This window comes from Apodemus sylvaticus, chromosome 4, assembly GCF_947179515.1.
Source record: "Apodemus sylvaticus chromosome 4, mApoSyl1.1, whole genome shotgun sequence".
In the NCBI taxonomy this organism is placed as follows: domain Eukaryota; kingdom Metazoa; phylum Chordata; class Mammalia; order Rodentia; family Muridae; genus Apodemus; species Apodemus sylvaticus.
The window spans coordinates 64,274,987-64,347,075 of NC_067475.1; positions in this window are offsets into that span (position 1 = coordinate 64,274,987).

Genomic DNA, 72,089 nt, shown 5'->3' on the forward strand with positions numbered 1-72,089 from the left:
ATTGCTACAGAACTATCAGGAACAAGGCAGGCAACTAGGCACTCTTTCCTTTATTTACATTTATGAGCATTCAGTTTTCCAGCTCTCTAGTGCTCAGGAATTGTTTCCAACCTGAATGAAACTCCTGGTGCTGTCAAAGCCCACGTACTGACTACCTGCTTCTGTGCTCACCTTACAAGTGAACACTGCATGGAGATTCTGTCCAACGTCATTGGAGCCCACGGTATTTCAGTCTGTATATTCAGTCTGCAGAAGTACTTTGACTTCAACCCATTCCAAGAAATGAGTGACCGACTTCGCGGTGAGAGCTGCTCCCACAGTCCTGTTATTAGCAATCTCTCTTCAGCTCACCTTTCCCGGCTCTGGCAGGAGCAGCTCTCTAGTGAACAACACTGGCAGGAGCAGCTCTCTAGTGAACAACACTTGGTGTCTGAACAGTGTGGATTGGAGGATGTGATCTGCATGAAATGGCCGGCTAAACACTGCCAACTTTGCTTACCTCTCTAGAACAAAACACCTAATTGTTCTTAAGTGCCTAAGTCCACACCAAGGGGAAGAGCACCTTGTGCCCCTTGCCACCTCCCCAGACTTACCCCCAATTCTTCCTCCATTATCTCCATGGCAACCTTTAAAACAAGCCATTACAGCCTTGACATGGCACCAGGCTGACACCTTGGGCTGGGATTTAATTTTGAGTTATGACCACGTTAGGAAAACATATGATGTGGCTGTTTGCTTACAGAGAGAGGGGGGATCATAAAACCCTCTTTTTTATGAGCTGTCGCTTGATTCGTTCCTGGAGACCCAAGTAGCAAGCTTCTAAATCAATGCGTGCAGCTGTTTTGGCTTCTTGGAGCTCAGCAGGTGTATTGCTGGGCTCGGCTGCCATCTCCCCACACTCACATAACAAATAATAATGTCTTGCACACACCGGCCATCCATCAGAGTTACTGCTGGTCCCTGGGAGGCTCCCTTCTCTCTTCCCTACAACATATTATCCTCCTCCTTTCTTCCCTTCATCTTAATTTTTTTTCATTGTGCGTGAATTTTTCAACACACTTTCTGGATGCTTTTAATTGAGTGACCTTTGACTCTGCCGGAGGAGAAAAGGGTGGGGGAGAAAATCCACCACACCATTTATTTGTATTTTGTTTAAAAGAAAACACAACAGTAGAAGTATTGTGATTGTGATTGGTGACATCAATTAGTTTTCCTAAACACTAAAGACCCACATCTGGTGTGACTTAGGTTAATGTAAGAGAAAGGGCTGTAGCAGCCCAGAGACCTTGCGTTCCCATTTCAACAGGTGACAGAGATGGCTGAAATGGTTAATAATCTACTGTAAGTGCAGAGATGGGGTGAGGACTACTGGGTGGGAGATGGCCTCAGAGGTAAAATTTTTGCAGGTGCATGACAGCCAACGAAACATTCCTCCTTAATGCTGACCACTGATTCCTGAGAGCCGCAAGGCTGAGAGTTCCCCAAAGCATCAAACAGACAATTTCCCAGGGCAATGCAGAGAGATGAACTTGTACTCCTGAGGACTGGAAGTGGGACACGTGAAGACAGATGTGACATGTAGGCCCTCAGTCAGAGCAGCACAGAGGAAGGAGGGAAAGCTGCAGAATCCCACTGTGGCGACCTCCACAGAGTCCAGGCTGCAGGTTGAGTCAGACCACGGGCTTTCAGTAGATTTGCTGCTTGTAATCAGGAAATAGTTGTGCAAAGTCTACCACAGTAAGTAAAAACAAACAAACAAACAATGACAACAACAACAAACAAAAAACAATTACATAAGGGCCATTCACAACTGTAAAGATAGAGGGAATGTGTCCTTCTTGATTTTGTATTAGAGGAGTTTGGAGTTTAAATTATGGCTCCATTCAAGAAATTATTTTGGCATTGCTTCATCTTCATAAGCATTTGACAAAACACCTTGAGTAAGCAGGCAGTTGTATCCCTCCTGTTTAAGTTCATAGTGCTTCTAATCAAATTATGTGGAATTTTGTAGTAAAATAATTTTTTTCTACCTAGACTTACTTTATGTGTTTTCTTACAGGACAACCCTTTCAAAAAACATATTTACATGTAGCAGCACTAATTGACTCATTAAGCTAACGAGTGCTGACTAGTAGTTTCTCTATGGTAAGTTTACCCTTATTCAACGTGATTTTGACTTCCTATTTAAATGTTAAATGTCTTATCATACATGCATTTCAGTGTAAGACATCTCAAGTCTATTTTGAAATTATGCAACAAGTAATTTATGAACAGATAAGTAAATATTATGAGGTAGTTGGGGGTGTGTACAAAACACAGTTCATAAAATACCTGTGAAGATTCTATACCCAGAAATTCAAAACGTCAATTGTTCTCAAAGAGAATTGTTTGTTTCTCTGTGTATCAGGGCCCATAACTATGAAATTGCCATGCCCTCAGACAATGAGTCCTTTTCTTTCTATATTGGCTACTGTCTTATCTTAATGTCTTAGTGGGTAGAGAGCTTGTATCACCATTCTAGTCTATCCCAGCTATTAAATTCCACCCCAGAGAGAGAACAGTATGGGGAAACCAATGCTGTGGGAGTTTCATACATATGTAGTAGTTAGGAACCCTTTATTACTAAAGGAGGTTGAGCCATATGAATTATTATTCTAAAAATTTCAATTGTTAACTTAGCCCTTATGTGAGACCTCTTGGTACCTAGCAAGCATTCCAGCACAATATAAATCTATTTGTCATAAAGAAATAGCATTCCGAGGGGGAAATATCTCTCTTTGTGATTCCAAACCTGGTGGCGGGTACTAGAAACCTTCAATGACAGGACAGTCCATGCGTATTTTTACTTTTATTATTTTCTTAAACCAGTTTCCAACAGCTGGTTGCCAGTTGCCCCTGACATGGACATAAAAGCAAGCCTCCAGCAATGTGGCAGCCTGGATCAGGAAAGAAACCCAGGCCTCATAAATCACTGCCGCACGGTCCTACAGCTTTAGCACAATGAAGTGCATGTGTACAGGATCAGAGGACAAGCTGGCGCTGGGGAACTATGCTCTTTCCCTACAGAGAGAAGCCAGGCCTTGTTTAGATAAAGATTGTGTCATCCTCCCAGGCTCTGTGTACTGGTCAAACCATGCATTCAAGACCACACACTCTTGGTAAGGCTTCCAGCACACTGTTCCCATTCTTTTTTAGATAGAGCCAAGTTCTGGTTGTTTAGGTTTCAAGAAGAATGAACTCCCAAGTTTGCAAAGCAAAATCATGCAAAGAATTGTTCCTGATCTGCTGGACCGACTTCAGTTCACTAGGGTTAGAGAGACAGACGGTACAAACCCCAGGACAAACAGTGAGATAGATGATACTGGACTCTATCTAGCTCTAGGACAAATAGCTATCTAGGCAGATGGTACCAACTCTAGGACAGACATTAGGTACCTACCTAATGTAATACCAACTCTAGGACAAACATTGAAGTAGATGGTATGGACTCTAGGACAAACAAAGGGAAAATGTCTATAGAAGAGACAAGGAAGCTGGGAGTGAAAGGACAAGTACAGAAGGAGAAAATGAGAACAAGGTATGCATCCTTCAAATGGCTGAATATTCAAATGGCAAGGAAGAACGTACAGGTACTGACTTGTAAGCTGTTCATAAGGTATCATAAGCTATCTAAAATGAACTTGGAAAGTCAAAAAATCCAGAATAAATGACTCAAAGAGGTAACCACAAACTTTTAATAAAACTGACTCCATTATACTTAGGCAATGAGTCAGTATTGGTTATGCAACCCCATGCTAAAAGAAGGTAATTAGACCTGCTTGATATAAGCCCTTTGCAAAGCCCGGAAGATGACACGCAGTTACTAAAGTGTTTCATTGTCGTGATAAAACACTGACTAAAAACATCTTGGTGGAGGAATGGATTTATTTGGCTTACACAGTTCAGTTACAATCCATCATTGTGTGGTCAGTATAGGAACTCAAGCAGGAGCAAAGGCTGGAATTGTAGAGGAACTCTGCCCGATGACTTGCTTCTAATGACTTGCTCAGCTCCCTTTCTCATAGACCAGGGCTTTCTGCCCAGGATGGATCCACTCACAGTAGGTTGGGCACTCTTGTATCAATAATTACTTAAGAAAATGCCTATAGGCCAAACTAAAGGAGGCAATTAGTTAACTGAGGTTCCCTTTATCCAAATGTGTTTAGGTTAGCAAAAATCAACTGACAGATATAAGATATTAAAAACACAAGACAACCTTATTCACAAATGTAATTATAAAAATATTTTAAAATAATAAACACTATATATAAAATTTGATAATATGGCATGAGTTTATTCCAGAAATGCAAGGTTGCCTTAATATTAGGAAGCAAGCAGTGTAACTCACAAAATTAATTAAAGAAAAAAGTACTATCATATTTGTAGGGGGAAATTTTTAAATTTAGTGTTCAAGGAGAATAATAATTCATTAAGAAGCAAAAGTGAAAATTTATAATGTGTATGACCAAGAACTCCAAAAAAATTCAATATTTTTCATGACAAAATTTCAAAGATTTTCTACTGAAAACAAGAGTGACAAGAGACTGTCCACTTTGTGTTGTGCCTATGCACCAGTCCTAGCCAGTATTTGTGGCAAAAGGAAAACATATATAAAAGTAGAATTTCTTTGTAATGGGCAAAAGGAGCCTGCAAGTCTTGCCTTAAATGAACAACATAACACTGGACAATGCTGGACATAATATTTATTAATGGCTCTTGAAGCTAACAAAAGGCAATAAACAAATTATAGGATGGTAATTCTTGTTAACACCACGGGACTTGTAGGAGAACACTAGGAGTTTATGACTTCCTGGTGTCTATATTCATACCTTCTCTAGTTCAGTGCCAAGGTGGGTCACCACAGTTGAACTGTCTTCAAACTGACAACTTTTATTTTTTCCCAGCTCATAGTTTTTGTTTTTTTCATTTCTGGACAGATCTTCTTTCTTTTGAAAACATCATTGGTAAAAGTGTCAAAACCAATCAAAACCAATAGGAAATAAACAAAGACAACTCAGGTTTCTGTTAGCCCTGAGTAGCCTTGTAGGACAAATGGCGGGGTAGACACCCAGGTAGACACTTAGTAAGGAGTAATATGTTAAGGCAATCTGTTAGATTAACAGATTGTTCATAAAGGGAGGGGAAGGTTTCTGGAAGAAAACAGAAACTGTGGCAGACTTGAAAGGTGCTCAGATTTTGTTCTCTACAACCTACACACAGACCTACTAACAGAAAGTAGAAGGTGCCTTATTGCTTGTAAATCTTTGAAGTAAATCCCTTATCACTGGTTGACTGGCCATTAAACTCTTTAGGAACAGGAATTATTCTTGGGAAGTAAGGCTAAGCTATAAAAATGGCAAGAACATGGGCCCCTTACAGGTGGCTACATCATTGAAGAAAATATCTTTCCTTTCCTTTTTTTTTTTTTTATCTCAGACCTTTTATTTTTTTTATTGTTATTTTTTTATTCGATATAACTTATTTACATTTCAAATGATTTCCCCTTTTCTAGCAGCCCCCCCACTCCCCGAAAGTCCCGTAAGCCCCCTTCTCTTCCCCTGTCCTCCCTCCCACCCCTTCCCACTTCCCCGTTCTGGTTTTGCCAAATACTGTTTCACTGAGTCTTTCCAGAAACAGGGACCACTCCTGCTTTCTTCTTGTATCTCATTTGATGTGTGGATTATGTTTTGGGTATTCCAGCTTTCTAGGTTAATAACCACTTATTAGTGAGTGCATACCATGATTCACCTTTTGAGTCTGGGTTACCTCACTTAGTATGACGTTCTCTAGCTCCATCCATTTGCCTAAGAATTTCATGAATTCATTGTTTCTAATGGCTGAATAGTACTCCATTGTGTAGATATACCACATTTTTTGCATCCACTCTTCTGTTGAGGGATACCTGGGTTCTTTCCAGCATCTGGCAATTATAAATAGGGCTGCTATGAACATAGTAGAGCATGTATCCTTATTACATGGTGGGGAATCCTCTGGGTATATGCCCAGGAGTGGTATAGCAGGATCTTCTGGAAGTGAGGTGCCCAGTTTTCGGAGGAACCGCCAGACTGCTTTCCAGAGTGGTTGTACAAATTTGCAACCCCACCAGCAGTGGAGGAGTGTTCCTCTTTCTCCACACCCTCTCCAACACCTGCTGTCTCCTGAATTTTTAATCTTAGCCATTCTGACTGGTGTAAGATGAAATCTTAGGGTTGTTTTGATTTGCATTTCCCTAATGACTAATGAAGTTGAGCATTTTTTAAGATGCTTCTCTGCCATCCGAAGTTCTTCAGGTGAGAATTCTTTGTTTAACTCTGTACCCCATTTTTTAATAGGGTTGTTCGGTTTTCTGGAGTCTAACTTCTTGAGTTCTTTATATATATTGGATATTAGCCCTCTATCTGATGTAGGATTGGTGAAGATCTTTTCCCAATTTGTTGGTTGCCGATCTGTCCTCTTGATGGTGTCCTTTGCCTTACAGAAACACAACAGAATACAAGAGATAGAAGAAAGAATCTCAGATGCTGAAGATTCCATAGAAACCATGGACTCAACAGTTAAAGAAAATGCAAAATGCAAAAAGCTTTCCTTTCCTTATCAACTGTTATCTGTGTACAAATCCTCAAGAAAGGGGGGGCTCTCATGAGACCTCCTTTCTACAATAGAGTGCTAACTGGCAGGTAATCACAGCTGGTGTGAGTTCATGAGTCTAGTAGATGTGTTCAGAAGTCAGGATTTCATGTCACTACCACCCTACATTCTTTTATCCCTTTCTCTTATAATGTTCCCTGAGAGTCACATGGACAAACTCTTCATGGTTGGGTATTCAACAGTCATTATTTCCTCTACTTTGACCAGTTATGCATCTCTAGAGTCACTGCTGATCACTCTAAAAGAAGATTATGAAATCAAAGCTGATAGTAGCAATGACCTATAGGCATAAAAATATAGTTGTTCATAAGTTAACTTGACAGGTATATCATGTCTATTTACAATATAAATAGCATAAGTGTCTGCACTGGGACCAATGACCTTCCCAGCCATGGGCTTGAATTGGGTTCACAGCACCAGATGAGATTCTCTTGGGGAGAAAACATTAAATCCAATCAGAAAGTAGTTGGATATCCCCTTAACAAACTTGCCACAGATGCATTGTGTGCATGTCTTGCTTGGACAGTGAGTATTGTTGAATACGTGGTCAAGAGCTGAGTAAGACAGTTGACAGCGATTATCCCCTAGCAGCCTACACAGCACCTTCTGGCACTAAGAGTAAAGAAATGGGAGTGAGACAAGAGGTAACAGAGTAGATATGGTCAAAATATGTATGTATTTTTATGTGAATGTATTATGATGCCATAATGAACGCATTTTATATATGAATGTATGATAATAAAAATCATTTCAAATGAGAAAAAAGTAGCAAGCATTGAAGAGAAAACAGAACAGTTAAAAGTTGTCTCACATTTTGGTGGAAACATCAATTGGTACAACCAAACACTTCCAAAGAAGTGTTGGAAGTGTGTACTAAAATTGAACATATGCATAGTCTCTCACTGTGATGTTGTACTTGTTCTTGCATGGAGTATAATATCTATCAGAAGTCTTTGCTGCAGTGCTCAGACTACCTACGTGATCATCAACAGCATAGTGAGTGAAGTTTTACCCGTGCATCAAGAAGACTGAGCTGCTGCTCTATGCACTACTACAGATGAATTTACAGAACCAGTAAGATGTTGAGAAAAGAAACAATACAGAAATAAGTACACAGTATGCTACTTCGTTTACATAAATAAAAAAAGTCCACTCTATGCAAAGTCAACACTGGTGTGTGGGGAAATGGAGACTTTCAGAGGGGACCACAAAATAACTTCCTCAATGCTGCTAACACTGTTTTTTTTTTTTTAAGTTTAATATGGATTCCATATGTTTCCTTAGAGTGAAAAACTCATCACACTTCATGATGTTCATTTTTCTACAGATTTATATTCAAATAAAGAGCTAAAATTAAAATAATAATAATAATAAAACAGCACTATAGATGTGACAAGCAAATTTTATGACTAAAAGCCATCTTCACAGCAACAACAACAACAATAATAATAATAATATAAAGAAAAGGAAAACAACCAGAACACAGAGTTGTTGTATACCTACTTTTAAAAAGAAGTTATAAAATACAAATAAATTAGAATGGCATATTGAACATATTTTTCCTTTTATCTCTGTTTTTATCTTTGCTCTGTGGAGGAGGGGATGAAACTTGATACATCATCCACACTAGACAAATGCCCCACCCCTGAGCTCCAGCCTCAGCTCTTTTGTTTTTGTGGCAGGACCTTGCTAGGTTAGTTAGGTTGACTTTGAACTCAGTCTGCATCTGAGGCATTGGATCCTTTGAATCTGGAGGAAATTGTAGTTGTAAGCCGCCTGACATAGGTGAGGAGACCAAACTCTAATCCTCTAGAAAAGAATCAAATGTTCTTAAATGTTGAGACACTTAGTCAGCTTCAAGTGACTTTTTCTTATAATCTATCAAAGAAAATATGCCAATCCTATCCAAACATATTCAAATAATTGAAGAGAAAAAAACACCAATTCTTTTTATGTGGTCAGTATTATTCTAAGCCAAGTATACCACAATTAAAAATCAGGAGCACAAATAGAAACATGCTTAATAAGACATTAAGTTAAATATAACAATAATTATATAACCAAGTATACTTAACCTCAGATATGTAAGAGATTGGTGTATATTTGAAAATCAATGTAGTTTTTAGCATATTAATAAAGAACAAGAGACACATAACAGTCTCAATAGATAGGGAAAGCATTTGATGAAATGCAAACTTCACTCCTGAGAGAAGCTCTCAATTTAGGAGGGTATCAGCCTCAACCAGGAAAAACTGAAAAGAAGAAACCTCCCTGTTAGCATCATATTTCATATTAAACACGTGCGTACTTTTCATCTAAAGCCAGAAGTAAGGCACAATATCACCCTCACCCATTCTGTTCATTATCGGAGTCTCTTGCTATTATAATAATAAAATAAAATAAAGCACAACTACACTAGAAAAGGAGTAGATACTTTTCCCCTAGACTGAATGATGGTCTACATGAGCAAAACTAAGGGAACACAAAACAGAGTAATAGAACAAGTGAATTTTAAAGGATCAGGAGATAACAAGGAAAAGAAGAAAACAAATTATATTTTTAAATACTACACAAAATAGCCCCAGAATGAACTTAAAGAAGCAATTTACTGATGGTGACATCGAAAGAAAAATATTTAAGAATAATTTTAACAAAGGAAGCACTAACTGACCATTGTTGAAAAAATGAAAACCTAAGTAAGTAAATATTTCACCTTCATGGTTTACAAAATTCCATATTGTTCAGATGGTGAGTTTCCTAAACTTCTTTGATAGTTCATAGCAATTCCCATACAAATGTGAGCAGTTTTGTTGTAGTAAAAGAAAAGCTATTCTCAAAATTTATAAGGGAGTGATAAGGACTAAAAAGAACAAAAATATCTTTTAAAAAGTTTAACCGTGACTCAGATTACTTCTGTCAATACTTAAGAAATCTCCATTAATCAAGACCACAAGTGCATACTTTTTAAAAAAATGAATTCATGAATCAGTAGACTAGAGAGGAAAGTCCAGAAGCAGACCTAAATTGGCATGCACAGTGTTTGTGTGTGGTATATGCATGTGTGTGTGTGTGTGTGTGTGTGTGTGTGTGTATAAATGCATGAGCCAATGCTTACATGCAGAATCCAGAGGAAAATGTTGGCATCCTGTTCCTTCATGATTCCAATTATTTCTTTGAGACATAGTCTCAAACTATGAGCAATATTTATGACCTTACGTTATAACCTTTTTCTTAAGATCAGAAAACAACTGTAATGACATCTTTAAAAGTCATAAGAGATCATCTATTATTTATCTACCTAAAACTGCATATAAACATGTGTAACATATAACATCCAAAATGGGCTAAAAATGCTCTCTCCCCTAAGAGTCACAGACACAAACTCCAATACTAGGATTGAGAAGTCTCTTTTGCGTTGTTTGTCAGGGTTATTGAAGAGAGTTTTTAAACATTATAGACTATCGTTGTCACCTTGGCTGCCTCCTAGAAGTGGTAGGTTAAGTCTTTGTTGTTGAAGACATAGTATACTTTGGACACAGGACCCAGAGGAGCTGAGGTAGATATTACTTGAGAGCCTCCTCCCTGAGAACTTACTTCCATGGTACAGGAAGGCACCATGCAAGCTTCCAAGGGAAGGAAGAAATGAATAGTCCTACCCAGCTATCATGTTTATGAACCATAGCCTAAGGGTTCAATTTTGGCATACATACCTTGGCAAGAACTAACAGCTCTCTAACTGGACTTAAGGTCTGCAAAACAAGAGGGACATCATGCCTATTACTAGAAACACAGCTAACTACACAAGAGTAATGGAATAATGGATCTTGGAGGAAACCCTACAACCAACACCTTACTAAACCAACAGTATAATCCCTAACTAATTTCTGGGTGTTTGTCTTTATTCATACACATAAGTGTGGCTCTTATTACTCACCAAAGGTGACTTCTCTTTGTATCAGATAAAGGCCATTATCACAAAGCACAGAGGATGAAAATACAGAGAACAAGAGATTATTGGTATCCAGTCTTAACTGATCACAAGACAATTCCTATACCTAAGCACAGGGTAGAAAGAACACAAGAGCCAGAGGAACAGGAATTTTGCTGTTAGTTTTCATGCCTTAGCAGTTTCAGAGAGACTACAACCATGAATTCTCATGAACATAGCTGTCCAAACAAGACCTGAACAACAGTACCGCCAGGGCACAGGCCAAAATGAAGAGGGGAAGCTTGAGGAGATTTAACCCTAAACAAAGAAATATGGGCAACTACAATTGGTCTTCCCCATGAAAAAACTCACTGATTAATTCTCCAATGTCAAGTGCTCAAACCATTATCAGAAAAGCTTCCTCCTGCAGGAGATGGAAACAAATGCATGACCCATAACTGAACAATGTGCGGGAATGATAGACCTGGAACACTCAGTCCTAAATGAGTTGTCTTTATCAAACTCTCCCAATCATGCTTCAGGGAGCAATATAGAAAAAGAAATAAAAGGATTCTAAGAGCTAGTGTAGATGAAAGGAACCACGGAAACAGTGTTTTACAGACACACAAGACTGATGCACATATTAATTCATAGAGATTGGGGCAGAATGAACAGGACCTGTACAGACCTAAGTCAGATAGGTTCTCAGAATTAAGAGGGGAAGGTCCTAGAGATACCATAGGCTCCTGTCCCTAACCCAGAACCTATCTCCAAGTGATTAATACCTGCAAAGGAAAAAAATTAGTGTTCTCAAGTGAAGTCTCATTGGGGATACAAATCACATTTAAGGGAGTCCTCATTCTCAGCAGTAAATATGCAGCACGAAACAAACTCAATGGACTTTTTACATATGATTTTTCTCCAAATGTTTTGATTGGATTTTTTTTTACTTGCCTTTTGGCTTATCTTATTATAGTTTCCAATTTATGTTTTCACTTTTTAATGTTAATGGTTGTGTGTGTGTGCGTGTGTGCACGCATATGTAATGTGCTTCTCACACCTTTTCTTAGTTTCTCTGTTTGCTATGTTTTATTCTAGCTTCTTATTGGCTTGTTTGTTTTCTGAAGAGAGAGAAAGCAAAAACATGGATTTGGTTGGTGAGGATCTGAGAGGAGATGGGTCAGGGAAAACCATAATCATAATATACTGTGGGAAAATTTTATTTCAATAAAATATAAATACAGTATATAAAAGATTATCTATTATACCAGTCAGTCCAAACTTAGCTGTAAATCAGTCTACAATTCTTTTACCTACCAAATGGAAGCACACCCCTCTCTATTATTTTAACATCTTTAAAAAATATGAAGATTTTTGTTATTCCTTTTTTTCTGCTTTAAAGTGGGTGATTCAGTTTTTGTTTTTTTGTTTTTTGTTTTCGTTTGTTTGTTTGTTTTTTCTATGAATTGAGCTCAAAGCCAGGAATCAAAACTATGGCCTTGTGAATGCTAGGCAAGTACTCTCTACCCGTTGAGCCTCGTCTGTAGGCCTTGAAGGGAAGTCACTTAAACAGCCTCAGTGTACTACTCTCCCTGCTTCCTTATCATTCCTGGGCACCAGCCTGCTCAGCACCCACTCCAGCCTATCACAAGGAGAACTTCCTGAGAAGAGGAAGGTCTTACTCATATCTTTTAGAGTTTAGATCTAAACTCTGGACAAGATAGATCTGGGCTCATATCAGGAAAAAAATTCCATATAAAATGGCATGTTAATAGAATGATAAAGATAATTTGGGACTGGAAAGTCAAATGAGGAAAAAATAATTATTGGATATTGGAAAATGAAGCTTCACAAAGAATATGGCTTAAAATGGAAAATGTAAATAAATGGAAGTTGGGAAAATGATGCAAAGAAATGGGAAATAAGAAATGAAAAGGTGAGTGCATACTGTGTGTGTTCTTTTGTGATTGGGTTACCTCACTCAGGATGATATTTTCTAGTTCCATTCATTTGCCTAAAAATTTAATGAATTCAATGGATATTAGTCCAAAAGCTCAGAATGCCCAAGATACAATTCACAGACCACATGAAGCTCAAGAAGAAGGAAGACCAATGTATGGATCCTTTGATCCTTTCTAGAACAGGGAACAAAATAACCATGGCTCTCACAGCCAATCAATGGACTGAACATAGGGTCCCCAATGGAGGAGCTAGAAAAAGAACTCAAGGAGCTGAAGAGGTTTTCAGCCCCATAGGGGGAACAATAATATGTATCAACCAGTACCCCCAGAGCTCCCAGGAACTAAACCACAACCAAAGAGTACACATGGAGGGACCCATAGCTCTAGCTACATATGTAGCAGAGGATGGCCTTTTCAGACATCAATGAGAGGAGAGGACATTGGTCCTGTGAAGGATCGATACCCCAGTATATGGGAATTCCAATCAGGAAAGTGGAAGGGAGGGTTGGTAAGCAGGGGGATAGGGATGGGATAGGGGTTTTTGGAAGGGTAACAAGGAAAGGGGATAACATTTGAAATGTAAATGAAGCAAATATCTAATAAAAATAAAATAAAATAAAATAAGCATTTCAGAACTTACAAGATTAAATTCTAGCCCATGGGGCAGGGGGTGGGGGAAAGAAATGGAAAGGATGGAAAAACATCTGAGAACTATAGGGCAGTATGGCTGGGTGAAAAACTAGGCTACAGTGTTGAGTACCGGAAAGACAAGTATTCCTTGTGCTTCACCATAGGCTGACTGGCCCTCCATGTCTATGTTTACTGTCAGCTCAATTGTGTATGTAAATACTTAATGAAATACAGTATGGAATATATATTTTCTTAATTCATCCTCTTATGCCATTCTTTCTTTTAAAAAATAAAGAAAATAAAGTTTTTAGTTTCATGCTACTGAAAATGTTGGTCAGCTTATTTGGAATCACGTCAGAGATTCTCATTATTTTCTAAGCAAGTATTCGTTTACATTAGCTGTGGAGTTGTTAACCATTTTCCACATAGGGTATAGGCTTTTATGTAGCTGCCATGCGGTGTATTCCCAATTCCATATATAAGGTGAAACATAATTGGCCACTCTTCAGAGGTTTTTGTTTGTTCTGCATTTCTGGAATAAGAACGAGAACTCGTGTATTTGCTTATTTTTCAGATAGTAAAATTTTTCTTCCAGTACCTTTTATGAATTGGAGCCATTAATGAGAGTAAAATCAACACTGCTGACTATATAAATTTTGGCTAATAGAGCCCTTTCCATCCAGAGGGGACGGTGAAAAACGAGGAATTTGGCTTATTCCGTGGTTTGCCAGTTAGGAAATGAAGGCTGTGTTGACATAGGAAGGGGAGGGAAGCCCCAAGCCAAAGTCTCCTTGAGGGAAATATCTTGTTGCTTCCTGGTGTCTGATTTTCTGCAGCCGCCAAGTTATCAACACAAGGGCTGTTGTTCATCTCTGCTGGCCCATGCGAGCCTAGGGTATGTACAATGTAGGAGATGGTAGTAAAGGGTGGGCTCTAAGTTTACCAAAAGCTGATGTAGCTGAGTACTTCCCAAAGTCATGCCTACCTCATTATGATTCCAGATAAGAAACTCCTGAACCTACAGACCAGGAGCTTGTGGCTGCTGCCTTAGGACAAGCTGATTTGTGTTGCCTCCACAACCAGCCAGGGATGAAGAAGCTCATGTGGTAGTTATAGATTGTGGTGTGGTCAGTACCCTGGTGGCCTCAAGTGGCCTCAAGTTTGACATTTAAACTAAAGTACATTAGCCAAGAAAGAGAAACAAAAGTAACATTCCTCACACTCCATTCCACTCTCTTCTTTCTTCCCTTTTCTATCTTTCTGTCTCCTTTTCCTCTGCATAAACACACACACACACACACACACACACACACACACACACACACACACGCGCGCGCGCACACACACACACATGCACAGGCACACATATGTACACACTATATATACATAGACATATATACATATATACACAATTATATATACACATATACATATATACAACTATACATACACATACATAACTATGCATGCATACACACACATATATAACTGAAATATATATATATATATGTGTGTCAGTTGGTGTTTGTACCAATGATTCAGCTAATACAAAACAATCTTGGCTCAGTATACATCCCAGGAATTTGTTTGCTATGAATTTCATGGGTAATAGCAGCAAGGATAAAGCAAATTCAAGAAACATTTGATTGTGGGGAGCAAAACTTCAGGTATTATGGCACACACATTGCTTTTCTGACCTACTGTCTATCCCACAGAAACAAAACAACAACGCTTGAATTGTGCTGATAACGGGAGCCCATAGCTCTGGCAATGCTCCCCGTTGGCAGTCTCTTCAGGGTTGATTCTTCCTGTCTTATATAGATGCACACATAAACATGCCTTCAAAATAAGTATATTTAATGCATAAAATCCAAATTTACACAACCAATATGTTACACGCTTGTTATTGACTATAAAAGTATTTTTGTTTTCCTTAGCAAATTGATTAATGCATTGGAACCATCAATCAACTTACAAGGATCTGATTTGCACATATTTCAAGGATACATGATCTAAACACAGTGAGGCAAAACTGCATATATGTTTTCCAAATGTGAGTAAATCTAATTTTGATTAGCTGAATCAGATACTAAATTTCCTTGGAGAGTTGGTTATTTGAAAGGGCCCCAAGGTGAATTCTTTGGCAAAACATAAACTCTTTCTGAATGGCGAGAAATTTGTAAGAAATTTGATGACAACTTCTTCTGGCCAGAAAGAAGTGCTTGTCAGCTCTTTCCAGAGTGGAGTAGAGGCAAAGTTCAGAGAGAAATCCCAGGAAGGGTAAAGTAGAGAACAGGCTATGAGAGGGAATGAGCAGGCTTTCCAACAAGTCTGAATGTATTTTCATAGATGACTACAAGAGCATGTGTGTTTCCAGACATACAATCATACAGGCATCTATTTTCTGTTTGGAAGATCTTGACACTGAGTTTTCCTCTGGTGTGTATTTGTTTTGCTTTAGAACTTTAAAATGCAACGTTGCCTAAATCTTGAGCTAAATTTTGCATGAAGGCAGAATAAGTGAATTGTGAGATGAGATGAGGGAACCCTGAGGGATAAGGATGTACAGACTGAGACAAAGAGAAGAAACTACTGTTAAAACCAACAGGAGCAAACAAGTTTATTAAGGGAAAAGTTAACCAAGTAGGAGCAGGAAGAAAGGCAGGAAAATCAGAAGGGCATATCACAGGGAGGAACTGAGGGAAGACCTTCAAGAAAAGAGAGTGATTAACTAAGATACCTGCTGTGACTAAGTCACAATTCAACCCTAATTGATGCCCTGTATACCTAGCAACACTGGGACTATCAGGGACCAAGGGCAGACTGGTTTCAGTTTCAGTATGGCAGGAGATGGACATGAAAGGGGTTGACACATCTTTTAATCATCATTTATCCCAGAGTCTTTTGGTAATCAACTAGTTAACTGCACATGTGCAGGCTCTGTAAGAGTATATGTGCATATGTATGTATGTATGTATGTATGTATGTATGTATGTATGTATGTATGCATGTATGTATTATAATGGTATGTTTCTGTTAAAGAGAAAAAACAATGCCCAGAAATACATGATATGGGAGTGGTAAACATCCTCTTTGGTAAATATGAATTCTTAACTTAATGATACATATTAATTTACATGCATAGAGATTTCAGCAAGTAAAATTTAAACTTCTCTCGGGGCATAATCTAAGTCTCATGGTATTCTGCATTCTGGTAACACTGACTTTTCAATGCTAGTTTTAGACAATATTGAGTTATAATTGCTCCCACAATCTCTATGTCTTTGGCACTTAGGAGCCCCTATGACTATATTAGCTTCATGTATTCATTGGCAGATGAGTCAGGTATCAATTACTTAGTCAACAAATATTTATTGAAAGAAATCATTATTTCAGTGCTCTACATTATAGGAAGGACACTTGGTGCATGAAATAAACTAAGTTCACATGCATAAGACTTACACCCATGATGCAGGATGGATAAAAAAAAATTCTTAGGAAAATGGCAATAACACTTAGGACTGGAATAAAAATTGAAATAAAAAATAATCAGAAAAATGGATCTGATGCAGACTCTAGTGTTAGACTACAAATATTTCAAGTGGAAATATTTGGTAAGGTGAGTTTCCTCTCACTTCTGTAGTTTATCTTATGTTTTAAATCTTTAAATATAGCTCCATTTTGAAGCTTTTTCCAAGCCTTTAACATCCCAATAAGTCCAATACATAGGCATCAAGTACAAAACTGAATGTACAAATATCTGTGCCATGTTGTATTTGGTGGGTATCCAGTATGTAGGAGTAGATTCACATCCTTCTCTAACAGTGAATGCTGTGGACTGATTACAAGGTTGGAGTACAAGATGCTCCTCTGAGAGTGCTTGTATCCTGTATCCCTTCTAACTCTGCAAATGTATCTCCATTAGTACAAAGAGGCCTGACAAGCAAAGGTGACACAAAATGTCTCTTTATGGCTTGGGATGTTGGAGACGTTGATTAACTGTTACTTCCTGATCTATAAATCATCAATTTCCTACCTCTCATGTGTTTCCCATAAAATATTGACTGTAGGGCTTTGCTATAAAAGAACATCTCATTTTTACAATGACCTTGTAAATAATAATTAATATAGAACAATGAAAGAAAATCCCTCTGTAAATCATATGAAATCAGACCACATATTTAACTGCTTTGGCACACATGCTTACGCCTGTAGGCCTTAATAAGCACCATGTTAAGGCTTTTCATCTTGGAGTATCCACTTGCATTACTTTTCCAGTAAAGAAGCTATGAATTCATGAAGTGCTCTTCCTTCCCAATTGTCTCTCATTATACTCCTTAGGCGCTATTCATAACAAATGTAATAAAATAAAAATGTGTAGTACATTTTCAAGTCATAAAATCTCACTGCCTTTGCAACATTTGATTCCAGTAACTCACCATGTTTAAGACAGTGGAAGAGTGGGATTCAAAGAGGCCACTTTTGGAGATCGTCTGCTGTGGGGTTTGCACCTTTTCTATTACATCATCATTGTCATTGAGCACATTCTTGTCACTGAAGGTAAGAGTCATGGGCCAAGGTGCAGTCAAGTAAGTATTGGCACCATGAGGAGACTGTTAGAAATACAGAATTTCAGGTTCTGGTCTATGATCAGAATCAAAGTCTACATAACAAAAACCTGATTACTAAAGACATTAGTCCTTGAGAAAAGATGAAATTGATGACTTTATCAAACCCTTCTTTTATTCAGCATGTCTTCAGTTGGTAGCTCTGTAATACTCAATTTAATCTTGATATTTGCAAACTTAACAAGTATTAGTAAAACTTGTAGGCACAAGACTATAACTGTCTTCTTGATCATGATTTTATTTTTTTAATTTCTCTTAAAGGTTTATTTATTCTGTTTTATTTGTGTGGATGACTGTATGGATAAGCGCCACGTGCAGGCCTAGTGCCTGTGGAGGCCAGAAGACGGCACTGAACATCCTAGCACTGGGGTTAAAGGTGGTTCTAAGCCTCCATCTATGTCCTGAAATCTGAACATGATAATCTACCATTAACCAGTGAGCTGTCACTGAGGCTCAACTCCTGGTAATTTTTATTGGTTTCAGTTAAACAGCTAATTTACTTTGAAAAGCAATTTCTCCCCTCATTTTTCAAGTCCAGTTAGATAAGGACAATCTACTGTTCTCTTTGTTGACTTACAGCTTCACTTTGTCTGCTACACAAAGGACCGCTGAACAGAGGACATAGTCTGTAACCCTTTGGAAATCAACCTTGTTTTGTTATAAAGTGAACTGTGCACATATAACCAAATTAATAAGTCCATGGATAGGTTTGGGTGTTGGAGGATAATGCCATACCTTACACAACAACTCCCACTCTGTCTGGGTTATCTTGCAAATGCTTCCTTTTCCTTTTTTCTTTTCTTTTCGTTTTGTTTTGTTTGAAAAGTGATCTGAACAAATTTCCTGTTGATTTCTGCATTTAAAACACAGTTAAATGATCCATTAATTGTGTTATTGATGACTGCTGTTAATCATTTAAATAACAATCCCATTGAGGGAAGAACTTTCAAGAAAGTAATTAAATGAGATAATTACTCCAAGTTTATTAAAACCAATAAATATCAAGGAGACATTAAACTAGAAATAGAGGTAGATTTGGGAAACTGGATTTCAAGTAGGATCAGAAATGTAAGACTGGCTATCTCAAGGGGTGTAACTGTCAAAGCTATGAAACTTACTGTTCTCTGCCAATAGCTAGATTTTTCTAAAACATGTTGGATGTCTTTCCATTCTATCATTTAGACATGGTTGCACAATATTGTTTTATAATCCAGATATCTGTCTTTCCAAAACTCATGATCAAATTCAGTTTTATGATTCCTCTCTCCTTTTGCTATCCATCTTACTGAGGCAAAATCTTGTGCTTATTTTTGATCATTCCATAATGCATCATACACCCTAGCTTTACTCAATTAGATTGCAGCAGCCTAAGAACAGAGACTTATATTTTAGACAACCTAGTCATTCAAGAGGTCTAGAGGGTCACATGAATTATCGGCTACCACCAGCTGACTCCAGTCTAGCAACAAGATGGTCTGAGTTTCGAACACACTATTCAATGGCTTCCTCTGTTGCAACACTGAGACTTAACCATACTGTTTCTATGGAGGGCTTTCATTCAACATAGTTTGACCCTAGCCGGCTGACATTCCCCATCTTAATGAGCCATTAACTGTGAGTCTCCACATTAAGAACTATATGAAAACCCATTTTTCTTCACACCTCTGAAATTATTAAATCAAGGCTTCAAGATTTATTGCCAACAATATACAGAGTTTCTATTGTGTTGGTCATTATGCAGCATCAATGGAGACATTTTACATCTCTAAGCAGTGTTTGTCAGTGACATAATAAAAATCTTTCACGGTTAGTAGAAGTTGCTGTTTGTAATAAACATGGAAATTAATACAAAAGATCAGAAAAACCTGAAATCCAAAACTGTTTTTTGAGGTCTAAAATTGAATATTCATCTCCTCTGAAGATGCAGTGCTTGATGCAAAAAAACTCATTACGACTACGTGAATTATCAAGTGTTATATTTGCTGGTCTCCGAAAGTATTTAATTGACTTATTCAAAATAATGGAAGAATAGAACACAGGAGGGATACAGAGACTTCTAATTCTAACTGATTATAGTATCTGAGATTGACCTCTGGTAAAAGACTTTTGGACAATGAAAGTAAAGATAAATACAAATTCATTTATTGGTCACTTAAGGTTTTTCACACAAACTTTTCAAGAAACTTTGGTGCCTTGAGTCCTTATTTATTCCAAAGGAACCAGTTTCATTTCCAACTATCCAAGACTTGAGCATCTTGTTTTCTTTAGCTTCCATTGCTTCAACTTCTTATCATCTGATAAGTTTCTGTCTTCAGGAGACTCTCCTGGCAGGCCGGCAGCATGCTTAGCACTCACAGGTTACAACTATTTAACTCCCCTAAGTTCAGTTATTTCCTCCAAGCACAGCAGTTATATAAGATGGGTGTGAGAAAGCTGCTAGCTGCCATCACTGACTACATCCTCACCAGCTTTTCTGAAAACTCAGCATCAGAATCTTCTTTTTCTCCTTATGGACTGACTTTGGTTCTAGATCCATGATGGGAGATTCCCCCAAATGATACTCAGTTTGTTTTAATGGTAATACTGAAGCTCTAATGAGTCTCTTTTCTTCTTCCAGGAAGATTTGAGTTCATGTACACTGACACACTTCCCAAGAATGAGCATTGTATGCTTGGTGATATTGTGAGAGGCTAAGGCTTAAGGCACTAAAGGATCATTTAAATCTAAATCTTACTTCATGATAGCAAGTCTTTGGTAAACTTAGTTCTATCCATTTACAAACAAATACCTATGAAAACCTAAAATATTGTTTGCCATCTTTTTAGCATCCTGGGAAAACACACCAAAGAAATCTGACCATGTTCCACTGATCACAGGGTTTCTGTTCTAACCAGAAAGAGGAATGATAAACAAACACCAAGATAGTTAAAGGAAACAGGTAGGAATGAAAATGAAGCACTGAACTAGAGGAAGGAAAGCTTTCTCTGGAGGGAGTGGCCACAAGAGTGACAGCTTAACATTGAGGGAAGGAACTGTGCATAGCGGAGAAAGAGGATATTAAAAGAGCACACTGGAAAATCCCGGAAGCCAGAGAGCATAGGGTCAACAAGGATGCCCGAGCACTGGGAGAAGAATGGGCTAAGGAGAAAGGGTGAGCTGAGTGAGAAAGAAAGCAGGAAATAAAAGAATTGTAAAGGCTCACGGACCACACAAACCCGGGTCAAATTCTAAAAGGCTGGAGGTCTTCGCTGGGTTTCAAAAAAAGCTGACTTTATTCGATTTGCTTTGCCAAACAAACAAACAAACAAACTGTGATATGTAAATCTGAGTGTGTCATTTGGGCAAGGGACAGTGCCAGGCACAAAACTGGTAAGAACAGATAATACACCGGATCTTAGCCAAAGTCTGAAGAATGAGGAATTGTGGGACTCAGGATGTTGGGTGTCAGTGGAAATAAGATCGGCAGAACTGGTTGAAAACTAAAGAATTATTGATGTTGGATTGAACATGATGGAGGCTGCCACTGACAGCAAGAACAAGTTTGTCAGGATGATATAAACAAACTCTGTGTGGCCTACTGCCTACCCTTTCACTGACTGTCTCTGAGGTTCATATAGAGTCTATTCACTTAAGTGCTTTTTAAAAAGTGGATTAATTACTACATGCAAACTTATAAGTTCATCATTCATAATTAGGATGCAGTAAATTAATATAGTATTGTCTCTTTTATATAGCAGTATTTAATACCAAAGTCATTAAATAGTTTTACATGCAGTAACGTTCTTACAATTTTAGATTGTGTCTTCCTTTGTGATTACTGGTTTTTATCCAATCCCAGTCACATAAGGCTTGTATGGGCAGGTGTGGCTCTTTTCACATCTCATACCAGGAAAAGAAAAAGGTGAAGAATTGAGCTAAAGAAGAACTATTACAAATCTGGTTAGAGTATTTATGTCACCCAACAACATGAAAGTCTAATAAACTAAGCAAAGATATACCTGAGTGATCACACTGTAATCCATTCAAATAAACATCCTGATGGATTTATCTGACTGCTTCTGGTATGTAAGGCATGTGTGTGTGTATGTGTGTGTGTGTGTGTGTGTGTGTGTGTGCTTGTGTGTGTGTATGTATGTGTTCATACAATTTAAAAAGTGCAGCTGTGTTTACTCAACTCAACTACATACCATTTCCATATATACACATGTGGAACATGTGTGACTGAAGCACACTCCTGGCTTCCTTCTTGGAAAGAGTGTAAATACAAACCATGAAAAGTCATTCATGCTAACTTCTCTACACAGATGCAGTGAGATACTTGGTGATTTCACAGTTAAAAATTCTGATTTGAAAGCAAAAGGTATTGATTAAACTGAATAACTAGTCTGGGTAGAGGTACTTCTAATAAGAGTCACAAAAACAATTAAAGGAATTGAAAACAGATGCAAGGGGGGAAACAGGAAGTAGATGATGTGGAAAATTACAAACTGAGCAACAGCTTACCATTTTCAAGTGTACAGACATTCATATTTTTTGATAACAAACTAGGAAGCCACCTGTGGAATGATATTAAAGTCCTGAGCCGAAGAAGGAACTGTATAAGGTCACAAGTGTGCAGCATGTCTACAAAAAAAAAAAAAAAAAAAAACCAACAACAACAAAAAAACAAAACCCATACCAAAACCAATGAAACAAACAGTAAAGATGCTTTTGAGATGTGGAGGAAGAGGAGCAAGACTGCAAGACAACGGAAGTCCAGGGAAAAGTGGCAAAGTGAAACCCTGGATCACATGGGAACTTGGGAGCCATGGGAAGGAAATTTAATTTTATTCTCTGTGAGTTGATAAATGACTGGAGGATTTGAAGCATTTGTTTCTTTTAATTAAGGTAAAATTTTTATTATAAATTTTAATTGAGACACAACATTTAGGTGCACATGTTGACGAGTTTTAACAAACGTGTAAACCCTACATCGAAGCAGCTTTCCCACCTCCTTCTCTGTACCCTTGCTTCTACTGAATAGGAAGTCATTCAGGTTTTAGGAAGTCATTCAGGTTTTATCATTGTGAATTTTCAACTGTTCTTGAATTTAACACGAATGCACACTGTTCTGCTTTATGGTATACTATACTTGTTTCCTTCATGTGATCATGCTTTTGACATTCATCAGTGTTCTTCTAGGCACAAATCGTTCATTCTTTTTTTACTGTTGAATAATATTCTGTTTCACAGCTATACAACACCATAACCAGATCTATCCATTCACCTACCAGATACTTGGGTGATGATCAGTTTTTATGCACTGTGAATAAGGCTTCCATGAGCACTCCTGTACAGGCATTTCCATGTTTATATGCCTTCACATTTCTTCAGAGAAAGTGTCTAAAAGCATAATTAGTGGGTTACAGGAAAAGTTTAATTTTATGATAATCCAAATAGCTGCTTTACCATTTGTATCCTTTTATCTTTCTGCCAGCAATCTGTCTGAGTCTGAACTGCTGGGCATCTCAGACAGCATTTCCTGTCCTCTGCCTTAGCTTCCTGCTTATGGAACAGTCAGTGTTCATCATGATTCACCTCAGAGCAGAAAAAAGAGGACAGCTCATAAAAGCGTGTAGACAGAACTGGAGCCTCTTCATAGCTGGTCACATGCTAACATCGTATAATGAAGTGTGATGTCCATCTCAATGTCCTGTGGCTCTACATCTAACCATCCCCAATGCCTTCCTTTATCTCACTTCACAAGTAAAATGTTTCTTGTTATCTTCTCCAGTTTGTATACTTCAAAATGTTTATATACTTCAAAATGGTAAGTTATTGCTCGATTTGATTTTTTCCACATCGCTTTATTTCCAATTTTTCACATGCAACTGTTTTTAATTCCTCTAAACATTTTTGTGAATAGCTACTGTGCTAACGTCAGAGATTCGGATCATGTTTGAGGTAATTTGATAATGTATTTTATTTATTATCTCTCCTTTTTAAATTTTACTGAATAGTTTTATCTCACTTACTTCCTAGTGGCAATAAATAGTGACAAAATAGGAATATATCCAATTTAAGCCTAGGAAGATGTCTAAGTGGGTAAAGGTGCTTGCCACTAAACCTGGCAACCTATGTCCTGAACTGGAACCCAAATGGTAGAAGGAGAAACCTGATTCCCATAAGCAAGTTGGCATCTGACCTCTACATGTATGCTATGGTACACGTGTACCCAGACCCATACACATACAAGTAGATAGATGATAGATAGATAGATAGATAGATAGACAGATTCATAAGTAAGTTAATAAGTAAAATAGAAAAATTTCAAACAAAATCCTTGTAAACTACTGAAAGTCACATGCTATCATTATCCCCAGTTCACATACTGGAAAACCAAAGCTTGGAATTTCATGAAATCAAAGAGTTGGTGAGACATGATTAAGCCTACAGTATGGCCCTGGAGCAGATACAGGGCCACACTGTCACTCTCTCCATCTACCAGTGACCCTGTAAGGTTAGAAGCAATGTCATTCTTATTTGACAGAAGGAAAAACTGAGGCTTTCAGTGAATAGATCACTTTGCCAAGTACTACTGCCTTCTCCAGACACCATAACAAGCAAGCCTATGCTTTCTTCTGGTCCCCACTGCACAGCTGCAAAGACAACACATGGAAACAGAGGATCACCTATAACTAATGGGTTCCAGGTCAGATGGCTAACAAGTTCGGGAGTCAGGTGTATGTGGGTGAGAAACCAGGCACTTTTGCCCTATTCTCTGCCTATGTCTTCAGAGGCAAGGAAGGGATAAAGTGAGAGAGAAGCAGAAAATATAATATGTAAGAGGGTGCCAACCTCCAACCCCACCTCCCATTCATCCACCCCTGCCAAGCTCTAGGGGAGATGAGTCATAGTATGTGTATGGGTTACAGCCCTGTGCATTCTCTTATGTAGGGATTTTATTCTTTCTGGGGTACAATCTGTTTCCACTACAGCAGCCTTCAGCCGGACTTATAGAAGATGGAGAAGGGCTTGAAGTCAGAATCTACCCAGGGGCCTCTTGTGGTTTTGTCAATTAATTACTATACCTTTGGGGACAGGGAAAGTATAAGACAAGTGTGAAGTAGAGAAAGAGATGAGAGAAAAAGAAATCAACTCATCTCCCAAATCTGTCATGCTCCCCTTGACTTATCCTAGGACTATGTCCCACGTGGCTCATTTTGAGCCATTTACCAAACATCTTTGGGTTTTCTTTGATTTTCACATCTGCTTTCCTCTTTCTTCCCTGCACGGTCCATGCTTCCTGCACGGATGGCTATTGCCTTTGATCTTTGTGCCTCTGGTTAGCTGCACACTGTAACTCATCTCCTGCTCTCCAGCTAATTCAGGGCAATGCTGAAATCTACATCCCTTCCTTCTTCACCCTCTTTATCACAAGACTCCATCAAGGCTGACATGAGTCAGATGTGCTCTGTTCATGGGGACTCTTAGAACTCACAAATTCCTTATTAGAATTGGGGCCTTCAGGACATACACAGTCTTACAGGTTATCACAGTAATCTTATAAACCAACCAACTTGAATGTCAGAGGGCCCAAAGGAACCAAGTAGACTATACAGTTTTCATTCAGTGACAGTAACTGGGCTTTCTTCATCACCATTGCTATCATTGCTTGATTTTTTTTTCTTAAATTAACTTCAAAGTTAGTGTTGAGAATTTTGGAACAGTTAACTTGAATAATAAAGAGATTAAACTTCAAAAGCTTTGCAAAGAACATGTTATTCTTTCCCATAAAAATTAGAAAATATAACATTACTCCAGTATCATATTCCTAAGGATTTCTACCTAATTAATACAAGTGATTTTACACACACCACACACACACACACACACACACACACACACGCACACACACACACATATGTATGTATAATTAAATGTGTCTAAAAAGTACTTTCGGAAGCAATGAAAATGTTTCTAGGTGATATTCCTACCACACAATATTTGTATTCTAATGCTCATCAATGATAAGTGAGGACAGAGGTGAATGAATGTGAGACTGTTTCCCAAGGAAATAATCATAAATTCTGAGTAATGGAGATTTTATCGTGCTACTTTCTACCCCTGAGAAAAGTAGCATGTAAGACATTTCTTCTAGTGAGTGAGAATCATTTATTGTGGTTTTAAATTATTCATTATTATACAATTCGCAAAGGAAGCTATAACATATTACTATTAACTCTTAATAAAAAGTGAATTTTTCATTCTATGTCTTTGTCCTGGGTAGCAGGCATTTTCAATTACACTGAATTGTATTTCTGGCACCTATTTTAGTTTCTTGTCAGACTGAGTTAAACAGTTTTCAGTGCCTCACTTTGGGGACTGCAGAGATGGACCAGGTTCCAAAACTGCTCTTGAAAAGGACAAGAGTTCAGTTCCCAGCACCCACATTGAGCATCAGGCAACCATCTGTAGCTCCAGTTTTAGGGTATCTGATGCCCTCCCCTGGCCTCTGAGGGTACCTGCATGCATGTGTTGTACATAAACTCATGTAGGTGCACACACACACACACACACACACACACAGCATCTCACTTTTGAATTGTTTGATATTTAGGATTTATTCTTATTATCCTCCCTTCCAGGTATAGTAAAAATAAATCTTACTATACTGTTAGAATCTTTCCATACTTTAGAAATAATTCATAAGTGAATGAAAAAAAAAACATTATTTTACAAGAATTTGTTGGTTACCAGACAAGATGAAACTCTCTCTCTCACTCACTCACTCATTCACTCACTCTTTCTCTCTCTCATTGAAATAATAATGTGTAAGATATATAGTGGAGAGAAAGAGGGGGGAGAAGAAGAGGGCTGGCAGGGAGATATAGAGACACTCAAAGAGGCACACACAGAAAGAGGAGGGATTAATATTCAGTGCTCCATGGAACCAAAGAGGTTGACTTCAGATCTACAGTTTTTTCTTTGTTTTGTGTTAAGTAATGGTCCTAGAAATGAGTAGATTCCATGGAAGAAAAATAAACAGAAGGAAGAATCAAGAACACACTCTGAGATGGTCTGAATGTCTGTGCTCCCCGCATTTCCTATACAGAAGTCTTAACCCCCAAGGGAAGGGTTATGTTAGGAAGTTAATACATCATGAAGTGATGCATCTGGGATTAAGATTGATGTGTTTATGAACAAAGCCCAGAGAACAGCTCTGACCCTTCACATGAAGACACAGTGTGAATATGTCATTTACAAACCAGAAATCTGGCCCTTAGCAAACCCTGGATCTTCCCTCCCCACTCTCCAGATCTGTGAGAAGTAAATTTCTGGTTTTTATTAGCTTCCCACTTAGGGCATTTTATTATAGCAGCTCAAAACGACTAATACAGGTTCTCAGTTGGATTGTGGGGTCCTGTGAGAAAGCAGGGATCTGGGGAAGAGACGGGGCCGTCTGTCCAGTCCGTTGACCACCATGTGCTCAAAGCAGACTTCCTCCCCAGGGGCCAATATTTTCAGAACGTCTTTGAAAGCAGAGAAGTAGCCTCATGGAACCTGGGGTAGGTTGTCCTCACTCTGCCCAGGCAGGGGTTCAGCCTTGCTGACTCCATCAGGTACTGCTGATGGCAAAGGGCGAAGGCCCTGGAATGCCTGTCTTTGAGACTCATCTCTCTTCAGGACTCCCCAGAGAGAACTGTCAGTAAGGTGTTCCGGGCCATAAAAAATGATCCTCTTGCTGGGGACTTGATTATTTCACCTGGAAAAAACAACCATCTTTTCTTCCTGCAAGCATTTATCAATGGGACAGGACCCACTGCTCCCCAGGATGGCTCTGCCTCCTTCATCACCTGGGGCAGGAAGTTCTGAGAATCAGCTGCTAGTCCATTATCACCGCCTCTGCTTTTCCCTATAGCATTTGTGCTCAACTGCTGATCTCTAAAGTTACAACCCAAGCACAATGCCATCTCTAAGCGAGCAATTTTTGGACGAACAATGCTTATTCCTGCCTACCTCCAATGAATCCATAATCTTAAGAGCTGCTGTTTGCAGTTTGTCAGTTCCAAGGAACCCAGAGCAACTTTCAGAAACACACCCAAAGCTCCCCCAGTCCGGGGAGGCAACATCACAGGTATTGACATCATTGTCCTGTACACACAGGAGCTTGGAATGGTTTGCTGAGGATCACTCCATTTTTCTGTGCCTCATCCACTCAACTTTTCCCAAAGTACATCCTTATCACCAACAGAGGATTTTGTCTGATGTTATTCTAAAATTTAAATTTATTTAAAATTTATTTAAATTTTTATTTAAAATTTCTTTTTTTAATTAGGTATTTTCTTTATTTACATTTCAAATGTTATCCCATTTCCTCATTCCCTCCCAAAATCCCCCATCCCACCCCCCTTCCCCTGTTCACCAACCCACCCACTCCCACTCCCCTGTCCTGGCATTCCCTTACACTGGAGCAATGAGCCTTCACAGGACCAAGGGCCTCTCCTCTCATTGGTGTCCCACAGGGCCATCCTCTGCTACATAGGCAGCGGGAACGATGGGTCCCTCCTTGTGTTCTCTTTGGTTGGTGGTTTAGTCCCTGGGAGCTCTGCGAAAACTGGTTGATTCATATTGTTCCTCCTATGGGACTGCAAACTCCTTCAGTTCCTTGGGTTCTTTCTCTATGTCCTCCATTGGGGACCCTGTGCTCAGTCCAATGATTGGCTGAGAGCATCCACCTCTGTATTTATTAGGCACTGCAGAGCCTCTCAGGAGACAGCTATATCAGGTTCCTGTCAGCAAGCACTTGTTGGCATCCTCAACAGTGTCTGGGTTCTCTCCTCAATAGACTGTATATGTAACTGTGTATGGTGGAACAGCCTCTGCTTGACCTTTCCTTCAGTCTCTGCTCCACACTTTGTATCTGCTTCCATAGGTATTTTGTTCCCCCTTCTGAGAAGGACCAAAGTATCCACACTTTGGTTTTCCTTCTTCTTGAGTTTCATGTGGTCTGTGGATTGGGTCTTGGGTATTCCAAGCTTCTGGACTAATATCAACTTATCAGTGAGTGCATACCATGCATGTTCTAAGAATTCCTTCTCAATTTCTCTATCTCCTTCCATAGACATTTTCATTAAATGGGTCTCAGATTAGTCCCTGAATTAGTGTTTTTAATAAATATTAGAAGTTCTTTCCCCCTTTTATGATATATACATAATAACTATCATTAGGAAGATATAAGAAGTGATATTTGCTTTGTTTAATTTTTATAGTAACTCTAGATATATAATTATACATCTTCGCATAAGAAGAAATATGTGGATAGCATATCATATTGCAGAGTTCCAGTTTAAAATCCATTTAATTCATTTATAACTCAGGCAGGAAATGGCAGATGCTTATTTCCTGTGTTTAGCTACATTTCCTCATCATATGTTCTTACGTTACTAAAACCTAAATGGTCGAGGATTTGAACAGTATGAATAATATTTGGACATCTTCCACAACTTACTAATATATGATCTCTCCTCAATAGACTGAATTATCTTCCCCTTTTCAAATACACTTAAAACAAAAGTTCATCTACAAGTTTAAGCCCATATTCCTGACTTCTTTGGGACTTTAGGCCATCCTCTGTGATTCTCATTGCTGATCTTGTGTCTTCCCTCCTCATCTCCCCCAAGCCCCCATCTCTCTGACTGTTCCACTTGCTATACGCTATTTCCAATTTCTGTCCTTGTAGGTTTCTGTGGCCAGTGAGGGCTGTAGAACTGTCAAGTACACCACTAGCGTTCTGTTCCTGAGCTATCAGGCAGGATTCCCCTCACCTCTGGGAATGTACATCAGTTTGCTCAGGATCCTGGGCACTCACAAATCAACTTACTTCTTTCAGAGCCCCAATGGATTCACTTGCTTGCAAGTTGTCAGACTCAGGAGAGTTGATTTGGCCTAAGCATGGCAGTCATGAGCCATAGTTCTCACCTCAACAAAAATAAAGTTTGACTGTTCCTGTGATCATAATCAACTGATGTTTTCTGTTAAAGCAACAACAACAAACTTATTTTATAGATGAGAGGGCCTTGCTGAATGCTTGCAAGAGAATATCAATACACTAATGTGTAACCTTTTAAAATTTGGTAGTAGTATAAATACTCTCACGATAGCCAATTTCTTTTGTTTCTTTCTTTTTTAAATTGAATATAACTTTCATTTACATTTCAAATGCTAAAACATTTCCCTGTATTCCCTCTCCCTGAAAACCCACAACCCCTCCTCCCATCCTGCCTCCAAGTATATGCCCTTCCACCAGACTCACTCCCACCTCCCCCCCACCTTAATTTCCCTTCCTTGGGACATCTATTGAGCTTTCACAGGAATAAGGACCTCTCCTCCCACTAGCCAGCTTAGTTGTCGGGGAGGAGACACTTTGCCACATTTTTGGCTGGAACCATGTGTACCCTTGAGTGATGGTTTAGTCCCTGGGAGTCCTGGGGCATCTGGGTGGCTGACCTTGTTCTTCTTCCCATGGGGTTGTAAACCCCTTCTGCTCCTCCGGACCACCTTCCAACTCTTCCATTGGGGACCCCACGCCCAGTCCAATGGTTGGCTGCTAGCATCTGCCTCTGTATCTGGCAGGGCCCCTCCAGAGACAACCATAAAAGGTTCCTTTCAGAATTCACTTCTTGTCATCCATAATAGTGTCTGAGTTTGATGACTGTTTATAGGATGAATCCCCATGTAGGGCAGTCTCTGGGTGGCCTTTCCTTCAGTCTAAGCTCCACACTTGGTCTCCCTTATTGCTCCTGTGAGTATTTTGTTCCCTTTCTCAGAGGCACTGAAGCACCCCCACTTCAGTCCTCCTTCTTGAGCTTCCTGTGGTCTGTGGATTGTAACTTGTTTATTTTGAGCTTTTGGACTAACAACCACTTATCAATGAGTGCATACCATCTGTGTTCTTTTGTGATTGGGATACCTCACTCAGGATGACACTTTCTAGTTCCATCCATTTGCCTAAGAATTTGATGAATTCATTGTTTTTAATAGCTGAATAGTACTCCACTGTGTAGATATGCCACAATTTCTGTATCCATTCTTCTGGTAAAGGATATCTGATTTCTTTCCAGTTTCTGGCTATAAATAAGGTGACTATGAACATAATGGAGTATGTGTCCTTATTACATGTAGGATCATCTTCGGGGTATATACCCAGGAGTGGTATAGCTGGGTCCTCAGGTAGTACTATGTTCAGTTTTCTGAGGAATAGCCAAACTGATTTCCAGGGTGGTTTTACTGGCTTGCAATCCCTCCAAAAATGAAGAAGTGTTCCTTTTTGCCCACATTCTCTCCAGCATCTGCTGTCCCCTGAGTTTTTCATCATAGCCATTCTGACAGGTAAGAGGTGGAATCTCAGGGTTCTTTTGATTTGCATTCCCCTGATAACTAAGGATGCTGAACATTTCTTTAAGTGCTTCAGGACCATTTGAGTTTCCTCAGTTGAGAATTCCCTGTTTAGCTCTGTACCCATTTTTAATACGGTTATTTGACTTTCTGAAGTCTAACTTCTTAAGTTCTTTGTATATACTGGATATTAGCCCTCTATCAGATGTAGGATTGGTAAAGATCTTTTCCCAATTTCTTGGTTGCAGTTTTGTCCTACTGACAGTCTCCTTTGCATTACAGAAACTTTGCTGTTTCATGAGGTCCCATTTGTTGATTCTTGTTCTTAGAGCATAAGACATTGGTATTCTATTCAGGAAAATTTCCACTAAGTACCTCAAAAAGTGGCATTCCAAAGATAATATATCACATGTACTCTCTGATATACTGCCTCAAAACTTTTCTTCATAAAGATTCATTTGCTAGGGATGTTCTGCTTGTCTTTTTCAATCACTTTCTACCCCCGGTTCCTCACAGTAGATAACCTACAACCTTCTGATCTTGTATTAGTGCTAACTTTTTAATACATTCATCCCTTATGTTTGTGGCTATATTGCTCTGTAATATTTAAATATTGAAATCAATGTCTGTAATATAGCAGGCATTCAGCCATTGATCACTTGTTCCCTAGATAACAGGTGCTGAAGTTCAGAACCTAAGGTCTACATCTAAGGAACTGGAGACCTTAAATTATGGTACAGTGGGAATGCTTGTATCAGATCATCTATGGAAGTTGACTATGATCCTAATATATTTGGAAGAAGTTAGCACTCCCTCTCCACTTTGCTCTGGTCAGTGTTTTATCATGGCTACATGGAAACTTAATTAATACACCAAGCTATCTCATTTTGATTCCTGGTTTTCTAGTTATTGCATGTCCTTAGGCAATTTGTTTGATTGATCTTTGTCTCAGCTTCTTCTCATGTACGGAATGGGGCCAATAGTTGCACCTACACAGAAAGGTCCACATCCATGACCACCTAGGAGTTAACATTTACATCTCTTAACTATGTTCACCCAAAGTGTTGTGAAGGGATAAGCATGCTGGCTTTTTCCACCACATAAGTGCCTAAAAGCACCATCTCAGGAAACACACTTTACCCACTACTCCCTGTATGGATTCTTTTTTTCTTCTCTGTAAATACATTTTCCAAGTTTTTTACATACTGCTTTTGGAAAAAGCCTTCATCGCCCGAACAATGAGTTTAGATCTGAACAACAGAGAAACTCTGTACTCTTTTTTTTTTTTTTGATGAGAATTATCTGTGCAGGGCCCAAGTATCTTTTCTATTTGTTGGGAGAAGTTCTAGCTGGAGCAATTACACAACAAAATAAGGTCAAAGGAATACAAATTGGAAAGGAAGAAGTGAAAATAACACTGTTTGCAAATGATATAATAGTATACTTATGTGACCCCAAAAACTCCACCAGAGAACTCCTACAGCTGATAAACAACTTCAGCAAAGTGGCCGGATATAAAATTAACTCAAACAAATCAGTAGGCTTCCTATCAGTAGGCACAATAGTCACAAACAATATAAAATATCTTGATGTGACTCTAACTGAACATGTAAAGGATCTGTATGACAAGAACGTCAAGTCTCTGAAGAAAGAAATTGAAGAAGACCTCAGAAGATGGAAAGATCTCCCATGCTCATAGATCGGCAGGATTAACATAGTAAAAATGGCCATACTGCCAAAAGCAATCTACAGATTCAATGAAATCCCCATCAAAATTCCAAATTAATTCTTCATAGAGTTAGAAAGATCAATTCTCAAATTCATCTGGAATAACAAGTAACCCAGGATAGCTAAAACTATTCTCAACAATAAAAGAACTTCTGGGGGAAGCAGTATCCCGGACCGCAAACAGTACTACAGAGCAATAGTGATAAAAAAAACTGTCTGGTATTGGTACAGTGACAGGCAGGTAGATCAATGGAATAGAATTGAAGACCCACACATCTATAGCCACTTGATCCTTGACAAAGGAGTTAAAACCATCCAGTGGATAAAAGATAGCCTCTTCAACAAATGGTGCTAGTTCAACTGGCAGATAGCATGCAGAAGAATGCGAATTGATCCATTCTTATCTCCTTGTACAAAGCTCAAGCCCAAATGGGTCAAGGACCTCCACATAAAACCAGATATGTTAAACCAATAGAAAAGAAAGTGGGGAAGAACCTCGAGCACATGGACACAAGGGGAAATTTCCTGAACAGAACACCAATAGATTATGCTCTAAGATCAAGAATTAACAAATGGGATCTCATAAAATTACAAAGCTTCTGTAAGGCAAAGGACACTGTCAATAAGACAAAACAGCAACCAACCAATTGGGAAAAGATCTTTACCAACCCTACATCTAACAGAGGGCTAATATCCAATATATACAAATAATTCAAGAAGATAAACTCCAGAGAACCAAATAACCCTATCAAATAATGGGGTACAGAGCTCAACAAAGAATTTTCAACTGAGGAATATTGAATGGCTGAGAAGCACCTAAAGAAGTGTTCAACATTCTTAATCATCAGGGAAGTGCAGATCAAAACAACCCTGAGATTTCACCTTACACTAGTCAGAACCGGCCAAGATCAAAATTCAGGAGACAGCAGTTGCTGGCAAGGATGTGGAGAAAGAGGGACACTCATCCACTGCTGGTGGGATTGCAAGATGGTGCAACCACTCAGGAAATCAGTTTGGCAATTCCTCAGAAAATTGGGCATAATACTACCAAAGGACCCTGCTATACCACTTGTACCACGTATACCCATAGTATTCTCCAGCATGTAATAAGGACACATGCTCCATTATGTTCATAGCAGCCTTATTTATAATAGCCAAAAGGTGGAATAAAACAAGATGTCCTTCAATGGAGGAATGGATACAGAAAATGTGTTATATTTGCACAATGAAATACTACTCAGCCATTAAAAACAATGAATTTATGAAATTCTTAAGCAAATGGATGGAACTAGAAAAAATCATCCTGAGTGAGGTAACCCAATCATAAAAGAACACGCATGGTATGTACTCAGTGATAAGTGGATATTAGCCCAGAAGCTTGAAATACCCAAGATACAATGCACAAACCAAATGAAGCTCAAGAAGAAGGAAGTACAAAATATGGATACTCTGGTCCTTCTTAGAAGGGGTGCAAAATATCCACAGGAGGAGATACAGTGACAAAATATGGAGCAGAGACTGAAGGAAAGACCTTGCATAGACTGCCCCCACCCCGGGATCCATTCGATATACAGTTACAAAACCCAGACACTATTGTGGATGCCAACAAGGGCTTGCTGGTAGGAGCCTGATATAGTTGGCACCTGGGAGGCTCTGCCAGTGCCTGACAAATACTGAGGGGGACACTCTCAGCCAATGATTCAACTAAGCACAGGGTCCCCAATGGAAGAGCCAGAGAAAGGACCCAAGGAGCTGAAAAGGTTTGCAGTGCCATAGGAGGAGCAACAATACCCAGTACCCCCAGAGCTCCCAGGGATTAAACCAGGAACCGAAGAGCACACACATAGGGACCCATTGCTCCAGATGCATATGAAGCAGAGGATGGCCTTGTTGGACATCAAAGGAAGGAGAGGCCCTTGGACCTGAGAAGGCTGGATGCCCCAGTATAAGGGAATACCAGGACATGGAAGCAAGAGTTGGTGGATTGGTGAGCAGGAGGTGTGGGGATAGGTTAGGGGATTTTCAGGTGGGGGGAACCAGGAAGGGACATTTTAATTGTAAATAAAGAATCTAGCTAATAAAATAAAAACTACCAAGTCCTGTCTCAGTATGTGGCATACTACTGGGCTCACAAATCCAAGAAAATCATTACTGGTCAGCTAACTCTGTCCAAGAAAGCTAAGGCAGTGATAAATAAATTGGTCCTGGGGAGATGCTTGAAAGAGTACTGAATCTAAAGGCCCCTTCTAGGGCGAGTATGATGAGGTTTGCTCTAAATTTGTCTAGAATATAGCATGGAAAAATGGGACATGACCTTGGCCCTCCCTACATTTGCTGCATGTTCTTGGGGATTTTGATATCCATGCAGTACAAACTCATCATCTGGAGATGGGGTAGCATCATCTTTTACTCCCAGGAACTTGGACTGTTAAGGTCATGGCAGAAACTTCAGGGTCCCCAGCAGAGAAGCTGAGTTAGTCAAACATTCATTCACATAAGCCAGGCAGCTCCATCAGTCCTACACAACTGGCTCAAGCTACAACTGCTAAGGTCTCATGTTCACCCTGCAGTCAATATTTTGGGAGAATGTAGGACTGTCCTCTGGGATGCTTCTGAGCTAGTAGGAGACAATTACTTATCTTGAAGCATGGGATTATATTTAGAAGTGATATGTCATATTCACAATTATAGTCTAGGGCTAAGGACTTTGAACAAGCTCACTCTGTCTTCCCTGGGGCCTAAAATGTCTGAAAACAAAATTGTCTCTTCTTGGAGGCTTTGTCTTCAGCTGGGTTTAAACAGCAGAGGGAAGGAATGCTGTGGTGATTGAGCTGGAAACGCTTAGTGTTTAAGTTATTTGTTACAAAAACAAAACAAAAACCCCAAAAAAACAAAAAACAAACAAACAAAGACCCTATATCATCAGCCACACTTGCCCATGCTCTGTCTGAGTATTCAGTAGACCTGAGTTACGTTCTATTTATTATATTTTAGGTACCCTTTAGCAGAATTGTTGCCATGGTCCATTGTCTCTTAGGTCTCCACTGGGCACGTTAAAGTCCCCATGTGATGTAATCACTCTGGATCTGAGCATCACACAACTGAATCTCTTTAAGCATGATTTGGAGGCTTAAGCTCTCCTGTTGCCTCCTACACACTACACAAATCCTTTGGTGGCAATGTGGTTCATATTTCTGCAGATCCACTCACTGCCTTGCCTTTCTCTACAGCTTCCTACATGCCTCTCTTGTCTTTTTTCTTTCTCTTCAGCCACAAGAATCACAACTATAGATGTCATAGGCTCTATGAAAAGAATATTGTGCATTAAAGAGTAAATGCCTCAGGATCCTCATTTTCTTCTGCCATATACAATCAGCTTGGCCTTAAGCAAGACTCCATTTTCACACACATGATGTAAAGGCAACAGCAATTTTTAAGTTATGTTGTAAATATCTCAGAAAACACACAAAATACCAGACAAGGACTTACTAACCCCCAGCCTTACAGTCTCACAGTCTTCATCTATAAAAAAAAAAAGCATAAAATTGCAGCACCCTGTCTTCCTCATGATTAATTACAGGGTTAGGAGAAAAGATGTGTGTAAGAACTTTACAAGTCAAATCGACTAAACATTCAGAGGGTCCCCTGCTCCCAACAACTTCCTCTCGGGGTCCAGGCAGACAGCTCAGACTCAGTCTTGGAGGGTTGAGTCAGATGTCATGGTTGCATGCTTTCTCGGGTTCTTTTCCCTGTCTTCTCCTCAGGATGGAATGCTATACTGGGACTCCCTTCCTGTATGACATGATTTCTTTCTGCACTGCAGGCTGTTCTCTAAAATGAATAATGGCAATGCTATGTCTTTGATGAGGTGGAACACCAACACTAAATTGTGTCATCACCTCCCTCAGGTTGTAAAGCAGCCCAAGATCCCAGGCAGGGACAGGCCACCCCAGTAGGTGAGGCTGATCCAGCCTGTAGAATCCATTGCTCAGATCCCTTGGCAGCCATTTGATATTATTACGTTCTCTCCTCGCCTCAGAACTGTGTTTCCTCCTGTCTCCAAATGAAGCATGAGTAAACTGGGAGATGGCTGGGAAGATGAAGGGTTCAAAGCAAGAAACGAAACATAATCATGATACTCACTCACATTTATAGGGTGCTATAGTGATAACAGCCATGAAAACACTTTAAAACACATAACTCTTACGCATTGCATAAATTAACATTTTTGAATGACGAAGGCCTCATCCCTTCACTTATTAACTCATTACATTTACTTTAAGGGTAGTAAAAATTGGAAAATAATGGGTGTAAACAGTCAGAAAGTAAACCTGGAAGTTACTGCTTCATTTAATTCATAATATTTATGGAATGTCTACTATGCATAAAATAATGGACTACATAGTAAATGCAGACAATGACTAAGACACAGGAAGAACTCGGTGTGCATGTTAATGCCCTTGCCACCAGTGCATAGTCACATGCATTCAAACTGCAGGTGATATTTTTAGTAGCATATGAGGATGGAAGGAAATGATGACTTTAAGGGGTTATAATAATATAATCATTGTAATTAGAAGGGCAAAGACCATTGGATTACAGTGGTGAGTGGCAAAGTCAAGGTTAGTCTCCAAGTTCTGTAATGGTCAGTTGGAAAAGTTGGGCCCCATAAGCAGAGATCAGGACTTCTGGAGGAGAGTAGATCGGTATGTGTAGACAGCTTTAATGACTCACAAAGAATTCTGCTCTCTGATAATCATGCCATCCCAAGAGCCAGTCCTATCCATGGGTGATGAGACAGACCTTCCAGGCCTACCTCACAATAAGACTATGAACGTGTTTGTTCACCCCTCCATCTTCCCCTTCCTCCTCCTCTTGTCTTCCTGTATTTCTTCTCTTTATTCTTTATTTCTCCTCCTCCTTCTTCTTCTTTATCCTTCTTATCCCTCTTTCCCTCCAAAAATCCTCTCCTCATTCAGAGAAAAGACAACTGCTGTGTTGAGTATGCAATATAGTTCATATCTCTTCTCAAGAGTTAGTGAAAAATCTAGGATTCTCAAGGGTTTTACATGGATGAATCTATATGAAGGTCTTAGGTTTTCTCAAATAGTGAAACTTGCAAGTAGTTTTCCCCCTGCCCCTACCTGCTGTCATTCCAAAGATTGTTGGAGCTCCACCTATCATCTTGATGCCAAACATCCAAGAACTGGAAGAAAGCTCTGCCCACATATTCTTGCCATATACTTGACCCAGAGAATTATGAGATAACAAGTACACATTGTATTACACTACTACATCTTGGATTCATTTGTTATAAAAATATCTTTCATGCAATAACTAGATAACACAGAAAATAGTTCACTTGGAGTTCATTTTGGAGATTCTTGTTTACAGTGCATGGGGGACATTGAAGAACAAGGAATGAGGCAGAGTAGTACATATGTTTAGGGTTCAAGAGTGCAGGGCTAGACCTGAGAGTGATCAGTAACTACAGGACTAGAGTGCAGGAAGCAGGGAGGCTCATTTTACAGCAGTGACCTTCAAGCAAGAGAGAAAATAAATACCAAATTTTTAAGGAAAGAAGGAAAGGGGATTTGTTTGTTTGTTTGTTTCATGGATATTATACATTTATCTAGAAAAAATGTAATTAGTTGATGAAACTGAGAATTTTTACCTTAAACATAGAACTGAAATTTGTAATGAAAATCAAATGTAAAGGAATAGCAAAGGATATAATTAACCAAGTTCTAAATAATATGGAACAGGCCGGAATCAACCAAACTACTGGAAAGATTAGACACAGCCTAGAGGGAAGCACACCAGCTCTGTATTATTACGGCCTAATTGCTGAGGATGTAACCAGCTACAAACAGGATACATGTTATTATGGTGTGGAGACTGCACTGAGTGAAGAGTCTAGGGCCACACAGTTCAGCTGGGGCCCTCCTCTCAGGTTCCCACAAGCCCAAAGGGAAGGAATCAGATCTGCTGCATTCCTGTCTGTACCTCGAAGGCTGCTTCAGAGCTTGGTGTATTTCTATCCTGTCACCTTGAGGTTTTGTCATCTGGGGGGGGGGGGGCGTTGCTGTTAGCAACTTGAAGGCAGTTGTTATTACTAGGCACAGAGATATGTCTCAGACTAGCGTAAAATATGAGAATTTACTTCTTTAAGGTTCTCAAATCTGGTAAAATGTATCACACTTCACAACATGAGCCTAGGGTACTTGGGAACTGGCTTTCCCATTACCATTATTCTGTACTAATGAACAGAGCAACTCACAAATCCCCCTCCTCTCACAGTGAAATGAACAGTGTGACTCATGAGGCTCACTAAGTTTGCATTAACCGTAGGTCAGAAGGACAAGTGGGGATTGGGGGGAAGCAACTTAGTGGAACTCACAAGGCTCATAACCTGAGTTTTAGTTCTGGAACCCACATAAAGGGGGTGGAGAAAACTGACTCTACAAAGCTGGCCTCTTACCTCCATATCTGCATAGTGGTAAGCGCGCACGCGCGCGCGCACACACACACACACACACATACACACACACACACACACACACACACAAATAAGAAGGAATAAAAAAAATCAAACCAACAATTGAAGATACAGATAACCCATTTGGCTAGGAAGACTTTTGTTTTTCAAAGAACAATTCTCAGCTACAGTGTAAGCATTCTACTCAATCACACATCAGTTATTAAAGTTTTGAAAAGTCCCTCTCCTTGCACTAATAACCCTATCTTTCATTGCCTCTCTTAGGTAGTAGTCCTCCACCTCCCAGTTATCCCTATCAGAGAGTGCATCTAACAATGAATTTAAGGAATACCTGTGTTCTAGAAGGTGACTCCTTTCATAGACTCATAGATGCTAATTCCTAATACAACAGAGGCAATGCTATCAGTGTTTCTAAAGATATCATGAATGTTTTGAAATAAAATGGGAAGTTCAGGAGTTAAGCAGTGCCTATGAAACCAGCAGCCTGTACAGACTGAGGCAATACAGTGCCACACCACAGCATCACTCTCATCTAATTACCTTGACGTGTGTCGCTGGCTAACAAATGATGCTTCAAAAACATAAAAATTTTGCAGGCCTTCTCTAGGGTCCTTTTAAACAAACAAGCAAACAATAAAACCAGCATTTCTCACCAGACAATAACAATCTTAGTTTCCTGGGGGAACTTGTTGGTTTATCTATTATTCTTTGGCATCCCAGTGTTCTTGGGATTCTATGGAGAGAAACATTCAGCAGCTTCTAATTTCTTAGCATAAATTCAGTGAGCTAGTTATTCTCCAGGGTCTAGCTGTGGCTTTCTTTGAATCCATAAGATAGAACCTTGAATGGACACTTATGATAAAGTCTTTGAGAATGTTTTTGCAGTGAATTCACACCGGGTTCTGAATAAGCTGCTTAATTTTTTTAAGACTAAGTTTCTTCATCTAGGTGATAAAGAATTCCCATTTAAGGTATATGTGACTATTTATTCTGAGCATTAAGTTTAATGTTTCCAAGATTTATTTCTCCTGGTTTATCCTTCAAGAAAGTATGACAGAATATGACAGAATCCATATGGCTGACAATTAGATGACCATACCTGGAAGAGAGCTTAGGGAACAAATCATATCATAGCTGATAACTAATAAGGGCTGTGATGTCAAAGCTTCACTCTCAGCCCAGCACAGCTTACAATATGGTGCTTGTACTTCTGTCATCAAAATGCAATTATGTAGCATGAATTTCTGGTCACTTTGGAACAAGGTTCTCAGCTTTATGTAACACATAGAATAAGAAGAGCTTTGGTAGGGAGCTGTTTTGTGGTTTATTTGATGTTATCAATGTCTGACCTCTACAAAGATGCTATCTGGATCCTTCCTCCCCATTCTCTCCATGTGTTTCCTGGGAACTCACTATTTCTTTGATTCAACATCCACTGAGGTCCATGGACATGAAACCAAAAATACTGAGTTGGTAGGATGAAGTCCTGGTTAAGATCATCCTTACTACTCCAACCATACTTGACTATACCAGGGAACAGACTGTGCATCCCCAAATACAGTTTAAGTCCCAGAAATAGTGAATTAAGGATTCTGTGGTGGGTAGGATACTCACTGCCCAATGACATCAATTCCTAGTCTCTAGAACCTTTCAGTGTTGCAGAGCAATGCAAAGAAGTCTTCTCAAGTGTAATTAAAGTTCTTGCAATGGGGAGATCATCCTATGTCATCTGGGTGGGTTCTAATTGTAATGCCAGCTGTTCTAGGAAGAAAGATGTAGAAAGACTCAAGAGCAGAAGGAATGATACACACTCAGAGGAGAAGACGATGTGCTTGTAGAGGCAAAGAACCTGATTTTGACCTGGATAATGACTGGAATATAAACACCTTTTTTAAGTCACTAAATTTGCAGTAGTTTATTACAGCAAGTACAAAAATCACTAAGGTTCATCTCAGCGTTTGTTGCTCCTCCTGCTGTAGTTCTCTGTGTTGATCCTGTTCCATGCTTTTTTATGGAAGAATTCCATAATAAACTCTGATCCAGAGGCACAGTGCACATGTTTGTCAGTCATTTACCTCACTTTGAGTGATATACTCATGGACACGTATGACTGTGAGCCAAAGTTCAATGACATTTTTATTAGTTTTTAAAAGATTTACTTATTTTTATTGTGTGCATATGAGTGATTTTCCTGCATGGATGTCTGTGTGTACATGTGTACCTGTTGCCTATGGAGGCCAGAAGAGAGTGTCAGATTTCTTAGAATTAGACTTACATATTGTTATAAACAGCCATGTAGGTGCTAGGAACTAAACCAGTGTCTTATTGCTAATCTTGATTGTCAATCACCATGGAAGCAGACCTATAGCTAGGTTTTGGACTGGGTACATTGAAAAGATCCACCCTAAATGTGGATGTCACCATTCCACAGGCTTGGGTCCCAGCCTGAAAGGAGAGAGTAAGGTGATCACAAGCCTTTCTTTCTATGGGCCCCCTGACTGCAGATGTAGCATGACCAGCTGTTCTATGCATCTACCTCCATGTCCAGCCCACTATGATGGTCTGTATCTGAAAACCATAAGCAAAGATAAGCCCTTCTTTCTTAAGGTGCATTTGTCAGGTATATTTTGCAGTGATTGGGAAAGAGACTAACATAGTGTCCTGGAGACCTTTCTTAAACCTCACATTATCAGTCTGCAGGACTGTATGCATGGGGTTTTATGTTTGTGAATTGTTCCGACCACAAGTGAAAATGTTTGAAAGACTAGGAGTCTTTGCATCTCTAGGAATGTGTATAGGTATTTCTTTACCCTGACCTCAGTCCATATAAAATAGATTAACAACTATTTACACAAAATTTATATGGGGTCAATTATTATAAATAATTGCATTATTTATGGTAAGTTATATTATGGTTAGTTACAGTATATAAAAGATGTGTGTGTGTGTGTGTGTGTGTGTTTATGTGTGTTTATTATAGACAGATACTAAGCTGTTTATCTGTAAGGGCTTTAAAGTCTACAGACTTGGGTACCCACCAATGTTCCAGGAACAAATTTCCATGAACACAGAGGGAACACTGTATTCTGACTCAAATATCTGTATTCCTTCCTTCTCCCGACCCCATTCTTATTTACGAAGGATCTTGTGCGTTAGGCAAGTGTTCTTTGTAGAACCATACAAGGAGACTGGCAAGACACACTTCACTCTGTCACCTCTGGGTAGATGATAGATCTACCAAGTGGAAACTTGGAGAGCAGTATGAAAGATGTATAAACTGTTCAAATGAGAAGTGAGAGAGACCTAATTTAGAAAATAGATCCCAGTGATAAAGAAGTAGATAAGCCATGTATCAGCTAATTCTAAAGATGGGTCATGCCTCAACTAGATAAAAATGCATCTATGTCTTCACGTTTACAGAAGAAAATTAGCTAAATGGATGTGGCTGTGCTGAAGTTTGAGTTCAAAGAAAGAAGCAGAAACCAGTCTGCTTTTCTAACAGACCCTCTTCATCCCTTCTTTTAGTGTTAGCCCCTGTTCTATGATCATCAAATAGGCTTTTTCCTTATTTCTTGGAAGTCATTTCCTAAAATATTTCAGTTTTAAATGCATGTGCATTCTAACCCTTTATATTGTAAGGGTTAAAGCCAACTTCCTATTGGGAAATGGCTTCCATTTTCTCAGCAGGAAACTGTGTGATAATTTTACAAAAAAAAAAAAAAAAAAAACCCAAATTTCACTTCTCACCTTGTCATCAGAGCCTCCAAGCTGAGCATTCACAGTATCTGCTACAGGGAAGACTTCAGAGAAAATGCCACTGCTACCCAGCTTAAGGAATTTTTTTTTCTATATTCTTTGTTTACATTCCAAATGATTTTCCCTTTCCTGGTTCCCACCTCCCCATAAGTCCCATTTCTCCAATCAACCCCCTCCTACTTCTCTCTCATGGTCCTACATTGCTGGATCAAACCTTTCCAGGACCAGGGACCTCTCCTTTCTTCTTCTTGGAAGTCATTTGATATGTTGATTTTGTCTTGGGTACTCAGAGCTTGTGAGCTAATATCCACTTATCAGTGACTGAATTCCATGTGTGTTCTTCTGTGATTGGGTTACCTCACTTAGGATGATATTTTCCAGTTCCAACCATTTGCCTAAGAATTTCATGAATTCATTGTTTTTAATTGCTGAGTAGTATTCCATTGTGCAAATATACCATATTGTCTGTATCCATTCCTCCATTGAGGGACATCTGGGTTCTTTCCAGCTTCTGGCTATTATAAATAAGGCTTCTATGAATATAGTGGAGCACGTGTCCTTATTGCATGCTGGGAAATCCTCTGGGTATATGCCCAGGAGTGCTGTAGCAGGGTCCTCTGGAAAGTGTCATGCCCAGTTTTCTGAGGAACCACCAGACTGATTTCCACAGTGGTTGTACCAACTTGCATTTCCACCAGCAGTGGGGGAGTGTTCCTCTTTCTCCACATCCTTGCCAATACTTGCTGTCTCCTGAGTTTTTAATCTCAGCCATTTTGACTGGTGTGAGGTGAAATCTCAGGGTTGTTTTGATTTGCATTTCCCTAATGACTAACGATGCTAAACATTTCCTTTTTTTTAAATATTTTTATTTTCTATATCCTTTGTTTACATTCCAAATGATTTCCTCTTTCCCGGATCCCCCCTCCCCATATGTCCCATAAACCTTCTTCTCTCCATGCCTTCTCCAATCACCTCCCTCCTTTTTCTCTGTCCTTATAGTCCCTTCCCATGCTAGATCAATCCTTTCCAGGATCAGGATCCTCTCCATACTTCTTCATGGGAGTCATTTGTTATGCAATTTGTGCCTTGGGTATTCAGGGCTTCTGGGCTAATTAATATCCACTTATCAGAGATTGCATTCCATGTGCATTCTTTTGTGATTGGGTTACCTCACTTAGGATGATATTTTCCAGATCAAACCATTTGCCTAAAAATTTTGTGAATTCATTGTTTCTAATTGCTGAGTAGTATTCCATTGTGTAAATATACCACATTTTCTGTATCCATTCCTCCTTTGAGGGCCATCTGGGTTCTTTCCAGCTTCTGGCTATTATAAATAAGGCTGCTATGAACATAATGGAGCATGTGTCTTTATTGCATGCCAGGGAATCCTTTGGGTATATACCCAGGAGAGGTATAGCAGGGTCCTCTGGAAGTCTCATGTCCAGTTTTCTGAGGAACCGCCAGACTGATTTCCACAGTGGTTGTACCATCTTACAGCCCCACCGATGCTGTAAGATTTCTTAAGCCCCACATTTCTTAAGGTGCTGCTCATCCATTTGAAGTTCTTCCGGTGAAAATTGTTTGTTTAGCTCTGTGCCTCATTTTTAATGGGGTTATTTGGCTTTCTGACAGCTCTATAGGACAGTCATAGTACTGCAGATCTTAAAGGGAAGGTTGGAGGGGCCAGGCTGGGTGAGTGTGTGTGTGTGTGTGTGTGTGTATGTGTGTGTGTATGTGTGTGTGTATGTGTGTGTGTGTGTTCTGAATATGGCTGCTGTCTTCAAATCCAGATGGCCTGTGAGGTCATTGGAAAAACCCTAAAGCTTGCAGCAAGAAAGAACATTTTATGACTCCCTGCAATTACTCCCCTGCTCTGGTCTTGATGTATCAAGAGGAAGAGGCTGAAAGATAATAGAACTCCTTACAATCCATTTCTCTTTCAATTTTGGCTTTAAGAAAAAAGTATAGGAATAGGAGAGATTAGTTGTAACAAGAGAAGTGATGTTAAAAGAAGAGGAGGAACTATCTTTTGAGGAGCACATTGGAGCAGAATTCCTTGTTCTCATAGGTGTCTGTCCTGCTAGACTTTGGGGTCATTATCCTTACCTTACCTACCACTGTAACCTTCAAAGCTAAAGTCAAGTCACTTACATAATAGATGTGCAGCAAATGTTAATGAATGAAGATCTACACTGAAGCCACATTAAGACAAAAGCATCAAGAATCTAGAAAAAGGAAAAAGAGAAATCAAAGTTTACAAGGTGTTTTATGGATCTCACACATCTTTGATCCTTTGGAAACACTCTTTGTTGCTACTGCTTGAAGTAGAAGCTACCAAGACCAAATTGTGGAGGAGGAAACTAAAGTTTGGAAAGAAAGCAAATCAAAAACCTCATGATCCAACAGCAAGTGCAAACAGTATGTGTGCACAGATCTGATTGTCTCCAGGGAGAAATTCTCCCCAGGACAGCAAGCTTCTTTATTGAAATTATTACTCCCAGTTCATACCACCTCAAACAGAAAACAGGATAGAACAAAAACCAGCCATCTTGGAGAAGCAGTAATCAGGGAGTATCTTAACTCAGAACCTTCTCACATAAATTCTGCAATAACAGCATTAGGATGCTCTCAGGAACTCTTCTGGTAGTATTTCTTATAACTTTCTAGCTACTTTCCAATAGATTAAAATGATGACTTACAGAGATGATGATTCTCTAGCTATCCTCCTGCTTTTATGTTTTATCTTGGCCCCAGATGAACCAAAAGATTCTTACCCCTATTGAAAAAGGTAATTTTTTTTAAATCACTTCATTTATTCCAATGTTAATGGCTTCTGAAACAGTTTCCTTAATACATCCTAAACACTACATTGCCAGTCATCTGTATATATTTTAGCCTAATGAAGCTGACACATTAAATTAACTATTATGATATTCTGGAGAAATCAGATTCTTACATCATTCCATACACGGACATCAACTCAGAACTGATCAGGGACTCATATGTAAGATCTGAAACCATAAAAACAGAAGAAAATGGATGGAAGAAATCTCTTTATATTGGCCTTGGCAATGGTAACTCTTATGTTACATTAAAACCACAGGTAACAATGGCAAAATATAGAAGCTAAATTACATCATACTTAAAAGGAAATAAAGAAAATAAAATAGCCTACATAATGAGAGAAAATGGTTTTAAATTACATGCCTGATTGTAGGCTTATATTTTTTCTTTCCTTTTTTCTTTTTTAATTTTTTTATTATCTATATTCTTTGTTTACATTCTGAAAACTTTCCCCTTTCCCAGTTCCCCCCTCCCCATCAGTTTCATAAGCCCTCTTCCCTCTGCCCATTTCCCAATCACCCCCCTCCCATTTACCTGTCCTGGTACTCCCCTATAATGCTGGATCATGTCTATTCAGAACAAGGGGCCTCTCTTTCCCTCTTCTTGGGTATCATTTGCTATGCTAATTGTGTCTTGAGAATTCAGAGCTTCTGGGTTAATTAATATCCACTTATCAGTGATTGCATTCCATGTGTATTCTTTTGTGATTGGGTTACCTCACTTAGGATGGTATTTTCCAATTCCAACCATTTGCATAAGAATTTCATGAATTCATTCTTTTTAATTGCTGAGTAGTATTCCACTGTGTAAATATACCACATTTTCTGTATCCATTCCTCCATTGATGGACATCTGGGTTCTTTTGAGTTTCTGGCTATTATAAATAAGGCTGCTATGAACATAGTGGAGCATGGGTCCTTATTGCATGCTGAAGAATCCTCTGGGTATATGCCAAGAAAAGATATAGTAGGGTCCTCCAGAAGTGTCATGTTCAGTTTTCTGAGGAAATCGCTAGACTGATTTCCAAAGTGTTTGTAGCATCTTGAAATCATTTTTTATTACATATATTCTTTTTTATTTTCTAAATTCTTTGTTTACATTCCAAATGCTTTCCCCTTTTCAGGTTCCCCCCTCCCCATATGTCCCATAAGCCCTCTTCTCTCCACCCATTCTCCAATCACCTCGCTCCTTATTCGCTGTCCAGGTACTCCCCTACAATGCTGGATCAAGCCTTTCCAGGATCAGGGCCCTCTCCTTACTTCTTTATGGGAGTCATTTGATATGCTAATTGTGTCTTGGGTATTCAGAACTTCTGGGCTAACTAATATTCACTTATCAGTGATTGCATTTCATGTGTATTCTTTTGTGATTGGGTTACCTCACTTAGGATGATATTTTCCAGTTCCAACCATTTGCCTAAAAATTTCATGAATTCATTGTTTTTAATTGCTGAGTAGGATTGCATTGTGTAAATACACGACATTTTCTGAATCCATTCCTCCATTGAGAGACATCTGGGTTCTTTCCAGCTTCTGGCTATTATAAATAAGGCTGCTATGAACATAGTGGAGCATGTGTGCTTATTGCAGCTGGGGAATCCTCTGGGTATATGCCCAGGAGAGGTATAGCAGGGTCCTCTGGAAGTGTCATGTCCAGTTTTCAGAGGAACCACCAGACAGATTTCCATAGTGGTTGTACCATCTTACAATCCCACCAGCATTGAAGGAGTGTTCCTCTTTTTCCACATCCTTGCCAACACCTGCTCTCTCCTGAGTTTTTAATATTAGCCATTCTGACTGGTGTGAGGGGAAATCTCAGGGTTGTTTTGATTTGTTTCCCTAATGACTAATGATGTTGAACATTCCTTAAGGTGCTTCTCAGCCATCAGAATTTCTTCAGGTGAAAATTCTTTGTTTAGATTTGTACCCCATGTTTTAATAGGGTTATTTGGTTCCCTGGGGTCTAACTTCTTGAGTTCTTTGCATATATTAGATATTATCCCTCTATCAGATGTAGGGTTGGTGAAGATCTTTTCCCAATTTGTTGGTTGCCATTTTGTCCTTTTGACAGTGTCCTTTGCCTTACAGAAACTTTGTAATTTTATGAGGTCTTATTTGTCAATTCTTGATCTTAGAGCATAAGCTATTGGTGTTCTGTTCAGGAACTTTTCCCTTGTGTTCATGTCCTCAAGGGGTTTCCACAGTTTCTTTTCTATTAGTTTCAGTGTCTCTGGTTTTATGTGGAGGTCTTTGATCCACTTGGAGTTGAGCTTAATACAAGGGATAAGAATGGGTCAGTTCGCATTCTTCTGCATGCTGACCTCCAGTTGAACCAGCACCATTTGTTCAAAAGGCTATCTTTTTTCCACTGGATGTTTTCAGCCCCTTTGTCGAGGATCAAGTGGCCATAGGTGTGGATCTTCAATCATTCTGGATTAAATCATTCAATGATCAATTGAATGTTCAAAATCATTTCTGGATCTTCAGTCCTATTCCATTGTTCTGCCTGCTGTCACTGTACCAATACCATGCAGTTTTTAACACCATTGCTCTGTAGTATTGCTTGAGGTCAGGGATACTGATTCTCCCAGAAGTTCTTTTATCGTTGAGAATAGTTTTAGCTATCCTGGTTTTTCTGTTATTCCAGATGAATTTGAGAATTGCATTTTCTAACTCTATGAAGAACTGAGTTGGGATTTTGATGGGGACTGCATTGAATCTGTATATTGCTTTTGGCAAGATGGCCATTTTAACTATATTAATCCTGCCAATCCACAAGCATGGAAGATATTTCCATTTTCTGAGGTCTTCTTCGATTTCCTTCTTCAGAGACCTGAAGTTCTTCTCAGAAAGATCTTTTATTTGTTTGGTTAGAGTCACACCAAGATACTTTATATTGTTTGTGGCTATTGTGAAGGGTGTCATTTCCCTAACTTCTTTCTCAGCCTGCTTATCCTTTGACTATAGGAAGGCAACTGATTTCCTTGAGTTGATTTTATAACCAGACACTTTGCTGAAGTTGTTTATCAGCTGTAGTTCTCTGGTGTAGTTTTTTTGGGTCACTTAATTATGCTATCGCTTGATTTCTTCCTTTCCAGTTTGTATACCTTTGACCTCCTTATGTCATCTAATAGCTCTAGCTAGAACTTCAAGTAGTATATTGAAAAGATATGAAGAGAGAGGGCAGCCTTGTCTAGTACCTGATTTTAGTGGGATTGCTTCAAGTTTCTCTCCATTTAGTTTCATGTTGGCTACTGGTTTGCTGTATATTGCTTTAACTATGTTTAGACATGGATACTGAACAATACTCAATGATACCCCAGTCAAGGAAGAAAGAAAGAAAGAAATCAAAGACTTTTTAGAATTTAGTGAAAATGAAGACACAACATACCCAAATCTATGGGACACAATGAAAGCAGTGCTAAGAGGAAAACTCATAGCCCTGAGTGCCTCCAAAAAGAAAATGGAGAGAGCATCCACTAGCAGCTTAACCACACACCTGAAAGCCCTGGAACAAATAAAAAGCTAATTCACCCAGGAGGAGAGGAAGACAGGAAATCATCAAACTCAGGGCTGAAATCAATCAAGTAGAAACAAAGAGCACCATACAAAGAATCAACAAAAACAGGAGCTGGTTCTTTGAGAAAATCAACAAGATAAATAAACCCTTAGTCAGACTAACCAAAGGGCACAGAGACAGTGTCCAGATTAACAAAATTAGAAATGAAAAGGGATATATAACAACAGAAACTGAGGAAATTCAAAAAATCATCAGATCTTACTACAAAGACTATACTCAACACAACTGGAGAATCTGGAGGAAATGGACAGTTTCCTAGACAGATACCAAACACCAAAATTAAAGCAGGATCAAATAGATCATCTAAACAGTCCCATAACCCATAACCCTAAAGAAATAAAACTAGTCATAGAAAGTCTCCCAATCAAAAAAACAAAAAATAAGCAAACAAACAAACAAACAAAAAAAAAACATGGGACAAGATGGCTTCAGTGCAGAATTCTATCAGACCTTTAAAGAAGCCCTAACACCAATACTCTTCAAACTATTCCACAAAACTGAAACAGAAGGAACACTACCCAACTCTTTCTACAAAGCCACAATTACGCTGATACCAAAACCACACGAAGATCCAACAAAGAAAGAGAACTTCAGGCCAATTTCCCTTACGAATATCGATGCAAAAATACTCAATAAAATTCTTGCCCACCGAATCCAAGAACACATCAAAATGATCATCCACCATGATCAAGTAGCCTCATCCCAGGGATGCAGGGATGGTTCAATATAAGGAAATCCATCAATGCAATCAACTACATAAACAAACTCAAAGAAAAATACCACATGGTCATTTCATTAGATGCTGAAAAAAACATTTGACAAAATTCAGCATCCTTTTATGCTAAAAGTCTTGGCTTATATTTTTCAAAACTTAGTTTAATAATGATTCTTAAATGCTTCAACCTCTCTTAATGCCCATCAAACAAAGAAGAGAGGGCAGATGGCTAATAGGACAAGGGGACATGGATCTGTTTAGAAGAGGTTCTAGTCTTTGTTGTCTGCAGTCCAATCCACTAGCAAAACACTAAACATGAATCAGTAGCAGTGGCCCTATCCAGTGGAAATTGTGAGGCTCCTCCGATCCTCATGAATCTGCTGAAGCAGCAAGAAACAAATTGAACACAACCAAAAGTCCTTTGTTGTGCTTCTCTCTACAAAGTCACAACCAGTGAAGATTAGAGAAGAAAGGAAGGTGAACCAAATCAATAGCATTGTCGGCAAAGACCAGCATCAGCAAAACTCAGTGAAGATCAGCAAGGCAAACCAATGGCAGAGTCATCCCCTATCTGTGTTATACTTACACTCTTTCTAAACATTATATGTCCTCCCAAGCATCTGCTCCAGCAAAATATGACATGCCCTTTCACCAGACTGCTTTCCAGGAAAACACCACATGTCTGTTCTCAGCAAAATACCCTCTCATAAGACAGCTTCCATAAAAATATTACATAACAAAATTGAGTCTCCAAGGAAAACAGAATTTCCTGATTCATCTGATAAAGGATTAATACCTGAAATACATGAGGAGAATCTATAATTCATTATCAAAAATTGAAATTATTTCATTGAAATGTAAGTAAAAGTGTAAGTAAATTTTGAAAAACAAGACATACAAATGCTCAATAAATATGAACACTCCTTCAATATCATTAATATTCTTGGAAATTCAAGTAAAAACATTATATATAATTTTATAGCTTTGAAGATCATATATTAGCTACACTTTTCATAATTTTGTTAAAATAAATGACAATAAGTAACCTAAGGGAGGAATGCTTTGACTTATAGTTTGATAGGATATAATTCATTATGACAGGAAAGGCATAGTACACATATGCAGCTAGAACTCTATATCTGGTAAGACCCACAGCAGAAAGAAGAGGGTGGTGCATTCTTTTTTTTCCTCGTTATTGAATTCTGGGTTCCTAGTCCACGGGCTGATGCCACCTACATTCAGGATAGATCACTGTCTCTCACTTAAACCTCTCTTGGAATATTTTCACAGACATGTGTACAAAGACATGTCATCTCTGTGCTTCCATTTCCATCAAGTTGACATTAACCACAAAAGTCCACATTTTATCAATGTGACACCTCAAAAAGTCACTTTTGTCTTTTTTTCATTTTAAATGTCTATTTTATTGGGAACAATTTTCATACAATAAATTCTGATCACAATTTCTATTTCTCTAATTTCTCCCATACTTTACCCACTTTCACACCCTCCCAAATCCCCCCTTTCAGAAAATAAAGAGACAAACAAAAAACCAAGCAAACTGGAATGAAAAAGTAAAAAAGTGAAACATAAGAAACAGACACAAAGACACACACACACAATCAAAACCATGATATGCAAGCAAAAGACTAATAAGACAAAAAGTGTCCAAATGTAGTGTGTAATTTTAAAATTCACATTGCTGTCTCCCCTGTGAGCACATCCAGTGCTCTGATCCCTCCCGGCCTAGCTCCATTGGCTGCCACCAGCTCCACTCCCCAGCTTGTCTCTTCCTCCTATCTTAGCTTTGTCTTTGCCTGGGAGCTGCATTACCAGCCCCACCCAAGACCTTTGAATGCACAGATTAAAAAAAACACACACTTAGCTTTATTATTTTAGAACTTGCTGGCTAGCACAATTGCTGAGCACAGGCTCTCCTAAACTTACCAGTTAACCTGTATCAGCCTCCTCTGACCTCCTCGGCTATCTGCGGGTCATGGAGGCTCCTGCTTATAGCTTCCCTGAGATCTTGTGTTTCATTCTACTCCTTCCAAGGAGTGGCCGAAAAGCCCCTTCTCTATCCCTGCATCTCCTTTTCCTCCTGCAACCCAGAAGTCCCATTTGTCCTTTCCACCCAGTAATTGACTCTCAGCCTCCTTTATTGATCAAATAAAACACCAATTAGTACCAGACTTTAGTATCAGCACCTCCCCCTATATCCAAAGACAAAATGTTTACAAAAATACCATTGAGTCCATTTTGTATAGGGCATGGGGCCTATCCTTAAGTGTGGTGAATATGCCTGGTGACATTCTACTGGAGAAAAGTAATTTTCCCTTTATAAGCAGATGTCAATTGGAGATAGTTTCTGGGTTGGGATAGGAGCTTAGGTCCACTTCTCTGAATGCTGAAACACCATCAGGATTGGACCAGTGTCGGCCCAGTGCACATTACCACAGTCTCTGTGAGTTCATTTGTGTGCTGGTTATATTGTGTCTGTCAGACACCATTCCCTGGATGTCATCCATCCCCTCTGGCTCTTACAACCTTTCTGTGTCTTCTTCCACAGAGCTTCCTGAGCCCTGAGCTCTGAGCACAGAGCCCTGAGCAGAGAAATTTGATAAACACATTCCATTTAGGATTGAGTGTTTCACAGTCTTGTACTCTCTGCACATTGTTCAGTCGTGGGTTTCTGTGTTAGTTCCCATCTGCTACAAAAGAAAACTTCTTTGATAATGGCTGGATATAGCACTAACTTATGGATATAGTGTAATGCCATTAGGGGTCATTTATTGCTATGTCTCTTTAATATTTTGTTGCTTCCTAGGCCCATGGCCGATCTTGTGTTAGGTTCTTGGCCATCTGACAGGTGTAAGGCATGCGTACCATTATGCAGAGTAGATTCAGATAGTAGTTGGTTATTCATACAGCATTTGTGCCAATATTGTACCAGTATATTATACAGGAAGGTAGCCATATATCAAAGGGTTGAAGGGTATCTTTCTCCTCTGGTAGCATGCAAAGTACACTAGAGTACTACAAACACTAGTAAACAAGGACAAAGGCTCTAGGTAAGCACCACTCATCTTTCCCATGTTCAATGAAATATGTAGATGTTGTTTTTAGAAATATGACTTTACCATTCAGTTTGTGGAGAAAAACCAAAAGTCTTGGCAATAGCCTGAGAAGTTTAGGGGTTTTATGGTGTTTTTCCCTTTGGCCAATGACTCTACTTGCTATAACCCATGCCTGGCACTGGAACTTGATGGTAAAAGATGCCTACTTGGGACATTGTCTTCCTGCTATTTGGTGAGTATAATTATATTATACAGATAGTTCTACTGTCTGAAAAACATACTGGCCTCTCCTTGGGGCTGGCTTTTCTCTGTTTTGACAGTGCAATGCAAAGTCATTTTAGAATGGATAAGACACATGGGTCCATTCACAGAAAACTTTATTATACTATTGTAGATTTGTTCTTTGTAAGCACACACATATTGATAAATTCTATATTGTACAGTCCCCACTCAAAGGAAAAGAAATATAGGTGCTTTATAAATAAATAGCATTATCTGTGTCATTGACAATATTAATGCAAAGAGAAGAATAATTTTGTCTAGGAGTTAAATGGACTCCCTGCATATAATTTCATGTATTTGATGCTTCGGAGAAATTTCAGAAACTTGTTCTGTTTTCACATATTTAAATGTTTGTTAATTGTCTGCTTCCAAAGTTCTTTTCATACCAAGCATGTAGGCCACAATCATGAGGTGATGTATAAGGTACCTTTTAAATTTTATTTTATTAGTGCTTTAAGAATTTCATAAGCTAGCCAGGCAGTGGTGCCACACGCCTGTAATTCTAGTACTCTGGGAGGCAGAGGCAGGCAGATTTCTGAGTTCAAGGCCAGCCTAATCTACAGAGTGAGTTCCAGGACAGCCAGGGCTATACAGAGAAACCCAGTCTCGCAAAAAAAAAAAAAAAAAAAAAAAAAAAAAAAAAAAAAAAAAAAAAAACGGAAAAAAAAACCATGTTCACTCATGTTCATACCCATCCCCCAAATCCTCTCAGATCCATCCCCCTTTCCCTGTCCTCCTCCATTTGCATCTTCATTTAAAAAAAACATTTCATCCATTTTAACCCCTAGGCAATGAGCTATTGACAATGGATAGCTGCTAGGACAGAGAAAGAGAGAGTGTCGGCACCAGTAAGTCAACCATGCTCTACTGGAAGGTCATACATCTGAGGATATATAGCCAGCATAAACTGTATATCTTTTATTTCCTGGGAACTTTGAATATCAGTTTGAAAAACAGTGGTAAGAGGGAATATTCTTCCCTGATTCTTGACTTTAGTGGGAAAACCTCAAGTTCCTCACCACTAAAAAACATGTGGTTGTTTGAGAAAATAGTCTCTGAGCACTGAAAATAGTCTACAGCAAAGTCTAGACAGATCACAGAGCCACAGAGCTTGTAGAGACAACTTTTCAAGTTTAACTACGTTCACATCTATGAGGCATGGTAATGAGAGGTGAGAGCCAGAAATACTGTATTAACTATGTTACAGCTTTCTATAAATAACCATCATCACAGATTTTTCTGAAGAGTTGTAACTGGTGATTTTCAAAGCAAACACAGAACCATGTAAAAGTGAAACCTTATGAATGAACTAGAGAGCCTAAGGGACACAACTCTGCTCTTGTGGATCCTGGGTGATCTGCTACAGGACCAGCTGGTTTTGGGGGGCTCATTATTTCAGAGCTCTGTAGGAAGAGTCAACCTAGATGGTTCTTACTGGGGCTAGCTGGAGATGTCAACTACATGGAGCTATGCCAGAAGCGGGAGTGTTAGGTCAGGTCTGGTTTGTGTTAACATGGAGCAGAGAAAGCTTTATGCACCAGGTAAAATCTGAGTGCAGGTCCAGAAAGGAACTACAGGTCACACTCAAGAGGGAGTACTTATGTCTAAATCTAAATGTTTCATTCAAGGTTTACAGCATTGACTGATTGAGAAGAGGTGACAGTAAGGAGAACAGACTGCACAACACACACTGATGAAGAAGAAGTGGACGGCTAGAGCCTCTCTGTAGGCAGGAGATATTGCAGCTGGCTCAGAATGATTGAAGTTTTTTTTTTAATTTATTGATATATTTATTTACATTTCAAATGATTTCCCCTTTTCTGGACCCCCACTCCCCGAAAGTCCCATCAGTCCCCTTCCCTCCCCGTTTTCCCACCCAACCCTTCCCACTTCCCTGTTCTGATTTTGTTCAATACTGCTTCACTGAGTCTGTCCAGAACAAGGGGCCACTCCTCCGTTCTTCTTGTACCTCATTTGATGTGTGGATTATGTTTTGGGTATTCAAGTTTTCTAGGTTAATATCCACTTATTAGTGAGTGCATACCATGGTTCATCTTTTGAGTCTGGGTTACCTCACTTAGTATGATGTTCTCCAGCTCCATCCATTTGCCTAAGAATTTTCATGAATTCATTGTTTCTAATGGCTGAATAGTACTCCATTGTGTATATATACCACATTTTTTTGCATCCACTCTTCTGTTGAGGGATATCTGGGTTCTTTCCAACTTCTGGCAATTATAAATAGGGCTGCTATGAACATAGTAGAACATGTATCCTTATTACATGCTGGGAAATCTTTTGGGTATATGCCCAGGAGTGGTATACCACACAAAGATCCAACAAAGAAAGAAAACTTCAGACCAATCTCCCTTATGAACATCGATGCAAAAATACTCAATAAAATTCTTGCCAACCGAATCCAAGAACACATCAAAACGATCATCCACCATGATCAAGTAGGCTTTATCCCAGGGATGCAGGGTTGGTTCAATATACGGAAATCCATCAATGCAATCCACTACATAAACAAACTCAAAGAAAAAAACCACATGGTCATTTCATTGGATGCTAAAAAAGCATTTGACAAAATTCAGCATCCTTTCATGCTTAAAGTCTTGGAAAGAACAGGAATTCAAGGCCCATACCTAAACATCGTTAAAGCAATATACAGCAAACCGGTAGCCAGCGTCAAACTAAATGGAGAGAAACTTGAAGCAATCCCTCTAAAATCAGGGACTAGACAGGGCGGCCCCCTTTCTCCTTATCTTTTCAATATTGTACTTGAGGTACTAGCTCGGGCAATTCGACAACATAAGGAGGTCAAAGGGATATAAATTGGAAAGGAAGAAGTCAAACTATCATTATTTGCAGATGACATGATAGTCTACCTAAGTGACCCAAAAAACTCCACTAGAGAACTGCTATAGCTGATAAACAACTTCAGCAAAGTGGCAGGTTATAAAATCAACTCAAGCAAATCAGTGTCCTTCCTATACTCAAAGGATAAGCAGGCTGAGAAAGAAATTAGGGAAATGACCCCCTTCACAATAGCCACAAACAGTATAAAGTATCTTGGGGTGACTCTTACCAAACAAGTGAAAGATCTATATGACAAGAACTTCAAGACTTTGAAGAAGGAAATGGAAGAAGACCTCAAAAAATGGGAAAACCTCCCATGCTCATGGATTGGCAGGATCAATATAGTTAAAATGGCCATTTTGCCAAAAGCAATATACAGATTCAATGCAATACCCATCAAAATCCCAACTCAATTCTTCACAGAGTTAGAAAGAGCAATTATCAAATTCATCTGGAATAACAAAAAACCCAGGATAGCTAAAACTATTCTCAGCAACAAAAGAAATTCTGGGGGAATCAATATCCCTGACCTCAAGCAATACTACAGAGCAATAGTGTTAAAAACTGCATGGTATTGGTACAATGACAGGCAGGCAGCTCAATGGAACAGGATTGAAGATCCAGAAATGAACCCACACACCTATGGCCACTTGATCCTCGACAAAGGGGCTGAAAACATCCAATGGAAAAAAGATAGCCTTTTCAACAAATGGTGCTGGTTCAACTGGAGGTCAGCATGCAGAAGAATGTGAATTGATCCATCCTTGTCTCCTTGTACTAAGGATGGAAGTTTTTAATTCTGACTAGATCTTTGAAAACCCAGGTCTCCCAGTGCACAGTGAGATTATAAAAATAGGACTATATGAGAATTTGAAAAAGTTATCTGATGAATGTACATACATTAATCCCAGTACTTGAGAGGCAGAGGAAGGCAAATCTCTGAGTTCAAGGCCAGCCTGGTCTATAGAATGAGTTTCAGAACAGCCAGGGCTAGGCAGAAAATTCCTGTTGCAAAACAAAACAAAACAAAACAGAACAGAACAAAACAAAAACAAAAATGTTATCCAGCTTTGTTTCCCTGGTGCTATTGTGGTGCTAGTCACTGGTGTTGCCCAACACCTGACCTCCCACCCTGGGCTGATTTTCTCACCTTCTCTTGTATGCACTTTCTGTCAATCATCATTATCTTCATGCCCCATGCGTTAATTAGGTTGAAAGTTTTATTTCTCAGGCTTTTAAAAATAGGGTTAGTTTTATTAATTGGCTTTCTATTGGTAGCCTATGGGTTTTATAGTTTTAAGAATAGTTGTTTGGTTTTTTTTCAATCCATAAAAATCACCTGCTAAAATTGGGCTTAGTTGGCTTTTTAAACAAAATAGAGAGAGACTTTTCTTTAGGCAAAAAATTAAGACAAGTTGTTCTGCTGCAAAGGAAAAGTTGTGCTGCAGTTGAAAATTAAAAACAGTGATCCTAACACCTTTGTAGAAACTATTGAATTTATAAATGCAAGTAAAGAAGAAGATTCTTTTCTCTCATTGAACCTAAGGGCTCAGGAGAACAGATTTCTTTAAAGCCATAGCAGGGCTAGAGAGATGGTTCAGCAGTTAAGAGAAGTTAAGTTGCCCTTGCAGAGGATGCAGGTTTGCTTCCTAGCCCCACATCACAGCTCACAACTGTCTGTAGCTACAGTCTCAGGGGATCTGTCACTTTTCTCTGAACTCTCCAGGCAGCAGGAATGCATGTAGTACAAAGACATATCCAGGCAAAACATGTATACACAAAAAATAAAGTAAATAAATCAAAAAACAACAATTTTAAAAGTCATAGCAAGGATTATTATAGTTGCTCTTTCTCTTACTTTTGAATACATAAGGATGAATGAGCTGGTCACCATAAGGACAACGCCTACACACTAAGACACACACATATCCACACACATACATGCACACACACCCACAATTTAAAGTCGCTAAAATTGTCTTATCCTAATATTAAATTTTCTTGAGCCTGAAGAGTTTATGTGAATATCTAAAACATTGGAAATTCTCTGTAGACTTGCACTTGATGATCCAGTTACTGTTACCTACTGCTACACCTCTCAAGAAACCTGCTATCTTAAAACATACACTTTTTTTTTGAGAAATTCTACAAATGGTTCCAATTTTTATAAAAGTAGCTTTGGCTCCACTTACTGTCAGCTCCACTGGTTCTTTGGGGAGAGGATAACAACCTCTAATGGCTCCCTCATATATTTATCTGTTGGACATTTCTGGATGTTAGAAGAGTCTCATTCCCTTTCTACAGAGTCTCCTGATGTGGTCCACTTGTGAGGGGTGACTGATCTGGTGGTTCAGTCTCCTGTGTAATATGGAACCTCAGAGAGATTTTTATTTGCTTTTCCCTGAAGACAAAGGGCATTGAATATTTCTTTAAGTGCTTCTGACCATTTAAAGATTCTTCTTCCCCCACAAATTAGCCCAGGGCAGAGCTGGAGCTCCAGACTTGCTCCCACACCCATAGTTAGCTTGAGCATAGTTAGCTCCATCACAACCAGGCTCACAGGCTCACAGGAGGGACAGGATCCAGTCAGGGACAGCAAAGCCAGTTAACACCCGAGAAAACCAGATGTTGAGAGGCAAGACAAGTACAATAATGTATGCAACAGAAACCAATGCCATCAGAACTGGCACCATCAGGACTCAGTTCTCCCACCACAGAAAACCCTGGGTACCATAACACACCTGAAAAGCAAGAGTCTGATCTAAAATGCCATCTCATAGAGATGATAGAAAACCTAAAGAAGAGCATAAATAATTCCCTTAAAGAAATACAGGAGAATACAGATAAACAGAAGCTCTTAAAGAGGAAACACATAAATCCTTTAAGGAAATACAGGAAAACAATAACAGGTGAAGGGATTAAACAAAACCATGCAGGATCTAAAAATGTAAATAGAAACAATAAAGAAATCAGAAAGGGAGGCAGCCCTGGAGATGGAAAACCTAGGAAAGAGAACAGGAGTTACAGATACAAGCATCACCCACAGAATAGAAGAGAGAATCTCAGGTATAAAAGAAACTACAGAAGATACTGTCACAATAGTCAAAGAAAATACAAAGTGAAAAAAGATCCAGGGATTTCAGGACCCAATAAAAAGACGAATATAAGAATAAACATATGAATAGTAAGAATAGAAAAGAGAAGATTCCCAATGCAAAGGGCCAGCAAACATCTTTAACAAAATCATAGAAGAAAACATTTCTAACTTAAAGTAAAAGATGATACAAGAAGTCTACAGAATACCAAATAGATTTGATGAGAAAAGAAATTCTTGCCATCACATAATAATCAAAACACCAAAAGCACAGGAAAAAGAAAGAATATTAGAAGTAGTAAAGGAAAAGGGCCAAGTAACATAAAGGCAGATTTATCAGAATTACATCAAACTTTTCAACAGAGACTCTAAAAGCCAGAAGATTTTGGACAGATATCAGACAGACCCTAAGAGAACATAAATGCCAGTCCAGGCTACTATACCCAGCAAAACTCTCAATCACCATAGATGAAGAAATCAAGATATTCCATGACAAAACCAAATTTCGACAATATCTTTCCACCAATCTATCCCTACAGAGGATAATAGAAGGAAAACTTCAACATAAAGAGGGAAACTACACCCAAGAAAAAACAAGAAATTAATAATCTAACAACAAACCTGAAAGAAGAGAACCACACAAACATAATACCATCACTAGAAACAAAAATAACAGGAATGAACTATCACTGGTCTTTAATATCTCTCAATGTCAGTGAACTCAATTCCTCAATAAAAAGATATAGGCTAACAGACTGGATACATAAACGGGACCCAACATTTTGTTGCATACAGGAAACACACATCAGTGCCAAAGACAGACACTACCTCAGACTAAAGGGCTAGAAAAATTTTCCAAGCAAATGGTCCCAAGAAACAAGCCTTTCTAATATTGAATAAAACAGACTTTCAACCAAAAGTTATCAAAAGAGATGGGGAAGGACATTTCATACTCATAAAAAAGATCCATCAAGATAAACTCTCAATTCTGAACATCTATATTGTGATCATAAAAAGAGAAAGAGGCATAAGAATATGTTCTATAGTGGTGTGGGGGAAGGGCATATCTTAGTGAATCAATGCTGAGGCATCCCTTCCTCCTGAGGGACCAGACACACAACAGTATACTATAGAATAGTGTTTATTCAGGGCATGGGGAGGGAGTTAAGAGGGTAGTAGAGACAGAGAAAGGTCGAGAAAAGGAGAGAGTAAAAGGTAGTGACCAGCCATGACCATGTGGAGAGAGCTGGAAGGAAGGGGGAAGGGAAGAGCCCAAGAAGGCAAGAGGGAAGCTAAGGGAGTAAGAGGCAAGAGAGAGAGAGGAGGGGCCAAGCAGTCACTTTTATATTGGACCAAGCCTGCCAGGTAACTGTGGGGTGGAGCTTAGACAGAATCCTAACTTTTCCCTGTTTTTTTTTTTTTCTATATTCTTTGTTTACACTCCGAATGTTTTCCCCTTTCCTGTTTCCCCCCTCCCCATCGGTCTCATAAGCCATCTTCCCTCCACTCATTTCCCAATCACCCCCCTCCCATTTCTCTGTCCTGGTATACCCCTACAATGCTGGACCAAATCTTTTCAGAACCAGGGCCCTCTCCTTCCTTCTTCTTGGGTATCATTTGATATGCTAATTGTGTCTTGAGAATTCAGAGCTTCTGGGCTAATTAATATCCACTTATCAGTGATTGCATTCCATGTGTATTCTTTTGTGATTGGGTTACCTCACTTAGGATGATATTTTTTAGTTCCAACCATTTGCCTAAGAATTCCATGAATTCATTGTTTTTAATTGCTGAGTAGTATTCCATTGTGTAAATATACCACATTTTCTGTGTCCATTCCTCCACTGAGGGATATCTGGGTTCTTTCCAGCTTCTGGTTATTATAAATAAGGCTGCTATGAACATAGTGGAGCATGTGTCCTTATTGCATGCCAGGGAATCCTCTGGGTATATGCCTAGGAGAGGTATAGCAGGGTCCTCTGGAAGTGTCATGCCCAGGTTTCTGAGGAACCACCAGACAGATTTCCATAGTGGTTGTACCATCTTACAATCCCACCAGCAGTGAAGGAGTGTTCCTCTTTCTCCACATCCTCACCAACACCTGCTGTCTCCTGAATTTTTAACCTTAGCCATTCTGACTGGTGTGAGGTAAAATCGCAGGGTTGTTTTGATTTGCATTTCCCTAACGATTAATGATGTTGAACATTTCTTAAGGTGCTTCTCAGCCATTCGAAATTCTTCGGGTGAAAATTCTTTGTTTAGATCTGTACCCCATTTTTTAATACGGTTGTTTGGTTCTCTGGGGACTAACTTCTTGAGTTCTTTGTATATATTGGATATTAGCCCTCTGTCAGATTTAGGGTTGGTGAAGATACTTTCCCAATTTGTTGGTTGCCATTTTGTCCTTTTGACAGTGTCCTTTGCCTTACAGAAACTTTGTAATTTTATGAGGTCTCATTTGTCAATTCTTGATCTTATAGCATAAGCTATTGGTGTTCTGTTCAGGAACTTTTCCCCTGTGCTCTTGTCCTCAAGGGTTTTCCCCAGTTTCTTTTCTATTAGCTTCAGTGTGTCTGGTTTTACATGGAGGTCCTTGATCCACTTGGAGTTGAGCTTAGTACAAGGAGATAAGAATGGATCAATTCTCATTCTTCTGCTTGCTGACCTCCAATTGAACCAGCACCATTTGTTGAAAAGGCTATCTTTTTTCCACTGGATGGTTTCAGCTCCATTTTCGAAGATCAAGTGACCATAGGTGTGTGGGTTCATTTCTGGGTCTTCAATTCTATTCCATTGGTCCACTTGCCTGTCACTGTACCAATACCATGCAGTTTTTAACACTATTGTTCTGTAGTATTGCTTGAGGTCTGGGATATTGATTCCCACAGAAGTCCTTTTACTGTTGAGAACAGTTTTACCTATCCTGGGATTTTTGTTATTCCAGATGAATTTTAGAATTGCTCTTTCTAACTCTATGAAGAACTGAGTTGGGATGTTGATGGGGATTGCATTGAATCTGCAGATCGCTTTTAGCAAGATGGCCAATTTAACTATATTAATCCTGCCAATAAATGAGCATGGAAGATTTTTCCATTTTCTGAGGTCTCCTTGATTTACTTCTTCAGAGACCTGAAGTTCTTGTCTTATAGATCTTTCACTTGTTTGGTTAGAGTCACGCCAAGATACTTTATGTTGTTTGTGCCTATTATGAAGGATGTCATTTCCCTAATTTCTTTCTCAGCCTGCTTATCCTTTGAGTATAGGAAGGCTACTGATTTGCTTGAGTTGATTTTATAACCAGCCAGTTTGCTGAAGTTATTTATCAGCTGTAGGAGTTCTCTGATGGAGTTTTTAGGGTCACTTAATAATACTATCATATCATCTGCAAATAGTGATAGTTTGACTTCTTCCTTTCCAATTGGTATCCCTTTGACATCCTTATGTTGTCTAATTGCTCTAGCTAGGACTTCAAGTACTATAATGAAAAGATATGGTGAGAGGGGGCAGCCTTGTGTAGTCCCTGATTTTAGTGGGATTACTTCAAGTTTCTCTCCATTTAGTTTGATGTTGGCTACCAGTTTGCTGTATACTGCTTTTACTATGTTTAGGTATGGGCCTTGAATTCCTGTTCTTTCCAAGACTTTTCACAGGAAAGGATGCTGAATTCTGTCAAATGCTTTTTCAGGATCTAATGAAATGGCCATGTGGTTTTTTTTTTCTTTGAGTTTGTTTATATAGTTGATTGCATTGATGGATTTCCATATATTGAACCATCCCTGCATCCCTGGGATGAAGCCTACTTGATCATGGTGGATAATCTTTTTTTATGTGTTCTTGGATTCAGTTGGAAAGAATTTTATTGAGTATTTCTGCATCGATATTCATAAGGGAAATTGGCCTGAAGTTCTCTTTCTTTGTTGGATCTTTGTGTGGTTTTGGTATCAGCATAATTGTGGCTTCGTAGAAGGAGTTGGGTAGTGTTCCTTCTGTTTCTATTTTGTGGAATAGTTTGAAGAGTATTGGTGTAAGGTCTTCTCTGAAGGTCTGATAGAATTCTGCATTGAAACCATCTGGTCCTGTGCTTTCTTTGGTTGGAAGACTTTCTATGACTCCTTCTATTTCTTTAGGGGTTATGGGACTGTTTAGTTGATTTATTTGATCCTGATTTAATTTTGGTATTTGGTATCTATCTAAGAAATTGTCCATTTCCTCCAGATTCTCCAGTTGTGTTGAGTACAGGCTTTTGTAGTAGGATCTGATGATTTTTTGAATTTCCTCAGTTTCTGTTGTTATATCTCCCTTTTCATTTCTAATTTTGTTAATTTGGATACTGTCTCTGTGCCCTTTGGTTAGTCTAGCTAAGGGTTTATCTATCTTGTTGATTTTTTCAAAGAACCAGCTCCTGGTTTTGTTGATTCTTTGTATGGGTCTCTTTGTTTCTACTTGATTGATTTCAGCCCCGAGCTTGATGATTTCCTGTCTTCTTCTCCTCCTGGGTGAATTAGCTTCCTTTTGTTCCAGGACTTTCAGTTGTACCGTTAAGCTTCTAGTGTATGCTCTCTCCAGTTTCTTTTTGAAGGCACTCAGGGTTATGAGTTTTCCTCTTAGCACTGCTTTCATTGTGTTCCATAGATTTGGGTATGTTGTGCCTCTATTTTCATTAAATTCTTAAAATCTAATTTCTTTCTTTATTTCTTCCATGACCACGGTGTCATTGAGTCGAGTATTCTTCAGTTTCCATGTGTATGTGGGCTTTCTGTTGTTTTTGTTGCCATTGAAGGCCACTTTTACTCCAGTGATCTGATAGGAGGCATGGGATTATTTAGATCTTCTTGTATTAGTTGAGGTCTGTCTTGTGACCAATTATATGATCAATTTTGGAGAAGCTACCATGAGGTGTTGAGAAAAAGGTATATTCTTTTGCTTTAGGATGAAATGTTCTGTATATGTATATGTATATATGTTAAATCCAATTGGTTCAAAACTTCTACTAGTTTCACTGTGTCCCTGTTTAGTTTCTGTTTTCTTGATCAGTCCATTGAGGAGAGTGGGGTGTTAAAATCACCCATAATTATTGTGTTAGGTACAATGTGTGCTTTGAGCTTTAGTAAAATTTCTTTTAGAATGAGAGTGCCCTTGCATTTGGAGCATAGATGTTCAGAAATGAGAGTTCTTCTTGGTGGATTTTTCCTTTGATCAGCAAGAAGTGTCCTTTCGTGTCTCTTTTGATGACTTTAGGTTGAAAGTCAATTTTATCTGATATTAGAATGGCTACTCAGGTTTGTTTCCTGAGACCATTTGCTTGTAAAATTGTCTTCCAGCCTTTTACTGTAAGGTAGTGTTTGTCTTTGACACTGAGGTTTGTTTCCTGTATGCAGCAAAATGTAGGGCCCTGTTTACATATCCAGTCTGTTAGTCTATGCCTTTTTATTGGGGAATTGAGTCCATTGATGTTAAGAGATATTAAGGAATAGTGACTATTGCTTCCTGTCATTTTTGATATTAATTTTATATTTGAGTGGTTATCTTCTTTGGGTGTGATGAAAGAAGGTTACTATCTTGCTTTTTCCAGGCTATAGTTTCCCTCCTTGTAGTGGTGTTGTCCCCCTATTATCCTTAGTAGGGTTGGAAAGATATTGTGTAAATTTGGTTTTGTCATGGAATACTTTGGTTTCTTCATCTATACTGATTGAGAGTTTTGCTGCATATAGTAGTCTTGGCTGGCATTTGTGTTCTCTTAGAATCTGCCCAGGATCTTCTAGCTTTCAGGGTCTGTGGCTAGAAGTCTGGTGTAATTCTGGTAGACCTTCCTGTATATGTTACTTGGCCTCTTTCTCTTACTGCCTTTAATATTCTTTCTTTGTTTGGTACATTTGAGGTTTTGAGTATTATGTGACAGGAGGTATTTCTGTTCTGGTCCAGTCTGTTTGGAGTTCTGTAGGCTTCTTGTATATTCATGGGCATCTCTCTCTTTAGGTTATGGAAGTTTTCTTCCATAGTTTTGTTGAAGATATTTGCTGGCCCTTTAAGTTGTAAATCTTCACTCTCATCTATGCCTATAATCCTGGGGGTCTAGAAAAGGGGAAATCATTTGAAATGTAAATAAAAAATATATCAAATAAAAAACCCAAAAGACAAAAAAAAAAAAAAGAAAACTATTCAAGACTCCTGATAAATGAGTACAACACTCACTCAGACTCTAAATTTGGATACATGAGTTATTTAAGAGGGCAAAATGTTAAAATAATGTTGAGATTGTATAATATACATTATAGAAAATTTATGAGAAGATGATGAAAAAGCCAAATTAAGAGTGCCCAAAATTGGTCATATTTGTTGGAATGGTTCCCAAAGTCTCTTTGTAGCTACTGGCTTTATATGTTCTAAAGAATTAACACATCTTCTGATATTTCCCACATCTTATGTGGAACTTAATTTTTTAAAAGAAAATCTGCCCTTGAGATCAAGAGATGGCTCAGAGAACAAGATATGTGCTGCTCTTACAGATGATACTGCTCAGTTCCCAGCAGCCATACTACAGCTATAATCAATAACAGTTACAGGTCAATTTAATAATATATTATATCCAATATATATTGAAGTCCTAGCTAGAGCAATTAGACAACATAAGGAGGTCAAAGGGATACAAATTGGAAAGGAAGAAGTCAAACTATCACTATTAAAAAAATCCTTAGGTTTGGTCTTCTCATTGTGTCCTGGATTTCCTGGATATTTTGGATTACAAGGTTTTTGCATTTTGCATTTTCTTTGACTGTTGAGTCCATGGTTTCTATGGTATCTTTGGCATCTGAGATTCTTTCTTCTATCTCTTGTATTCTGTTGTTGATATTTGCATCTATGGCCCCTGATTTCTTCCCAAGGTTTTCTATTTCCAAAGTTGACTCCCTTTGTGATTTCTTAGTTGTTTCTACTTCTGTTTTTAGATCCTGGATGGTTTTGCTCAGTTTCTTCACTTGCTTGTTTGTGTTTTCCTGTAATTCTTTAAGAGATTTTGTTTTTCCTTTTTCATGACTTGTTCCTGTTGACCCAAGTTCTCCTGTATTTCTGTAAGTGATATTTGCATTTCCTCCTTATTGGCTTCTATCTTTTGACCCATATTCTCCTGAATTTCTTTAAATGATTTTTGTGTTTCCCTTGTAAGGGCTTCTAACTTTTGATCCATTTTCTCCTGAATTTCTTTAAGAGATTTATTTCTATCCTTCATGTGTTCCTCTAACAGCATCATGACCAGTGATTTTAAATCCAAATCTTGTTTTTCTGGTGTGTTGGGGTATCCAGGACTTGCTGTTGTTGGAGAATTGGGTTCAGATGCTGCCATATTGCCTTGATGTCTGTTAGTAACATTCCTAAGTTTGCCTTTTGCCATCTGGTTCTCACCGGTGATAGTTGGTCTTGTCACTGGCTGGTGCTTCAACCTCCTGTGAGCCTGTAAGGCTATTTCCGCACCACTGGATGACTTGGTTTCCCCTGGCACAGATTGTTGACATACTGCCCTCCTCTTGTGTGTCGTTGGAGCCCTGCTGTGTCTTACCCTAAGCAATGTTATACTTGGGTTGTCTCAGTGAACCTGCTGCTGCCCATCTGCTCCCTTAGGGAGCAACGATGGTGGTGGGGAGTCACCCCAAGTGCTGATCACCATGTAGGGCGCAGGATCCATGATGGGCTGGCACACAGAGGAACCGCTGCTCTGCCCAGGTCCTGGGTGCAGGCAGACCTCTGGCGGTTTGTGCCCCCAGAGATCTTAAACTTGGGATATCTCAGTACCTGGTGCTGCCTGTCTGCTCCATTAGGGAGTGAAGATGGCGGCAGGGAGTCCTGTTTTGGTTTAATTAAAAAAGAAAAAATTAGAAAGAGGTGATGATGTACCTTCCCCCACACCGCCAAAGAACATATTCCACCCATTTCTCTTTTTATTATCACAACAATCTATGCCCCAAATGTAAGGGCATCCACATTTGTAAAACATTACTAAAGCTTAAAAGACACATTGATCCTCATACAATAATAGTGGGAGACTTCAACACACCACTCTCACAAATGGATAGATCATGGAAATCGAAACTAAACAAAAACACAGTTAAGCTAACAGAAGTTATGTACTCAATGGATTTAACAGATATTTATAGAACATTTCATCTTAAAACAAAAACAGTATACCTTCTTCTCAGCACCTCATGGTATCTTCTCCAAAACTGACCATATAATCAGACACAAAATAAGTCTCAACAGAAACAAGAAGATCAAAATAATCCCATGAATTCTATCAGATCACCATGAACAAAGGCTAGTGAGGAAGGATGTGGAGAAAGAGGAACACTCCTCCATTGCTAGTAGGATTGCAAACTGGTACAACTCCTCTGAAAATTAATCTGGAGGTTCCTCAGAAAATTGGGAATAGATCTACCTGAAGACCCAGCTATACCACCTTTGGGCATATACCCAAAAGATGCCCCATCATACCATAGAGACATGTGCTCCACTATGTTCATAGCAGAATTATTTATAATAAACAGAAGCTAGAAGCAACCCTGATGTCCCACAATGGAAGAATGGATACAGAAAATGCGGTACCTTTACATAATAGAATACTAATCACCTATTAAGAATGAGGACATCATGAGTTTTGCAGACAGATGGATGGAACTAAAAAATATCATCCTGAGTAAGGTAACTCAGACCCAAAAGGATATGCATGGTATGTACTCACTAGTAAGAGGATATTAGCCAAAAATATACAGAATACCTCGGATATAATCCACAGAACTCAAGAAGGTTAACAAGTAGAAGGGCCCAAGTGAGGATGCTTCCATCCCACTTGGGAGGGAAAAGAAAATAATTGTGGGGACAGAGGGAGAGAGGAACCTTGGTAGGAGAGTTGAGGGAGGGGAAAAGGAAACATGATCAGATATGGGGGGGAAGACAGGAAAGAAGTCCTGAGGTTCAAAAAAATGAATAGAAATATGCAACCTTAGGGCCGGGGTGGGAGTGAGGGTGGAGGTGGTTTGGGAGAGAGAAGATTCTCTAGAAAGTACCACATACCTGGGAGGTGAGACATTCAGGACTCAAAAGGTGAGACTTTAGATGAAATGCCCAACAGTAGGAAGAGGGAAGTTATAGAATCTACCCCCAGTAGAAAGACAGGTTATTAAGTGGAAGGATGGGGTTTCCATCCCACAATCGATATTTCTGACCCAGAATTGTTCCTGTCTAAAAGAACTGCAGAGACAAAAATGGAGAAGAGACTGAGGGTAAGGAGGGCTAGTTACTGTCCCAATTTTGGAAACATCTCAAGGAGAGGCTTCAAGATCTGACACTATTACTGATGCTATGGTGTGCTTACAGAAGAGCCTAGCATGGCTGTCCTCTGAGAGGCCCAACAAGCAGCTGCCTGAGACAGATGCAGATACTTAGACCCAATCATTGACTGAAATCAGGGACTCTTGTGGTTGAATTAGGGAAAAGCTGGAAAAAGCTGAGGAGGGTGACCCCATAGGAAGTCTAGCAGTTTTAACTAACCTGGACTCCTAAGATCTCTCAGTCACTGAACCACCAACCAGGCAGCGTACACTAGCTGGTCCAAAGCCCCTTACACATACATATATTGCAGAGGACTGCCTGGTCTTGTCTCAGTGGGAGAAGATGCACCTATCCCTCAAGAGACTTGAGGTCTCAGGGAGTAGGGAGGTCTGGCAGAGGTAGAACATCCTCTTGGAGATACAGGGGAGGAGGAATGGGATGAGGAACTGTGGGAGGGGGGCAATGGCTAGACTGTAAAGCAATCAAAGTAAAAAGAAAGAAAGGAAGAAAGGAAGGAAAGAAGGAAGGAGGATAATGCGGGATTTAGTTTATATGGCTGACTTAAAACAGATACAGATACAATTGTTCTTTCTGAATCTATATTTGGCTTACATATTTGCTGCTGACATATAAAATACGGTAAAATGCTTGTACATTTCTTGCTGTTCAGTTATTTTGCATAAGATCTTAGTAACAATTATGAAGAATATAATGATACAGAACAATCAAAAGTAGTTCAAGTATTATAAATATTAATTTCTTTGTCCCCAAAACCAAACCAAACCAAAAACAAAAAACAAAACAAAAACCTCAAGAGGCAAGAGACTGGGGATGGACATCAAGATTTCACCTCAGCTCAATCCATGCCTCATGGATTGGTCCATGATCCAAGACCCTTGCATATCTACCACCCTTCGCTTCTAATTTTCTCAGGTGCAGGAATTGTTTCTAATTTACTCTTCAATCTATGGCACCTAGCCCATATTGACTTTAGGATGAGCAGGTTCATAAAAAACAAATAAAGAAAAAAATGCTACCAGAGTTATAATGAGCTAAACAGTAGGACATTGAGACCCTGTATCTTACTGATGGGAGTGTATTGTATAGAACAGAAGTAATGTTTAAGTTGTAGTCTAAGGGGGGCAGGATTTGGATAGAGAAATCAACTTACATGTTGGTTCTATGAGCACAGGACTTAGAGTTGAAATATAGACTAGTACTTAAATCCTCTTTCTCATTTTGTATTTATTTGGTTTACAGATGCTGGAGACATAAAAGACTATGGTAAATGAGCATACTTTTTGGGCTGTTCAACATTTTGTAAATATCAAGTATTAGTTAGGAATAGTGCTTTGTTACCATTAAAGCAGAACAATCTAAGACAACTGCTTAACTGATGGCTGATGTATACCTTCCCCAAAGATATTTAAGGTGTGAAGAATACTGTTTTGGCATACTTATTTAATATATGTGTATGTATATTGGAGTGAGAGAATAATATATATATATATATACACATATATATATGTATATATACATATATACACACAATGAAGTGAGTAGTATAGTACAGTGATTACACATACTCATCATTTTATAGAGTTACTTTATGTGTGTTGTTTGTGTGTACATTTACACATGCATGTCTACCCTCAGTTTTATAACAATCTTATAAAGTGGATGTGCTATATCAATTATGTAGGTGATAACCCTAAGAGTTAAAGTAATTTGTTTATAGCTTGACAAGTATTTTGAGTCCAGAATGTTCCTATTTTAAAGGCTTCATAGGATGGCTTTTATTGTGTGTGTGTGTGTGTGTATTGTACTGATATTGATTCCTAACTTGACAATTACAATAACTGTTAATGCAAACATGAACATTCAACATACTAACTTCAGTTCCTTCAACTATTTGCCCAGAAATGAAGCTGTTGTGTTATATGGTATTTCTGTTTTTATTTTTGAGGTGCTAACTACCATATGGCTTTCCAGAATTGCTAGCCTCATTTATATTTCCACAATACAAAATCCTGTCACTTGCGAGCACATGGATGAACCTGAAGGACACTGTGCTGTGAGACTAGGACAGCTACAGAGTGCAGCATGAGCTTACCTACCTGTGAAACATAAAATGTCAGTCACAGAAGCAGAAAAGAGCCTGGTGGTTACCAGAGGCTAGGAGCACAAGGACTAAGAGCAAGCAGATGGTAATGGACACAGTCACAAACACCAAGTCTCACTGCAGTCAGAGAAATAATTGTAGTGGTTTGCTATGTTCCAGATTGACCATAGTTACTAACAATATCTTATTTATTTCAAAATTGCTAAATTAATGGATTTCAAACACTCTGCTCATAGACAAATCATAAATGATATAATGGACATGTTAAGTGACTGTGTTACTCTCTTCACAATAAATACACATAAACTATTTGTCGATTACAATAAATAAATGTGGAACTGTAGTGATGGCTCAGAGGGTAAGAGCACTTGCTGCTTTTGCAGATGACTGGGTTCAAGTCCCAGATCCCACACAGCAGTAAATAGTTTCCTGTAACTCCAGCTTTAAGGGATTCAGTATCCCAATGCTCTCATTTGGCACCCATGTGATAGACATATATGCAAAGAAAACACTTATACACATAAAAGTAAGTAAATCTTAAAATGCATAACTATATAAAAAAGAAAATATTTGTTATCATGTCAGGGTTAAAGTGCATGTATTCTAACTGCGGATTCCTCACTCTCAAGGCTCTAAATAATCCACAGCTGTCTCTTAAAAGTAATAGCCCACACTAATATGATCTTCAAATGACCTTACAGTCCCAGTCTATGCATTACTCTAAACTCAGTCAGACAGAAAATCCCTAAGACATACACTTCTCCAGGTAAACTCAAATATGCCGGAGCTATTTATGGCTCCGATCTTTTGGGGGAGTTCACATCTTGTTTCTAAAATCCCTGACTTTGATAAGTTCTGTTAAGGGCAGTTGTACTTGTATGATCAGTTGCTCAGAGGAGAGTCTGGTCTGAATTAGAAAATTGTTGCTGCTAAGGAGCCCCTGGGGGGTGGGGGTGGGGGCTTGGGGGTGCTGCATATGGGCTAGGCATGGCAGGCTCCTAT